This window comes from Miscanthus floridulus, chromosome 13 (assembly GCF_019320115.1).
Source record: "Miscanthus floridulus cultivar M001 chromosome 13, ASM1932011v1, whole genome shotgun sequence".
Classification (NCBI taxonomy): domain Eukaryota; kingdom Viridiplantae; phylum Streptophyta; class Magnoliopsida; order Poales; family Poaceae; genus Miscanthus; species Miscanthus floridulus.
In genome coordinates this window covers 87355578-87423195 of record NC_089592.1, presented here as the reverse complement: position 1 = coordinate 87423195, position 67618 = coordinate 87355578, and the positions used below count along the sequence as shown (strand labels likewise).

The 67618-nt window shown below is 45.6% G+C and overlaps 4 protein-coding genes, 1 non-coding gene and 2 pseudogenes across 6 annotated transcripts; 3 read left to right on the top strand and 4 right to left on the bottom strand.

Annotated features, from left to right (window-relative positions):
• Positions 1-27084: 27084 nt before the first annotated feature.
• LOC136502404 (small nucleolar RNA Z247) lies at positions 27085-27223 on the top strand. Its single transcript, XR_010770549.1, has one exon. It is a non-coding gene; the product is annotated as a small nucleolar RNA Z247 (small nucleolar RNA).
• LOC136500252 (uncharacterized) lies at positions 27163-30631 on the top strand. The gene is made up of 3 exons (XM_066495612.1): positions 27163-27670; positions 28966-29258; positions 30050-30631. The coding sequence occupies exons 1-3, from the start codon at positions 27163-27165 to the stop codon at positions 30629-30631; spliced, it is 1383 nt and encodes a 460-aa protein (XP_066351709.1).
• Positions 30632-31558: 927 nt separating this feature from the next.
• LOC136501332 (small heat shock protein, chloroplastic-like) lies at positions 31559-33008 on the bottom strand. The gene is made up of 2 exons (XM_066496840.1): positions 32528-33008; positions 31559-32417 (listed from the first exon to the last, which is right to left on the bottom strand). The coding sequence occupies exons 1-2, from the start codon at positions 32787-32789 to the stop codon at positions 31891-31893; spliced, it is 789 nt and encodes a 262-aa protein (XP_066352937.1). The 5' UTR covers positions 32790-33008; the 3' UTR covers positions 31559-31890.
• Positions 33009-36526: 3518 nt separating this feature from the next.
• LOC136500251 (receptor-like protein 36) lies at positions 36527-41398 on the bottom strand. The gene is made up of 5 exons (XM_066495611.1): positions 40213-41398; positions 40122-40158; positions 39631-40017; positions 39380-39516; positions 36527-39198 (listed from the first exon to the last, which is right to left on the bottom strand). The coding sequence occupies exons 1-5, from the start codon at positions 41080-41082 to the stop codon at positions 37930-37932; spliced, it is 2700 nt and encodes an 899-aa protein (XP_066351708.1). The 5' UTR covers positions 41083-41398; the 3' UTR covers positions 36527-37929.
• A 2263-nt stretch (positions 41399-43661) lies between these two features.
• On the top strand, positions 43662-48209 carry LOC136501813 (tricin synthase 1-like; annotated as a pseudogene).
• LOC136501903 (calcium-transporting ATPase 7, plasma membrane-type-like) lies at positions 44240-45822 on the bottom strand (annotated as a pseudogene).
• Positions 48210-49361: 1152 nt separating the features above from the next.
• Positions 49362-57772, bottom strand: LOC136500527 (protein THALLO-like). 2 transcript variants are annotated; one of them, XM_066495899.1, is made up of 17 exons: positions 57350-57772; positions 56901-57037; positions 56742-56783; positions 56574-56623; positions 54884-54983; positions 54183-54436; positions 53089-53165; positions 52699-52783; positions 51865-52038; positions 51398-51550; positions 51246-51323; positions 51026-51165; positions 50822-50927; positions 50042-50289; positions 49891-49957; positions 49736-49804; positions 49362-49635 (listed from the first exon to the last, which is right to left on the bottom strand). In XM_066495899.1, exons 2-17 carry the CDS (start codon positions 57016-57018, stop codon positions 49504-49506), a joined length of 1893 nt encoding a protein of 630 aa, XP_066351996.1. In that variant the 5' UTR covers positions 57019-57037; positions 57350-57772; the 3' UTR covers positions 49362-49503. The 2 variants fall into 2 exon arrangements, with proteins under 2 accessions (XP_066351996.1, XP_066351995.1); XM_066495898.1 differs by having other exon boundaries at positions 50822-50930; positions 57350-57756.
• Positions 57773-67618: the final 9846 nt, after the last annotated feature.

Sequence of the window (67618 nt, the reverse complement as noted above, 5' to 3'; positions counted from 1 at the left end):
TTGTAATTTCTGTTAACAGTGTTCACCGCCTAAGCTACATTGCCGTCAGACCTTCTTCGGCATTCCAGGCGCGTCGTGGCCGTCCTTGATGTCACGCTGGCGTGGAAACGGCTCCGTCGTGGCTTCCTTGAGCTTCTGCGCCGCGCTATAAGTACCAAGACGCCGTCGTCGTCGTTTTTCTTCTTCCTTTGTTTTCACCACCGCCGTTGTCATCGCTCCAACAAGCTCGCATCGTCTCCCCAGCGCTGTTGCCATCTTGGTAAAGGCCGTCCTAGTTCCGTCTTTTCCTTGCGAATCCAGCCAGCTAACATTGGTCGCCGGAAATTGCCAAGAATCCGCTGTCCACGTCTTTCTTCCTCACGGTCGGCAACTTCACCGCCACGGGCGTGTCATCGTGGCCAGAGCCCTCCGGTGAGCCGTTGTCCGTAATCAGTGTACTTACGGCTTCGTCTCGATGCTGTAGTACTTAATCAGTTGTTGTTTACTCATTTTGATCACTGCAGTCGCCGGTTATCCCTCACCGACGATCTTTGCTCCGCCGTGATCACCGTAGTCGTCGTCACGCCTCTCCGTTGCTCCTCTGACCCTGCTCGTTGCTCAGTCGTGTTCGGGGTGAGGTGCTGAACCCTTCTGTACTTAGTGTTTAACCTCTATCATGCTTGTGTCACCAGTGTAGTGCGGTCATGCCATCGTGCCGCCATGGTCATCGCTGTGCTCGGTCCAGTATGGAATTGGAGTGGTGTATCAGCTACCGTAGTGGTCGGATAGTTCACCATAGTGGTCGGATAGTTCACCGTAGTGGTCGGATAGTTCACCGTAGTGGTCGGATAGTTCACCGTAGTGGTCGGAGAGTTCACCAAAGTGATCAGTGCTGGCGTGGTCACATCAGTTACGAATATGGTTTGGTTAGTTTGGTTTGTAACTGTACTGCGAAGGAAAATTGTATCCAATTTATTAATTTTTGCATCCATCATTGAGCATCATGTTTCATATTCCGCATCATGTTAAACATGTCAATGTTACTACATGTAGTAAACGAAGGTGAACACGTGGTAGTTAATCAAGTTGCGGAGGAGGTTGATCTGTCTGTTGAGGTCGGATCAAATACTTGTGTGACGTCGCAGCAACCAGACTTTTCCGTCAATGAAGGCAAGCCCCGGATGCATACAACCCTACCTTGTGTTTTACAAATTAATTTTGCTTTTGCTTTCCGTTACTGCATTAAGTGATTAAGAGTTAAGTAAGAGCCTAATTGGTGCATTACCACCCTTGTTATTCCATATTTACCATATTACCAGTTTTAAATTCGTATATGCCTAGTTTTGCTTAGCTATGCTTAGAAGGATGAAAGTCGGGTGACTACCTGCCACCTGCAAGTTTTAAATGGAACATTGGTTACTTATGTTATCATGTGATATGGGAATGTGGAGTAATAAATCTAGACCGGGCGGACTCGGTGTGTGTGAGCCACAAGACATGGAGGTCTTGTGAGCGGGATCTTTCCGCCTGTGTCGATTAAGGCACGTCCGTTGTTGAATTGCATGAGATGAGAATTTGTAGTACTAACCACATACTCCGGTAAGCCTGAACTTGGCGATTCTATTACGAGAATGGCTACTCGCGCACTGGGAGTGGAGAGATGGCGGGAATAGCATGTACCCACGTGGCCATGGGCTGGAATGGTGGAGTACTGTATTCTCGGGTGGCGCGGACCCATTCTTGTTTTAGAGGATCTGAGTGCAGGTTGGTATATGTAGGTCGGGGACCTGCATATGTCGTGTGGTCTGGAATTCCCAGCTGGGTTTATAATCGGTTCGAATCGTCGTTGTCCTCGGTTATGGAGACTCAACTCACTGTTCATCATCGTAGTATTAATAATTGGAACTTGAGAAGGGTTGATGAAGTGATGAAGGTGTTGGATATGAAGTTTCATGATCTCATTACGGATCGTGTCATCTTTGTATATGATTTTATGAAGTTTAAATTGTTGAAATAAAGAATTTTGTTAAAGAGCTTTTACGCAAAATAACTTTGATTATTGCTAAAACCATACCTTGAATCCCTGAGCCTGCATTCCTGAATTATCAGTTCTTATTTCGGTTAAGTCTTGTTGAGTACTTTTGTACTCAGGGTTCGTTGACCCTTGTTGCAGGTGAGTCTCATGAGCAGATCTGTTGTGGATCATGCTGCATGACTGTTGTACCTTGTGATGACGATGAGAAGTAAATGTGTGGCCCTTGGGCAGGGCAGCCTCATTGTGTGTTTTGTATTATATTATAATGCCACTCCACTACTACTATGGTTTGTAATAATTATCGAACTTAGTTTGTAAGGTTTGAAACAACTGGTTTGTAAACTATGTTATCGTAAGACTTCCGCTGTTTTTACTCTAGTGTAGATATTTGAATAAATGTTGTAATACTGCAATGACTCTGTAACGTGATCCTGCTCGGAAATCGTGGATGATTCGGGGTTCCCCGAGGACACCCGACAGTCTTTTTAAGTTATTGGAAACGTATGCATAAATGTCAAAGGTCATCGGACAGTGACAGGTGCATGTGGGCCCTATAACTTAGGAGGTTCTGCCATAGAATGGTATCAGAGCGATCGTTACAAGGTTTTTGTTGTATTGTTTTACAAAAACTTCAAAATGATTTGGATGACTAAATTTAACTTGATAGTTTGGTCCAAATTGCTTCTGACTTATCTTATTTCTTTCTCACCATTCCTTATTTGATTAAAAGGGTCTTGTGTGGTGGAGTAGTAATATTACTATGCCCTATATAAAATAAATGTTATTTATGTGCATTATAAACTTTGATGTTTTTGTTCGTAAGAACGATTCATGCATCATGAATAATTCACTCGTTACTTCCTTCACCTCTTAGTCTGGAGTTGAGTAGTGAGACTGGTTTGAGTAATGTAATCCATCATAGCTGCTCTTTAGACTTTGATCAAATGGTCTTACTTGGATTAAATTGGTTTCCTACAGTATGGCTCGTGCCAAGATGACGCCTCGTAAGTCCACTGGACCCAAAGGAGTCCCTCGTCACCAACTTGCCCCTAGAAACGATGGTGCTAGCAGTAGCAGTTCTAGGCCTGATCCCCAGGCGGAGATACAGAGAATTTCTATAGAATTAGCACAAGCTACTAGAGATAGGGCTTTGGATGCTATACAGGTAGGAGAATTATAGGATCAATTGAGGAGTCTCACCACCGCACATAGGAACTACGAACATATGTTGGTTCGTACGGTGGAGGGAAGAAATGAAGCTTGGTAGAGGGAAAATGTAGCTAGAGCTAGAACTCATGAGCTAGAGTTCTATGTAGAAGATTTAGAAGAACATAATACCTATCTACATGAGGAAGTGCATAGGCTTAGCAATCTACTAAACCCAAATCATGAGCCTCAAGCTGATGCCATGGACCTAGGTGTCATCCTTGCCGATGAAAGTGAATCGGAAGAGGAAGAAGAAGATCCTGAAGAATTAGTAATGATCAATGAAAGTGATGATGAAGGCGGTAATAATTCCAGAATGGATACCGAGCCTGAAGTTTGAAGTAATCACAGAAAAGAGTAGAGTTGTATAATAGTTAATTATGGTTGAGCTATGTATCTTGTTTTGGTACTTATAGGGCCTGGTGTTTATAGTAGTAAACCCTATGTAATGTGTCTGGAGTAAGCTTTTGTGCAATTCAATAAAGGCTTGTGAATAAAGTTGGTTTGTTATGAGCAGATGCGTCGTACGCGGGGATCGCATATTCCTGGTACTTCACAAGATGATGATGATATCCCCAACCCGCCATCGATGCCAACCAATTTGGCTGATGCTATCGCTGCATTAGTCAATGTGACTGTGGAAAATTCTCGTTTGCTTCATGAGATGGCTCAAAGTAATCAGAATCAGATGCATGGAAACCATGGCCGCAATCAAAACAGGCATGAGGCTACCTATGTGGATTTCACGGATACAAAACCCCCGGTGTTCACCAAGGCAGATGAACCACTAGAGGCTGATGATTGGCTTAGGACCATGGAGCAGAAATTTGATCTTATTCACTGCACAGAGTTTCAAAAACCAGTGTTTGCTGCCCAGCAACTTAGAGGTGCAGCTGGTGCTTGGTATGCAAATCTAATGGCCATGCAACCCGCAGGCGTTCCGTTAACTTGGACAAAATTTTGCACTGCTTTCAGAGCCCATTATATCCCGGAAGGAGTGATGGCTATGAAGCTGGATGAATTCCTTGCTTTGAGGCAAGGGGATCAAACAGTGATGCAGTATGTGGGAAGATTCAATCATCTGTCGCAGTATGCATCTGAACATGTTAATACGGATGCCAAGAAAAAGAAATGGTTCATGAGAGGTCTGAATATCAAACTACAGACAATGATGACAGTCTGTACCAATATCACTTATCATGAGGTAGTAAATTTGCAATTGCTTCAGAGGCAAAGTATCGGTAGCATAAGGAGCTCAAGAAGAAAAAGAATGTGCCGTCTGGACCTTTTGGTGGAAACCAAAAGAGGCAGAGAGTGATTTATCATCCAGTAAACCATTATCGTCCTCCTTACCGTCTACCATAGTCTCAAGCCGGGCAACAGTCAAATGTCCGTCCTGCTATAACCTATCCGAACTCACAGTCAACCAATGCTCCTGGTGGCAATGCTCCAACGTCACAGGGTCATAACTATCCGTGTTACAATTATGGAAGGACTGGTCATTTCTCCAGGGAATGTCCATATCCTAGGTAGGCTAATCAAAATTATCAGAAGACCCCTGCCAATCAACAACAGGGTCAAGCACCAAACAAGAACCCCAATCAGAATGCTCAGAAGGGCAAAGATGAGAGGAAGACAGGACGGGTGTTCTATATTCAAGCCGGGGAAATTCCTGAAGGAGAGCCAGTGATGATGGGTATGTTTCCTGTTGCCAATCACCCTGCAGTTATACTTTTTGATTCTAGCGCATCGCATTCATTCATCAATAGAACATTTATCGTGAAGCATGAAATTTCAATTGGGGCAACAAAGGAAAGTTTCTTTATACAGTCGCCCGGGGGACGTCTGTGTACTAAGGAAATAGGTATACTAGGTAACCGTAAACCTGGGTGGGCATATTTTTCCCACTACCATGATTATCCTTAAGGATCAGGATATAGATGTAATCTTGAGAATGAATTGGATGTATCAGCATAAGGCTGTTATAGATGCCTTGAATAGGACTTTAAGAGTAAGTTTGCCTAATAGTAATTCTCAACTTCTCATCCAACTTCCAACCCTAAGAAGATCAGTGGGCAAGATTTGTGCGACTGCTGTCAAAGAGATTAGAGATATTCCGGTAGTGTGTGAATTTCCGGATGTGTTTCCTGAAGATTTACTCGGTCTACCACCTGATAGGGATGTACAGTTTAACATAGAGTTACAACCTAGAACAGCTCCGATTTCTCGGAGAGCTTATAGGATGCCACCTAAGGAATTGGCCGAGTTGAAGACTCAGTTACAAGAATTGATTGAGAAAGGGTTTATCCAACCTAGTTCCTCACCTTGGGGATGTCCGGCAATTTTTGTGAAAAAGAAAGATGAGACCCTGAGATTATGTGTTGACTATCGTCCATTGAATGACGTGACCATCAAGAATAAGTATCCATTACCTCGGATAGATTTGCTTTTTGATCAATTGGCCGGAGCCAAAGTTTTCTCCAAGATAGATTTGAGATCAGGGTATCACCAAATTAAGATAAAGCCTGAAGATATTCCCAAAACGGCATTTACCACAAGATATGGATTATATGAATACTTGGTGATGTCTTTTGGTTTGACAAATGCTCCAGCTCATTTCATGTACCTGATGAATTCAGTATTCATGCCTGAGCTAGACAAGTTTGTAGTGGTATTTATAGATGATATATTAGTATATTCCAAGAATAAGACAGAACATGCAGGACACCTCAGAATTGTTCTAACTCGTTTGAGAGAACATCAATTGTATGCCAAGTTCAGCAAGTGTGATTTTTGGCTTAAGGAAGTGCAATTTCTTGGACATGTCTTGTCAGCCGAAGGAGTTGCAGTTGATCCCGGCAAAGTGAGGGATGTGCTTGATTGGAAACCGCCAACCACAGTTCATCAAATTCGGAGTTTTCTTGGATTGGTGGGATATTACCATCGGTTTATTTCAGAATTCTCTAAAGTATCAAAACCTATAACTGAATTGTTGAAGAACCAAGTCAAGTTTGTCTGGTTATCAGATTGTGAAGAGGCTTTCTAGACTTTAAAAAGGCTGTTGACTACTGCACCAGTGTTAGCTCAACCTGATATCGAGAAACCGTTTGATGTTTATTGTGATGCTTCAGGTATTGGTATTGGATGTGTGTTGATGCAAGAAGGCCGAGTCATTGCCTATGCGTCTAGGCAACTTAAGCAGCATGAAGAACACTATCCGACTCATGATCTGGAGTTAGCAGCTGTGGTTCATGCTCTAAAGATTTGGCGACATTACCTGCTTGGTAATACGTGCCATATTTACACCGATCACAAAAGCTTAAAGTATATCTTCACTCAGTCAGAATTAAACATGCGACAAAGAAGATGGTTAGAACTGATTAAGGATTATGATTTGGAAGTACATTATCACCCGGGTAAAGCAAATGTGGTTGCAGATGCCCTTAGTCGCAAAAGTTATTGCAATTGTCTGACAGTGAGAACAATGGGTTTGAATTTATGTCAAGAAATGGAGAAGTTGAATGTAGAAGTAATTCAACAAGGAAGTTTGACCAACATAATTGTTGAAGCTACTATTTGAGATCAAGTTATTGCTGCTCAGAAGGAAAATAAGGGTATAGCCCATATCAAGGAAAGAGTCGAGAATGGAAAAGCAGAATGCTTTAGCATAGATGATGAAGATGTGTTATGGTTCAAGGATCGCCTGGTGGTACCAAAGGTTCCTGAGTTACGGCAGTCAATTCTAGATGAGGCACATGCTACTAGGTTATCTATCCATCCGGGAAGCAACAAGATGTACCATGATTTGAAGCAAAGGTTCTGGTGGACTAAAATGAAAATAGAGATTGCTAGATATATAGCAAAGTGTGATACTTGTCAAAAGGTGAAAGCTATACATTTGAGGTCTGCTGGTGAATTACAACCATTACCTATTCCATCTTGGAAGTGGGAGGACATAAGTATGGATTTTATTGTTGGTCTACCCAGGACATCAAAGGGATTTGACTCAGTATGGGTTATTGTAGATCGACTCACTAAGTCAGCGCATTTTCTTCCAGTCAAGACAATATATCCTACGATCCAATATGCCAAAATGTACTTAGCAAGAATCATGAGTTTGCATGGTGTACCAAAAACCATAGTGTCAGATAGGGGTACACAGTTTGTCTCTAGCTTTTGGAAACACTTACATGCTTCGTTAGGTACCAAACTTCTGTATAGTACAACTTATCATCCGTAGACTGATGGGCAGACTGAAAGAGTCAATCAAGTACTTGAAGACATGTTAAGATGTTGTGTCCTTAACTATTCCAATAAGTGGGATGAGTGCTTACCTTTGGCCGAGTTCTCATACAACAATAGTTATCAGGAAAGCATTAGAATGGCTCCATTTGAAGCACTCTATGGTCGTAGATGCAGAACATCGTTGAGTTGGTCTGAGCCTGGAGAAAGAAGATTCTTTGGAGTTGACCTTGTGAAAGAAACAGAAGACAAGGTTAGGCAAATACAGAGTAATCTGAAGATAGCTCAGTCCCGCCAAAAGAGTTATGCAGATAGACGATGGAGACCATTGGTATTCAACAAAGGAGATTTTGTATATCTGAAAGTATCACCAATGAAGGGAGTTAACCATTTTGGTGTTAAAGGAAAGTTGGCACCCCGATACATTGGACCATATCAAATTTTGGAGAGGTATGGAAAAGTGGCATATCGCTTGAAATTACCTAAACATCTCACAGCTGTGCATGATGTGTTCCATGTTTCTCAATTGAAGAAGTGTCTCCGAGTGCCTGAACAGAATGTTGAAGTTGAAGGAGTGGAACTTGAACCGGATTTAACTTACTCCGAATATCCTATCCGAGTGTTAGATCAGAAAGATCGAGTTACTCGAAGGCGGACAATCAAGTTCTATAAAATACAATGGAATCAACATTCAGAAGAGGAAGCTACCTGGGAATCAGAAGATTACTTGTTAGAAAAGTTTCTAGAGTTTCTAGCGTCAATATAGAATAGAATAATGTTAGTTGAGCTCGGTTGCTACAAATTGTGTTTTGTAAAAGAACCTCAGTTGTTTTATGGAAAAGTTCTGGATATTTTTGGATTGACACATTTCCTTTTCCATTACTTACTCTATGGCTTTGAATCTCGAGGCGAGATTTCTTTTAGGGGGAAGGATTGTAACACCTCGGGTGTTTAAAATACTAAAACCTGACATGTCATCATATGCATTGCAAAGCATTTGGCATTTGGTGAAAACTTTGAGATGCATACACTAAAACAAGTTTATATTCATGTGGTATGTGTTGAATTGTATTGTTTGACTTAAATTCAAAGTTTATTTGGATTTTTGAATTTTTCGAGAAAACCCCGCTTTTCAGCATTTAAATCCTACCCTGAAAATCCATTTCAAAATCTAAGCATAATTTGGGGTTGATCCCAAAAGCAAAAGTGTATAGCTTGGCAAGTTATACAAAGTTTGTTTTTGGAGTTTTTCAAGTTGTTTAGAAAAATTTTGAGTAATTTGTGAATTTTGGCGTATGGCAATTTTGTAATTTCTGTGAACAGTGTTCACCGCCTAAGCTACATTGCCGTCAGACCTTCTTCGGCGTTCCAGGCGCATCGTGGTCGTCCTTGATGTCGCGCTGGTGCGGAAACGGCTCCATCGTGGCTTCCTTGAGCTTCTGCGCCGCGCTATAAGTACCAAGACGCCGTCGTCGTCGTTTTTCTTCTTCCTTTGTTTTCACCACCGCCGTTGTCATCGCTCCAACAAGCTCGCATCGTCTCCCCAGTGCCGTTGCCATCTTGGTAAAGGCCGTCCTAGTTCCGTCTTTTCCTTGCGAATCCAGCCAGCTAACATTGGTCACCGGAAATTGCCAAGAATCCGCTGTCCACGTCTTTCTTCCTCGCGGTCGGCAACTTCACCGCCGCAGGCGTGTCATCGTGGCCAGAGCCCTCCGGTGAGCCGTTGTCCATAATCAGTGTACTTACGGCTTCGTCTCGATGCTGTAGTACTTAATCAGTTGTTGTTTACTCATTTTGATCACTGCAGTCGCCGGTTCTCCCTCACCGACGATCTTTGCTCCGCCGTGATCACCGTAGTCGTCGTCACGCCTCTCCGTTGCTCCTCCGACCCTGCTCGTTGCTCAGTCGTGTTCGGGGTGAGGTGCTGAACCCTTCTGTACTTAGTGTTTAACCTCTATCGTGCTTGTGTCACCAGTGTAGTGCGGTCGTGCCATCGTGCCGCCATGGTCATCGCTGTGCTCGGTCCAGTATGGAATTGGAGTGGTGTATCAGCTACCGTAGTGGTCGGATAGTTCACCGTAGTGGTCGGATAGTTCACTGTAGTGGTCGGATAGTTCACCGTAGTGGTCGGATAGTTCACCGTAGTGGTCGGATAGTTCACCGTAGTGGTCGGAGAGTTCACCAAAGTGATCAGTGCTGGCGTGGTCACATCAGTTACGAATATGGTTTGGTTAGTTTGGTTTGTAACTGTACTGCGAAGGAAAATTGTATCCAATTTATTAATTTTTGCATCCATCATCGAGCATCATGTTTCATATTCCGCATCATGTTAAACATGGCAATGTTACTATGTGTAGTAAACGAAGGTGAACACGTGGTAGTTAATCAAGTTGCGGAGGAGGTTGATCTGTCTGTTGAGGTCGGATCGAATACTTGTGTGACGTCACAGGAACCAGACTTTTCCGTCAACGAAGGCAAGCCCCGGATGCATATAACCCTACCTTGTGTTTTACAAATTAATTTCGCTTTTGCTTTCCGTTACTGCATTAAGTGATTAAGAGTTAAGTAAGAGCCTAATTGGTGCATTACCACCCTTGTTATTCCATATTTACCATATTACCAGTTTTAAATTCGTATATGCCTAGTTTTGCTTAGCTATGCTTAGAACGATGAAAGTCGGGTGACTACCTGCCACCTGCAAGTTTTAAATGGAACATTGGTTACTTATGTTATCATGTGATATGGGAATGTGGAGTAATAAATCTAGATCGGGCGGACTCGGTGTGTGTGAGCCACAAGACATGGAGGTCTTGTGAGCGGGATCTTTCCGCCTGTGTCGATTAAGGCACGTCCGTTGTTGAATTGCATGAGGTGAGAATTTGTAGTACTAACCACATACTCCGGTAAGCCTGAACTTGGCGATTCTATTACGAGAATGGCTACTCGCGCACTGGGAGTGGAGAGATGGCAGGAATAGCGTGTACCCACGTGGCCATAGGCTGGAATGGTGGAGTACTATATTCTCGGGTGGCGCGGACCCGTTCTTGTTTTAGAGGATCTGAGTGCAGGTTGGTATATGTAGGTCGGGGACCTGCATATGTCGTGTGGTCTGGAATTCCCAGCTGGGTTTATAATCGGTTCAAATCGTCGTTGCTCCTCGATTATGGAGACTCAACTCACTGTTCATCATCGTAGTATTAATAACTGGAACTTGAGAAGGGTTGATGAAGTGATGAAGGTGTTGGATATGAAGTTTCATGATCTCATTATGGATCGTGTCATCTTTGTATATGATTTTATGAAGTTTAAATTGTTGAAATAAAGAATTTTGTTAAAGAGCTTTTACGCAAAATAACTTTGATTATTGCTAAAACCATACCTTGAATCCCTGAGCCTGCATTCCTGAATTATCAGTTCTTATTTCGGTTAAGTCTTGTTGAGTACTTTTGTACTCAGGGTTCGTTGACCCTTGTTGCAGGTGAGTCTCATGAGCAGATCTGTTGTGGATCGTGCTGCATGACTGTTGTACCTTGTGATGACGATGAGAAGTAAATGTGTGGCCCTTGGGCAGGGCAGCCTCATTGTGTGTTTTGTATTATATTATAATGCCACTCCACTACAACTATGGTTTGTAATAATTATCGAACTTAGTTTGTAAGGTTTGAAACAACTGGTTTGTAAACTATGTTATCGTAAGACTTCCGCTATTTTTACTCTGGTGTAGATATTTGAATAAATGTTGTAATACTGCAATGACTCTGTAACGTGATCCTGCTCGAAAATTGTGGATGATTCAGGGTTCCCCGAGGACACCCGACAGTCTTTTTAAGTTATTGGAAACGTATGCATAAATGTCAAAGGTCATCGGACAGTGACAGATGCATGTGGGCCCTATAACTTAGGAGGTTCTGCCACACACTGAGTGTAGCCCCCGAGCCTCTTGCTATTTGGAACAAAAAGTTGGAGGGTCTTGAATCTGAGTTGAAAAGAGCTCAGATATAGCTATGTTCGGGTTCTTTTTGTTTCCTTCTACATTCAAACTCTCCTTTCTACTGACTTGTTATTTGTTGCCTTGTCTAGCTCTCCGGGTTGAAAAGCAGAAACTCTTGGAGGGCATTGATGAAATGAAGACTCTTGTTCGTACGAGTCACAACAAGGCTGAGGAGGTAATTACTCATGCTGAGGAGGAACTTGCGCTTGCTAAGTTGATTAGGCGTGGAGCTGATAGAGATCTTGTGCAGGCCCAAAAAACTATTGAAGACTTGTCTAGCAAGTTGGCGACGGCTACTGAAAAGTGGAAAGCTTTGTGGAAATCCTTTCGATCAGTAGCCAACGTTCATCGAACTCCAGCGGATGATGGGCAATCTTGGGCTCAGTTGATTCCTTGAATTCTGACTCGTTTCCAAGAGTTCGTGAAGAGGTGTGCCCAACTATGTACGAAGAATGTCTTGGCCCAGGTCCGAGTTCTTGCTCCAGCGGCTCCTTTGTCCAAGATAGCAGAGGAGGCTGACAGTCAAGAATACATTGATGCCATTGAGAGGATGGAGCCTAAGGTTGAAGACTTAGCTAGTAGAATAGTAGATAATCTTAATATTGTTATCTCTCCTCCTGATGATGAGGCTTGATGTACTTGACCTTTATGCCCGTGCCTTGTAATATGACAATATGCTTCTTTTGAATGAAGATTTTTATTGATGTCTTCTCTGTCTGGATGCCTTGGATGCCTTGTTTATTCCTTGGATGATTTGTCTAATTGGTCAGAGTTACTTGACTTGTCGAGTACTTTGTCTTGCTTTCGTCTTTGCCTTGTAAACAACTCTGTGCGCTATTTTGACAAGTTTTCTTGATTTGTCGAGTACTTTTCTGTCCCATATAAACAACTCGTTATATATATAGATCTTTGTGCTGACAACCTTTCTTGATCTATCGAGTGCTTGTCTGGCCTTCTTTTGTGCCATGTAAACAACTCGTTATATGTAGGTCTTTGTGTTCTTGGGTATCTCCAGTGTAGCCCCCGAGCCTCTTGCTATTTGGTACAAGTAGCTGGAGGGTCTTGTCTTGAAGTTGCTCTGGTCTATGCCTAGGCTTAGTTTTAGTCGTTTTGCTTTTTGTTTCGGGTGTTAGCTCGTTAGCTACCCTCATCGGCGGGCTCAAGCATTTTTCAGCTATTTTGCTATCGGCCGGGATGCTCAGGCGTCTTTTCAACCATTTTGCTTTTTATTTCGGGTTTTAGCTTGTTAGCTACCCTTATCGGCGGGCTCAAGCATCTTTTCAGCTATTTTGCTCTCGGCCGGGATGCTTAGGCGTATTTTCAGCCATTTTGCATTTTATTTCGGGTGTTAGCTTGTTAGCTACCCTCATCGGCGGACTCAAGCGTCTTTTCAGCTATTTTGCTCTCGGCTGGGATGCTCAGGCGTATTTTCAGCCATTTTGTATTTTATTTCGGGTTTTAGCTTGTTAGCTACCCTCATCGGCGGGCTCAAGCGTCTTTTTAGCTATTTTGCTCTCGGCCGGGATGCTCAGGCGTATTTTCAGCCATTTTGCATTTTATTTCGGGTGTTAGCTTGTTAGCTACCCTCATCGGCGGGCTCAAGCGTCTTTTAAGCTATTTTGCTCTCGGCTGGGATGCTCAAGCGTATTTTCAACTATTTTGCATTTTATTTCGGGTGTTAGCTTGTTAGCTACCCTCTTCGGCGGGCTCAAGCATCTTTTCAGCTATTTTGCTCTCGGCCGGGATGCTCAGGCGTATTTTCAGCCATTTTGCATTTTATTTCGGGTGTTAGCTTGTTAGCTACCCTCATCGGCAGGCTTAAGCGTCTTTTCAGCTATTTTGCTCTCGGCCGGGATGCTCAGGCGTATTTTCAGCCCGTTTTGCATTTAAGAAACAACTCGGAGAGAGCCATGAGACATATGTTTGTCGAGAGATAATCATCTTTATTGATCATGAATATTGATGTGTTATAATGATACATAGCACTATCTTTGTTGATCATGAACGTTGATCTCTTGTGTCTTGTATACATATTTTCCTTTGAGTTGTTTTTATACATAGAATCTTCGTAGCTGACTGATGTGCCATGTATTGTTGACTTCTTTTCCGTCTTCAGTTATGAGCTTGTATGTGCCTGGTTCGATAACTTTTGTGACTATAAAAGGACCTTCCCATGGACTGAGTAGTTTGTGGCGTCCGTCGGTTTTTTGTACTCTTCTTAGTACTAGGTCTCTGACTTGTAATGATCAAGACTGGGTATTCTTGTTGTAGTGACGCCTTAGTCCTTGGAGGTATCTTGCTGATTGCAGGGTAGCGTTTACTCTGACTTCTTCTGTACTGTCGAGTTCTAATCTTCGTGTGTGTTCTGCTTCTCCTTCGTCGTATTGCTCTATCCTTGGTGACGTCCAGATCAAGTCTGCGGGTAGTATGGCTTCTGATCCATACACTAGAAAGAAAGGTGAGTATCCGGTGGCTCTGCTTATTTGAGTCCGTAGCCCCCATATGACCTTGGGTAATTCTTCAATCCATTTTGATCCATAGTCTACTAGTTCTTCATACAGTCTTGGTTTCAATCCAGCCAGTATGAGTCCATTAGCCCTTTCTACCTATCCGTTGGCTTCTGGATGTGCGACTGATGCGTAATCAATGCTGAAGCCGTAATCCTGTGCCCAACTTTTGAATTCTGTAGCTGTGAAGGGAGAACCCAAATCTATGATAATTTGATTGGGCATGCCGAAGCGGTGCATAATGTCTTGGATGAACTCGACTGCTTTGGCTGCGCTGTATTTTGCGAGTGGTTTGTATTCGATCCACTTGGTGAACTTGTCAATTGCTACAAAGATGTACTCAAAACTGCCCTTTGCTTTCTTGAGAGGTCCTACTTGATCCAGCTCCCAGCAGGAGAAAGGCCAAGCGGGTGGGATGCAGATGAGGTTGTGGGCTAGCACATGAGCCTGTCTTGCGAACATCTAACAACTTTTGCATCTTCTGACGAGTTCTTCTACGTCTTTCAAAGCGGTTGGCCAGTAGAAACCAGTGCGAAATGCTTTGCCGACTAGTGTTCTTGAAGCGACGTGATTTCCACAGCAGCCTGAGTGTATTTTGTCTAGGATTTGTTTGCCTTCTTCAAATGAGACACATTTTAGGAGTACTCCTGATGATGTTGCTCTTCTGTATAGCTTGTCTCCTACTAGAACGTAATTCTTGCTTCTGCGAACGACTCGTGTGGCTTCCTATTTTTCTGCTGGCAACTTATTATCTTTGATGTAATCAATACAAACCTGGGTCCATAAAGTGGTGATTACCAAGATCTGGGTGCCTTTTGCTAAGATTTGAGGGGTTATTTCTCTGGGTTGTTTGATAGAGGGTGCTGATAACTCCTCTATGAAAACACCGGGTGGGACCTCTGCCCTGTCTGATCCAAGCTTGGCAAGGACGTCTGCTGCAATGTTGGAATCCCACAGGACATGTAGAATTTCTAATCCTTGGAAATGTTTTTTGAGTTTTCGGATTTCAGCACAGTAAGCACCCATGTTTTCTTTGGTGCAATCCCAATCTTTGTTGACTTGGTTGATGACTACTATCGAGTCACTATATACGAGTAATTGCTTGATTCCGAGGGTAATAGCCACTCTTAGCCCGTGTATGAGAGCTTCGTATTCTGCTTCATTGTTGGTAGCTTGCCATAATATCTGAAGGACATACTTTAGTTGTTTTCCGTCCGAAGAGATTAGGAGGACGCCTGCACCGGCTCCGCCTAGCTTGAGTAATCCATCAAAGTACATCTTCCAATGATCAAGGATGGCGCTTGACACGGGTTGTTGAATTTCTGTCCATTTAGCAACAAAATCAGTAAGGGCTTGAGATTTAATTGCTTTCCGTGGAGTGAAATCGATGTTGAGAGCACCGAGTTCAACCGCCCACTTGGATATGCATCCTATTGCGTCTTTGTTGTGTAAGATGTCCCCTAGTGGGAAATCTGTCACCACGATAATCTTGTGGCTCTCAAAATAGTGAGAAAGCTTGCGTGAAGTGATCAGTAGGGCGTAGAGTAGTTTTTGCACATGCGGGTACTAGATTTTTTATTCTGACAGTACTTCGCTGATATAGTATACTGGGCATTGTACTTTATACACGCGCCCTTCTTCTTCCCTTTCCACTACTATCGCCGTGCTGACTACAGTAGAAGTTGCTGCAATGTATAGCATCATGTCTTCATCTTTCTTTGGAGGTGTGAGGACTGGTGAGGAGGTGAGGTATGCCTTAAGTTTCTTGAAAGCTTCATTGGCTTCTTCCGTCCACTCGAACTTGTCTGTCTTCTTTAGTAGTTTAAAGAAAGGCAACCCTTTTTCACCGACTCTTGATATGAAACGGTTGAGTGCCGCCATGCAGCCTGTTAGTTTGTGTACATCTTTGATGCTTCGAGGAGGGCCCATCTCTGTTATGGCTCGAATTTGCTTGGCGCTTGCTTCTATTCTACGATGTCTGGCCAAGAATCTGAGTAGTTGTCCTGAAGGAACTCCGAATACACACTTGTTTGGGTTCAATTTCCACCTCCACCTTTTCAGATTCTCAAAGGTTTGTTTTAAGTCTTCAATCAGTGTATCCGGGTTCTTTGTTTTTACAACCACGTCATCCACATATGCTTCTACGTTTTCGCCGATCTGATCACCAAGGAATGTTTGGATGGCTCTTTGGTAAGTGGCTCTAGCATTCTTAAGTTCGAATGACATGGTCCTATAGCAAGTAGGCGCCGAACGGAGTGATGAAAGATGTCTTGCTTTGGTCCTGTTCTTTTAATGCGATCTGGTGATATCCAGAATAGCAATCAAGAAAGGATAATAGGGCAGATCCTGCTGTTGAATCAACTATCTGATTAATGCGTGGTAGCCCAAATGGATCCTTTGGGCAGTGTTTGTTGAGATCTGTGTAGTCAACACACATGCGCCACTCGTCTGTGTTCTTTTTCTGTACTAGAACTGGATTTGCTAGCCAATCTAGATGGAGAATTTCCCTGATGAATCTAGCTGCCATTAGTTTTGTAATTTCCTTTTTAATTGCTGCCTTCTTGTCGGGAGAGAATCGTCATAGTCGTTGCTTCATAGGCTTGGAGCCTTCATTGACATCAATTCCGTGCTCAGTCAACTCTCTTGGGACCCCTGGCATGTCAGCCGGCTTCCAAGCGAAGATATCCTTGTTGTCCCGAAGAAAGTTGGTGAGCGTGAGTTCCTATTTTGCCGATAGGTGGGCACTGATGGTTGCCATTTTTGAGGGATCACCGGTGCCTAGGTTGATTTGCTTGACATCGACTTCTTTTGGTGGTGCTAGGATGCTTGGTCTTTTAGCTGATATCTCTAGTTCTTCTTGGCTTATTTCTACGGCGATAGTGGTTATTTCTTTTCTTCCATCATTTGCCTGTGCCTTTGCTGCAATTTGGATTGCCTGTACGTCACAGTCAAATGCGCGCTTCAAATCACTCTGAAGAGAAAGAACACCGTTAGGCCCTGGCATCTTGAGCAACAGGTATGGATAATGCGGTATTGCCATGAATTTTGCTAGTGCAGGACGCCCGAGGATTGCATGATATGATGAATCGAAATCTGTGACTTCAAACTTGATGAACTCTGTGCGATAGTTTGAGGGAGTCCCAAAAGTGATCGGTAGAGTGATTTGTCCAAGTGGCATTGCTGCCTTGCTAGGTACTATGCCATAAAAAGGTGTGCTTGTTGGTGTGATCATCCCGGTGAGTTGTAGTCCCATCTTCCTTAGAGTTTCTAAAAAATGATGTTGAGTCTGGCTCCACCGTCGATTAGTACTTTTGTAACAGTCATACTAGCGATGGTTGGATCTAGAACCAATGGGTAATGGCCTGCGTTTCCTATGCTGGTCCATTGGTCTTCTCTTGAAAATTGGATTGGATACTCTGACCAGTTGAGATATCTTGGTGTAGCAGGTTCTGCTGCCATGATGGTTCGTAATGCTAGTTTTTCTTGATGTTTGCTTCTGGAATCTGGAACCCCAGCAAAGATTACTGCCACCATCCCTCTGGATTTTTGGAATCCCTTGTCTTCATGGTTGTCTCCTTCTCTTTTCTGATTGTCTTCTTTATTGTCTCCCTTGCTATCTTTTCTAGTGTATCTTTCGTTGAAGGTGTAGCAATTTCCGATGGTATGCTTTCCGTTTGGGTGCAAGGGGCAACGTATGTTCTCAATGTCATCATATCTTCTGGGCTTGGTAAATTTCTTTGATTTGTTAGTCATTGCTACTGTGTTGTCTGGACCACGCTTTCTCTCCTGATATCTGCTATTTCAAGGAATTTGCCTGTCCGGGTTGTCTCCGTTGTTTCTATCCAGGAATCTTTCTCGTGTCTTCTCCTCTGCAGTAATCATCTTTTCCACTGTTCTTCTGAATTCTTCATTGTTTCTTGGGTTTTCTTTGTAGAAGTCTTGAAATTACCACCTAGCCATGATTCCGTGAGAGAAGGCTTCAATTACTTCTCATTGTGTGATGTCATGTACTTGAGCTCGTAGTTCGCCAAATCGTCGATAGTAATTTCTGAGACTTTCACCTCCTTTCTGCTTGAGTCCTTTTAACTCTGTGTGGGTGATTGGATGTGTAATAATTCTCGTGAAATTTTCACAAAAAGCTCTTTGCAAGTCTTCTCAATTTCTGATTGATCCTGGATTCAATTTGTCAAACCATTGGAGTGGCATGGTTTCTAGGGCCATGGGAAAGAACAAGGTTTTGATGTCATCGTCTCCTCCGGCCAATTCAATCGATTGTGAGTAAATCCTGAGCCATTGCTTTGGTTCGGTCTTGCCATCGTACTTGGAGTGGTTGGACGGCTTGAACTTGTGAGGTAGTCATATTGAAGCAAGTCTGTTCGCAAAACAGGGGAATCTATTATGCGTTCTGGCTTCCGTATATTCTGATTCTGCGCCCCCTTCTTGCCAATTGTTGTCTTGGTGAGAGTAGTTCTGCATGGCTGTCTGAGTAGGTGCTTTGCTTCTGGCTTTTCTTGGCTACTCGACTCGGTTGTTTTGACTGTGATTTCTTCGGCTCTCTCCGTTGTGACTTCCACTTGGTCCAAGTCTTTCAAAAGCGGACTTCCTTTGATTTTGATCTTCCTGTTCATGAGATGTTGCCCTTTCGTCGTGCGTTTTAAGGACCGTTGATCGGAGAAAATCTCAGAGCTATTCTTGTTTTTCATTGGGATATGAGGTCGCCCTAAGTTCTTCTAGTGCTTCTTGGATCTTATCGTAGGGTGTATTTGTCGCTCGTCCTTCCTCAACCTCTCGTTCTGATTTTCTTCTATTGTACTCAGCTAGGTTTGATTCATATTTGATCCAAGTGTCCTTTCGCTGCTTAGCACGGCGTTGACGTCCCTGTTTCAATTTGTTCTTTCTTTCTCTTGCTTGCCTCTAGCTCTCAGTCTCACCGTCATGCCCCTGGATAAATGGTGATATGTTGGATTCGGATTCATCTGAAGACCTTACATCAGGTACTTCTGGGGGGGATCAATGGTGATCGAGGACGGCGAATTATGAATACTTCTCTAGCGTGAGTTGTTCTGTCATCGTTGTTGATTTCCGTACAGCTAGAGCCGTTGATAACTTTAGTGGAGGTTTCAAGGTTATAGATCGAATCTCCTTCTTGGTAGGGTAGAATTGTTGTTGTCATATCGTCTACTAGTTGGGTGTTGTCATCCTTAGGATCAGTACCTGGCCAGTGAACGATGCAGTCTTGAGATGTTATAGTTAAAACAAGACCTTCCTAGGCTCCTTTCAGTGGCATTCTAAGCACGAGATAGATGGATCCTTCATGCCATGTTTGATAAGGTGTCGCCATGTTGAACGGAAGAGGACCTGACTTCTTCAAAGTACTCTGGGTGTATTTCGAGTAGTATTCTTGACAAGTTGACGTCATGTTCCGGAGCTTTGTCAAAAAAGAACTTGGTTTTCCGAAAGAACTCGGATAAGGCTTCGCCTCGAAAACGGAACTTGAGTCTGAATTGGATGCGTGAAGTCGTGGAATCCGAGCTAGATTGGACATTATGAGCTGCGCGAATCTTTCAGCAAGCTGATCCGTCATTGTCGTCGAAATGAAAAAGTCCTGATGATGATCTGAATCTTCGAGGAGACGGCCTTGGAGTTTGGCATCGTCGCCTGCCTCATAGATCCATGAACCGAAGATGAAGATTGATCCCCTCGAGAAGATCATGTTATCGAGGTCCATCGAGCTCTCGGATGCAAAGTCACCGAAAGCCCCTACCTAGCGCGCCAGCTGTCGATGTTTGACCACCGATAGCCTGCCACGAGGGTACCTAGGGCAGTATGTTCGGGCTTCAACGTATGCAGAACTCGACGGTTAACGCAAGAGACAGTCAATTTATCCTGGTTCGGGCCCTCGACCGTAGATCGAGTAATAGCCCTACGTCCAGTCGGCGTTAGCCTTTGCATTGGATTGATTGTAAAGTGTTGTGTTGTACAATTGTCGTCTGAACTCCCGATCCAAGGAGCCCTACCTTCCTTTATATAGTCAGGAGGCCAGAGTCCTAGTCGGTTTACAATGAGAGTTCCTAGTAGGATTACAGAGTAATACTGCTACTAAGATTACAGAAGAAGAATCCTAATTAGACTAGGTCTTCTCCCTTCCTTGCGGGGTATCCCGTGGGTCCCGCACTGACAGATACCATGTTGAATTTCATTCTTCACCCATATGAAATGAATACCACTTATGATCAAGTGTACTTTCTTGTTGTGGTTGACTTGCTTTATCTTTTGATCTTTGCTTGTATGAGAGTATCAATTTGAGAATACCACTTGAAATATCATGATTACCTCTCTTTTGGGTGTTGCTTGCTTTTCTTGATCAACCCTTTTGATTGCTTCAACTAAGCATCTCAAATGTTCCTCGGATCACCATTTCCATGTTAGCCTTCCAAGTACCACACTTGGTTTACCTACACATAGGCGGCAAGCCCCTACTCTAGGGAGAAGTGACCTTTCTCCAAGAATCATTCTTGATACTCACTTGAAATGACTTGATTGATTGATCCAAGTGATGGACTTAACTTAATGAGTAACCTTGATTTCTTCTTTAAGTCCTTTTCTTTCTTCTTGTTTAAGTTCTTTTCTTTCTACCAAATGATTTCCAATAGTCACTAGAACTTAACCTTCAACTTCATCTTGAGTTTGATCTTGATCTTCCAATTTGAGTACCACATATATGCAAAGTACACTCCACAATCAAATGGCCTTGTACTCTTTGCTTGTCATGCTTTTAGGTCATCTCAAAACCAAACTTAGGTACCTCAAACACTTGTAAACATGTTTCCAACTTGAGGACCTTTCAATCAAAGTGACTCTAGATCAATCCAACATTTGTCACTCTTCTGACAGATTTTGTACCCTTCAAAGAATTAAGCATATCTCCCAGAGTACAAATACAAATACCACAAAGTTTGGTGGAGATGTTCTTTACTAAGTTATCTAGCAGCTGTAAAAATTTGAGCTTCATTTGACTTCTAGATTGCTGCCATATATCAATTCTTCCACCACTGCTATATGCTGAAAACTGTTGCACTATAGCTGACAAGATCCACTCCAAAACCGAAGCATTTCTTATTCAATTCTCATGAAAATTGTACAGCATCTTATACCATAAGTCTAGAGCATGTACACCAATTTTTATGCCAATCTAATAAGTTTATATCACTCAAACATGGCTAAGATCATAGCTAGCTCAGATTCTCAATTATAGGACAAATTTCAACACTTGAGCTATACTTCATCATGTATGAATCAAACTTGAAACTAACTTGTTTGAATACTTCCATAAGACATATATCCATTCAAATCACTTACTAAAAGTCATCTCATGAATTTATCCAACACAAATCAATCCAAACTTGACTACTAATCAATTATCCATTCAATCATCTCATAGCAAGCAACATTGCATATTTATCCAATTCAATCAACTCACATGCACCCAAATGAAATGATCAACAAGAAATATACCTTGGTTAGCTCATGATCATCCAACTAGCAAGCTTCAACTCAATTATTTGTAAGTCATCAAATATATCTAATGAATTACCAACAACTTGAATTATAGCACTTGTATGTTGATAGCACTTGGACTTCTCTCAATTTTCACTTGGCATTGGGTTTGGATGTGCACTAGGCTTCATAACTTGATTCAACATATGATGAACAATGTGAGATCAATTGAATCAAGTCTTCAATGCCGATGGTACCTACAATTAATCATCCACTTTTTGATGGTACCCAAACAATTTTGGGTCCTCTCAAGTTAGGTGCAACATACTTAGGCATAGCCTTAGTATGAGTAGCGGGATGTTTTGCAATTACAACCAATGAGGTATCATTGCTATCCTTTCTAAGCACATTATTATCAACAATTGAAATAGGCTTAGAAATGTCACCTAGGGGACATGAATGTGCCATGTGTCCCCTTTCCTGGCATGAGTAGCACTTTCTTTTTGCTTGAGCCTTCTCTTCTTTGCTCATGTGGTGCTTCTCATTGCCTTGCCTCTCATGGATTGCTTGAGCCTTCTTCTCAAGCTTGGTAGGACACTTAGAGGCAAAGTGTCCCATACTTCCACACTTGAAGCACTTGATGTGAGCATAATCTTTCTTCTCATCTTCATTCTTGCTCATCATCTTGGCATCTTGAGTTTGCATTGGATGCCTTGCCTTTCCACCCCTTCTTGTTTTCTTCTTCTTTATCATCAAATCACCACCATCTTCATGGTTGATCTTGATTTGCTCTTGAGGTGTCTTCTCTTGCTCAACTTGTGGCTTTGGTTGAGGCTTCACTTGTTGCTTCACCAATTGCTTGGTTGGGCACATTGAGGTAAGATGACCCCAAGTGCGGCACTTGAAGCACTTCACATGCCTTAGCCTCTCTTCTTATTTCTTCAACTTAAGCTTTTCTTCATTGGGGCAACCATTTGTAAGATGTCCCACTTCATGGCACTTGAAGCACATGAAATGAGAGAGCTTCTCTTGTTCTTGCTTCTTCATATCTCTTTCATATCTTCTCTTGCCCCATCTTTTGCCCTTGATCTTGCTCTTATTGAAGCCGATGCCACTTATGTCATTGCGGCTTTCTTGATGATTGACTTTGCTAGTCTTGAAGCCGACTCCACTCTTGTCACCAAAGTTTCTTTGAGTCTTCAACATATGCTCAAAGGTGACTTGAGAGTTGTAGCACCTCTCTAACTTGTTGCTCAATTTCTTCACTTGTTCATTTAGCTCACTGTTCTCCTTCAAAAGGTTAGTCTCACAAGACATAGAAGTAGAACAAGCATCTAATTATGAAGAGCATGGAATATCTAATAAATCATCACAAAAGGTGGATACATGCTTCTTGCCTACATCACAAGGGTTAGCAACATTTTGCAATTTATCATTTGATCCATGTGATGAGCTCTCATTATTTTTAAGTTTCTTTGTAAACATTTTAATGAGAGAAGCATGTTGTTCTAATAATTCATCATGAGATGCAAGTAGTGTCTCATGATTCAATTTTAGCTCATCATGTGAAGATTTATAAGCATCAAGTAATTTCTTATGTTCTTCACAAGAGTTCTTTAGAAATGAGTTTTCACTTTCTAATTTCAATGTTTTAGCTTTCTCATTTTCTAAAGATATGGTCATGCTAGCAAGTCTACTAACAAGCTCATCATATGAATCAACATGATCAACCACATTATCATTTGATACCTTGGTGTCACCTTGTGACATGAGACAATGTGGTGTGGTTGGAGAGCATGTAGTAGCATCTTCATCATGGCTTGAGCATGAACCATCATTACCATCAAGTGTGCATGGGGTAGCATCATCACTTGTAACACTTGTGGCATCATCATCAACCTTGTCAAGTGAACTTGTAGTTGATCGATCGTCATCATCATCACTTGACCATGAGGTGGAGCAATCTTTCACAATCACCAAATTGTGATCATGCTCGACACACTCATGCGCCTCCTTCTTGGGCTCATCGTCATCATCGGAGACTGTCCCATATTTCTCATTGAGATAACTCCAAATCTCATGGGCGGTTTTCATGTCAATGATTTCTCCAAATATGCAATCATGCAAAGATCTATACATGATATTAGTAGCATGGATGTCGAGATCTAGGCATTTCTCTTATGCTTGAGTTAGATTATCTTCATCCAACACATGAGAAAAGCCTATATCTACCATCCACCACATTTGAGGGCAAATAAACTTAAAATTGCATATCATCCAATTTTTCCATCATGTAAAGTGTGTGCCATCAAAAATGTTTGGACAATCAACACCTAGCTCATAAGCTGCCATCCTCTTGGGTCGGTGAAGACCACAAATGAGCGACCTAGCTCTGATACCAATTGAAAGAGTCAAGATGGCGACTAGAGGGGGGTGAATAGTCCTTTTTAAAATTAATCGTGTCGGCTAACTGAAACAAGTGCAGAATTAAAACTATCGGTCTACCCAAGACTACACCCCTCTATCTATATTCTCTAGCACCTTTCAAAGATACTAATTAAACAACTAAGGTGCAGGACTAGCTAGAGCTCTCCTAACCAATTCTAGGAGCAAGGTCACACAAACCTATGCTACTAGTACTTTAAGCAACAAGGGAGCTCCTACACATGCTAGTAAGCAAAAGCACAAAGCCACCTAAACTAACTAGCAATGCTCAATAATAAGGCAACCAATACCAAATTAGAGAGCGCAATTACTTAGCTACACAAACTAAGCAATGTGACTAACAAGGTTATACAAACCAAATTAGCCACGCAAGGGAGCTACTTCTATGCTACACAAGCAAGAAGGTAACTAGCAAGCTACACAAGCTAACTAATTACAAAAGCAACAACACTAGCTCAATGTATATGAAAGTAATCGCAAGCTTGTGTAACGGGGATGCAAACCAATGGGAAGAACAAGGTTGACACGATGATTTTTCTCCCGAGGTTCACGTATTTGCCAGCACGCTAGCCCTCGTTGTGTCGACCACTCACTTGGTGGTTCGGCGGCTAATTGGCATCACCCGCCAAGCTCGCATGCCGAGCACCGCAAGAACCTACCCCGGAAGTGAGGGTAGCTCAATGACATGCTTTACTAAAGTTGCCCTTCGTGGCTCCCGTGGGGCGAGCACAATGCCCTTCACAAAGCACTTCTCTGGAGCGCCGCACAAGCTTCTTGCGGGCTTCAATGGAGACCACCACCAAGCCATCTAGGAGGTGGCAACCTCCAAGAGTAACAAGCACCACCGGCTTGCAACTCAATCACCTAGTGCCACTCGATGCAACCTCACGATGCAATCGCACTAGAATTGCTCGCTCACACAATCGGATGATCACTATCAAGTATGTGTGAGATGGAGGGCTCCTAAGCACTCTCAAGCATGGACACAAAGTCTCCCAAGGTGTTCAGCTACAGCCATGGCCGAAGGCCACTTCTATTTATAGCCCCATGGGCTAAACTAGCCGTTGCCCCTTCACTGGGTATTTTTCGGGTCGACCAGACGCAGCACCGGACGCTGCACCGGACGCACCGATCATGAATACCGGACGTGTCCGGTCACCATACTGGACGCGTCTAGTAGCTACCCGACCGCCACGTGTCCTGTCGTTGCCTCCAACGGCTCTCTGACAAGATGACCGGATGCTTAGCACGAAATGACCGGACACTCAGCCGCTGAGTCCGATCGAGTCTAGTAAGCCTCCAGGGCCGACCGGACGTGTTTGTTAGAAGCTGACCGGACGCTGAGCCACAACGTCTGATCGAGTATAGTAAGCACCCACTGATGACCGGACACGTCCGGTCACACCGGACCGGACGCTGCCAGCGTCCGATCAACAGATCTACCGAACACCATCATTGCTGAATCACACCAGACCCGTCCGGTGTGGCGACTGGACACGTTCGGTCGCTGAGTATGTCGCCAAATACCGGACATGTCCGGTCACCATACCGAACGTGTCTGGTAGCTCTGTAACCAGCGCGACTAACTCGTTTTCACCTCCAACTTCTTCACCCTTGCTCCAATGTGCCAACCACCAAGTGTATCACCTTGTGCACATGTGTTAGCATATTTTCACAAACATTTTCAAGGGTGTTAGCCACTCAACTTGCCACGCCACTCGATCCTAGCGACGATGCAAAGTTAGATCACTCGAGTGGCACTAGATGACCGATATGCAAACAAGTTTGCCCCTCTTGATAGTACGGCCATCTATCCTAAACCCAGTCATAAACTTCTCTACACACCTATGATCGGTGAAATGAAATGCCCTAGGTTATACCTTTGCCTTGCGCATTCCATTCCATCTCCTCCAATGTCGATGCAACACATGCACCAACACGATCAACAATGATATGATCCACTTCATATCATCACGTGATCATATTGGTTCATCAATCTTGACTTCACTTGCTTTTCACCATTGCCTTCGTCCATCGGCGCCAAGTCTTGCTCAAGCTTCACCGCCACGCGGTCCATCGCTCCAAAGCCTCCGACTTGCCCTTCACGCTTGCAACCGGTCCATCAAGCCAAGTCTTGACTTGATCTTCTCCACCTTTGATCACATGACTCAATGTCATGTCTCATGTGCAATGAGCTACTTCATCTTCACATGTGTGAGCTTTGCAACATCTCAAAGCCATTTTCACCTTCATGGCATATGTTGCTCACACATGTATCTATGGACTAATCACATGTGTATCTTACATAAACACAATTAGTCCACCTAGGTTGTCACTCAATTACCAAAACCACACAAGGACCTTTTAGGTCTCAAGTGTGGGGGCTTGGAGTCCAAGTTTGGACGAGGACCTGGACCCTGTGATAAGAGTGGAATGGGTTGGTCTTGTTTGTGCCTGGGGTACAAATGGGGCATGTGTTTTGGGGTACCTAGCTAGGATACGTTGGTTCGCAAATCACTATTTCTGTGAGACGGTACGACTTGGCTATGGTCTAGCACCGTAGTAAGAACTGGAAGATGAAAGATGGTGAAATAGTTCTAATTGCTCAACCCTTGTCTGAAAGTAGAACATGTGCTTACCTAGAATGGTTAGCTAATGAAGTAATCATGACTGCTAATAAAACTTGAATGTAAGGATGAACTATTAGTAATGCTTCTCGTAAGCAAAAAGAAAACATCAAACCCATATTGCCTATCATTTCCTTGAGAGTCAGAAAAATATTCCCACTAGTCAGGTAAGTCTTGAGAGTACATTGTGTACTCAGGGTTTATTTTACCCCTGTTGTAGGTGCAGCTTGAGGAGTAGCTCTTGTGTGGAGGATTCTTCTGGTGGGCACAGACGGATCCTTATATCATTTTTGCTAGATGTTTATTTTTATTCCGCTGTTTAATTATCGCGCTCTAAACTCTAGTATTGTAATAAATAATTTTCAAGAACTCTTGTTGTATTAAATGGATTAAGTATTGTAAGCTCGTACTTATTATTGGATTCTGGATGTAAAAATGTGGATTTTTGAGTTCTCCCTTGGGGTGTGCTCGACGAACTGCCGATGTAGCTCATTTTTAAGCTGCTTAGTGTCTAGTGAAAGATGAGCGCCTCCGAAAGCATGTTATTTCGGGCGGTTCTGCCACCATGAGGAGCTCATTTCGTACATCCTCACTGGCCTTGATCTTGAGTTCAACCTGGTCGTCTCTGCGGTCATGGCGAGGGTTGAACCCATCACCGTCGCCGAGCTCTACACTCAGCTGATCAGCTTCGAACAGCGCATGGAAATGCATGGTGGGGGTTCTCAATCCTTGGCCAACATGGTGGCAAAGGGCGGTCATGGCGGCGGCAACCCCAACAACAACTCCCATGGCCGTGGCAGCGACGATCGTGGCGGTTTCAGGCATGGCCAGAAGAGGGGCCACGGCGGTGGTGGCGGCAGATGTGGCTTCCAATCCGGTGTGATGTGTCAGTTGTGCGACAAGGAGGGACACATGGTGGTGCATTGTTTCAAGAGGTTTGATGCCTCTTTCACCAGTCCTCCACAGAAGAGCGCATCATCGGCCACTACATCCTATGGAGTGGACACGAACTGGTATATGGATTCTGGTGCCACAGATCATATCACCAGTGAACTCGAGAAGATCTCCGTGCACGACAAGTATCATGGTGGCGATCAGGTCCACATGGCAAGTGGGGCAGATATGGAAATTAATCACATTGGTCATAGCATTTTGCATTCCCCAATTTGCAACATTCATCTAAAAAATATTTTTCATGTCCCACATGCCAACAAAAATCTTCTTTCTATTAATCGTCTTGCACGAGATAATAATGCATTTCTTGAGTTTCACCCAAACCATTTTCTTATCAAGGAGCAGACAACGAGGAGGACACTCCTCAGAGGTCCATGTGAAGGAGGCCTCTATCCCTTGAAGCCCCATTCGAATAAAGAGGTGCTTGGCGTCTTCAAGCCCACCGCGTCCTTGTGGCAACATAGGCTAGGTCACGCATCTACTCATGTTGTCCAGCAGGTCCTTAGCCGCCACAAGCTTCCATTTGTTAGAGATTCGAGTAATAATGTGATATGTGATGCATGTCAGAAGGGCAAGAGTCACCAATTGCCCTACCCCAAGTCGTCTAGTGTTTCATTGAGTCCTTTTAAACATGTTTTTCTGATGTATGGAAACCGGCTCCTACATCTATTGGCCGACATGATTACTATGTCAGTTTCATCTATGACTTTAGCAAGTTCACATGGATCTATTTGTTGCATTATAAATCTAAAGTGTTTCAGTGCTTTCATGATTTCCAGAATATGGTTGAACGTCAATTTGGCCACAAGATACTTGTAGTCCAATCCGATTGGGGTGGGGAATATCAATCCCTCAACTCATTCTTTAAGCGCCTAGGCGTTTCCCATCATGTTTCTTGCCCCCATTCTCATCAACAAAATGGATCTGCCAAGCGTAAACATCGACATATCATCGAAGTAGGGCTATCCCTCCTTGTGCATGCATCAATGCCACTTAAATTTTGGGATGAAGCATTCATCACTGTTGTTTTTCTCATAAACTGTCTTCCATCTAAAGTCATTAGCAATGACACGCCCTATGAGCATTTGTTTTGTACCTCTCTGGATTACACATTCCTACGGTCTTTCGGATGTGCTGTTTGGCCTAATCTTAGGCCATACAATTCCAGGAAATTGGAGTTTTGATCCAAGAGATGTGTGTTCCTCGGGTATAGTAACTTACATAAAGGGTTTAAATGTTTAGATCCTTCTGAAGGGTGTGTGTATATCTCAAGAGATGTGGTGTTCGATGAGCATGTGTTTCCTTTCTCTCTACTCCATCCAAATGCGGGTGCCCGTCTTCGCGCTGAGCTCACACTTCTTCCTGATATTCTTAAAAATCCTTCTGTCGATTTTGGGGATGCAATTCTGCATGATCAATCGCTGATTAATTCCGTACCTACTAATCTTGTACCTAGTTCTACTGCTGTTATGGATGATACAGGTTCAAATTCGGTGAACAATGATAAAGAAACGACGCCAAATGGGCATCATTTCATGTGCCGGGAGGTTGGCGACAAACCTTCCCCGCACATCGAGGTTGATCCGCCTGAACCTGCGACCGAATCGGCGACGTCATCTTCTCCGGGATCCGTGGCGCGCGGTCTCCGCATCGATCGGGGCCTGGATCATCTGCGGCGCATGCGTCTTCATCGCTTCCTACGGGCGCCGGTGCGGCTGCACAGGCCGATTCGAGCGCTGGGGGAGCGTCACCTCAGCTGGATTCGCTCGAATCCGGTGAGGTGGTTGCGCCTGTGATCCTAGATGTGGTGCCTGGGTCTGATGCTGCTCCATCTAATCCTCCAATGAACCAGCGGCCATCCACACGACTTCAACACGATATAAGTAAACCAAAAATTTATTCTGACGGTACTGTGCGCTGGTGTATGCTGGGTACTACAGCTGTAGGTGAACCATCCTATGTTGCAGAAGCTCTAAATGATGAAAGATGGGTCTCGATGATGAATAATGAGCAAACAACCCTACTGAAAATTAGGACATGTCATCTTGTACCACCACCGAAAAGCAAGAACATCATTGGATGTAGGTGGGTATACAAGGTCAAGAAGAAGGCTGATGGTTTGGTAGATCGGTACAAGGCACTGCTTGTTGCTAAAGGATATAAGCAACGGTATGGCATAGACTATGAGGATACTTTTAGTCCCGTAGTCAAGGCAGCTACTATTCGGCTTATACTGTCAGTAGCAGTCTCCAAAGGTTGGTCTCTTCGACAACTAGATGTGCAAAATGCCTTTCTTCATGGCATACTTGAGGAAGAAGTTTATATGCATCAACCTTCTGGTTATAAGGACAACAAGCATCCAAACTATGTGTGTAAGTTGGATAAGGCTATCTATGGGCTTAAACAAGCACCCCGTGCTTGGTATGAACGCTTGTGTAACAAATTGGAACAATTGGGCTTCACACCATCGAAGGGAGATACTTCACTGTTCTACTATAACAAAGGTAGACATACTATGTTTGTACTGGTATATGTTGATGACATTATTGTAGCAAGCTCTTCACAGGAAGCAACAAATGCCTTGCTCAAGGATCTCGAGAGGGAGTTTGCCTTCAAAGATTTGGGAGATCTCCATTACTTCCTTGGGATTGAAGTGAAGAAGTGCACAGATGGTTTGGTGATGTCCCATGAACGATATGCTGCTAACATTGTGAAGCGAGCTGGTATGGATAAAAGCAAGCCGGTGGACACACCCTTGTCAACTTCAGAGAAGCTAAGTGCGGTTGAAGGCACAAGTTTAGGGCCCGAGGACTCAACCAAATACAGGAGTTTAGTTGGGGCCCTACAATATCTCACCCTCACAAGGCTGGACATATCCTTTGCAGTAAACAAGGTGTGCCAATTCTTGCACGCACCTACTAATGCACATTGGAGTGCTGTGAAACGGATACTGCGATATGTGAGAGGGACTCAGAACTTGGGATTAAAGATCAGGAAATCTAACTCTATGCTGGTCAGTGCTTTCTCTGATGCCGATTGGGCAGGGTGTGTGGATGATAGAAGGTCAACTGGTGGTTTTGTTGTGTTCTTTGGGCCGAACCTTGTGTTCATGGAGTGCTCGAAAACAACCCACAGTCTCACGTTTTAGCACGGAAGCTGAGTATAAAGCCTTAGCCAATGCCACTGCAGAAATGATGTGGGTTTAGAAATTGTTGGGAGAACTACGGGTTCCTCACCCACCGGTGGCTAGGCTATGGTGTGATAACATAGGTGCCAAGTATTTGTCAGCAAATCCGGTGTTTCATGCTAGAACAAAGCACATCGAGATAGATTTCCATTTTGTCCGGGAAAGAGTAGCTTAGAAGCTACTGGACATACGGTATGTTCATACTGGTGATCAACTTGTTGACGGTTTTACTAAGCCCCTTGTTGTATCCAAGATGAAGGAATTTAGAGCCAATCTCAACCTTGTTAGTGGCTGAGATTGAGGGGGGGTGTTAGATGATAGGTTCATCCGATAGAGCCATCTAGGTTCATTGTATAGGCGCCGACTTCAGGTTGTTGAGGAGGCGTCGGTGTACATGCAGATATAGGATAGAGATCTCTTCAAGAATTTGTTTGAGTTTGATGTAAACACCATCTCGTTGTACAAACCACGTAGGGGGCTGTTCCCTACTCTATTTAACATGAAGCCGAGAGCCCAGCAAGAGTTATCTGGTTCCACTTACTTTTACAAGGATCTTGTTTAGGTTCCTGCGGGAGAGATGATCAAGAGCGGAGCTTTGTTAAGACAAAAATGGAACATAGCCTCTCTGCCTTGGAAAATCCATTAAAGAAATACCTAATTTCACCGTTTGAGTGCTTACGAATTGCCCTTTAAGTGCTTATGAATTGCTTGGAGTTTGATTGCCTTCTCTCAGTTTTAGTCCTTTTTTATAGGACTTGAACGTCCTAGAAGCAATAAAACTAGGCATCACCTTTTTTTTTTTTGGTTTTAGGGCCTGTTTGATTGATGTCTAGCTTCGTCATAACCAAAGTTCAACAAAGTGTGACGCGGTGTGGCAAGTTTTGATCATGAATCAAAAGGCTCTTGTTCTCGTGCACACACGTTTGATAGAGCTTTTGATTAAATTCTCTTGTTTTGATTCTGGAATTTGTTCCAAACAGCTCAGAAACTACACCTTGTAGTACGTACCAAAAGCCACCATGTGTAGCCACTAGCCAGCAAACAAAAACAAAATAGAAAAGACGAGGAAGAGTGGAGTAGTAGATCGCTATCGCTCTCGCTCTCGTCCCATCCAGAAGCCGAGAGAAGCACGCAGCAGGTGCTCATCATCCGTCCTGAATTCTGAATTTCTGATCTGGCCCGTTTCAGAGTTCAGAAGCGGCGGAGCTCGTGACTTCACTTCAGTGCACCTGGATGTTGACGACCTTGCCTCCCGCCGACAGCTTGGGGATGATGAGGTACAGCACGCCGTCCCTCACCTCCGCGGCGATCCTCTCCACGTCCACGTTCTCCGGCAGCTCCACCCGCGTCCTGTACCGTCCGAAGCTCGCCGCCGGCCACGCCTCCTCCTCCTCGTCTCCCTCCTCGTATCCGCGTGCTGCCGCTCCCTGCTTCTCCCCACTGCCAGCAGCAGGCTGCTGCTTCTTCTCGGCGACCACGACGAGCGTCCGGTCCTGCACGCTGACCCGCACGTCGTCCCGCGCCATCCCCGGCATGTCGAACCGGACCAGGTACTCCCCCGCGCGCTCCCTGACCTCCCACGGCGTCCGCCCGCTGTTGGCGCGCGGCACGGCGGTGGGAGCCGCCGCCTCTGCTGCCGGCACGACGATGCCGAAACGGCCGCCGTCGCCGTCGCCGTCCATGAGGCGCTCCATGGTCCGCACCATCTGGTCCAGCGTCCTCGCTTCCGGGAAGCTGTCCCACAGCCCTGTCATCAGCCATGAAGCACACAATTCAATCGATTTGGTGATGAATTGTTACCGGATCGGAGTATCGTCATCATCAGAACTCAGAAGTCGAGGACACGGACGCACTCACCGAACGGTGTGGTGTGGATGACCCTTCTAGGCCTCGGGCCTGGAGCGCTCCCCTGCCTGGCCATTGACGCCCTCTGCAGGTGGTCCAGGCTATCGGCGGAGGCAGAGCCATTGCCGCCGCCGTTCCTCATGGAGGAGGAGGACCGGACCCTCACCGACGACGAGGGCCGAGCATTGGGCCAGCTCGCACGACGAGGGGCAGGGGACGACGTGGTGGCGACGGCAGGGTGAAGGCTGTTGGAGACCGCCGCGGCGTGCTGCATCGCTGTTGGTGTTCGTTGCCTCGCTCCCTCCCGAGTCGGCCGGAGTAGCTGATGATGATGATGAGCCAAACAGAAAGCAGGGATGAGGTGAGACGGTGGTCAGTGCAGGAGAATGGTGGCGGTGGCGCGTGCTTAAATTCAGGTCAGGTCAGGTGAGGTCACGAGGGACTGAGGGAGGGGAGGAAGACGAGAAGGACGTGGTGGTTTCTGGAGAGTGGTACGGTGCAGTTGCTGTGTTCCAGAGCTCTCTGGACTGGAATGGACATTCGCTGGCTGGGCCAAGCCAAAGTGGACGGGATGGATATTTGCATCAGGGTCAGGCCCACCTCACCGCCTCAGCCTCGATGCCAACCACAACTAGTCTAGAGGTGCGTCGACTGAGGCCCTCTTTGGCGCTGCTCCGCCTGGCTCCGGCTCCTCCTCTGCGTGCACTGTAGCAACACTATTTGAGCACGGTAGCAGGAGCCGTTTCGGAAACCGAGGCAGAAAATGAACTGAGAAGAAGAGGAGCCGGAGAAGCCACGATTTCGGGCTCCTCCGGCTCCGCGCTACAGTAGCGGAGCCGGAGTCGGCCGGAGCCGTGCCAAACGAGGCCTGATTATCAGAGTGCGCACGTACGTGAGGGTCTTTGATGTCTGTATCTGTATGTATGTATTGTGGCCACTTCTCTTCGGTCCGGAGCCCCCGATGGAGGCATCGGCTTACCACATATTTGACTTGTTTAGTTTTTTTTTCAGTCGAAATAGTAATTTTCTCTCATAACAATTTAACCGAAACAGTATTTTTCAACCAGTTTCAGACCGTCCGGAACCCCCGATGGAGGCATCACGTATGTTTGCTTTGACAGCTGCATAGACATTTGGCGTGTTCAGATGGTTCACTGCACAGTGAATTTTGGATGGTTTGGGATGATTCAATAGTGTTCTGTGAGAGAGAATAAATTAAAACAAGCTAAAAGTAGTACAGCCGAACACCCCGATTTTCTTTATCTCGCCGTGTTGTTCTGTTGAGCACGCTTTCTTGAGTCGCTGTTGTTCTTTGTAGCCAAGAAGCTACAAGTTTGTCTCTTGGGAATGGTTTTCTCAAAACTTTGTTCTGCGCTTGAAACACTGGGCCTATTATTTCCTTTCGGTCATCATCACAACAAGAAGAAAAAAACAATAAGGATCTACTTAATCTTCAACTCACTTCGTCCCCAAATAAATCCACATCTTAATTTACGAGGAGTAATCTTTTTAAAATTTGAATCCGTCTATACAACGCTCGGTGTGTTTTACCAGCCACGAGCACTTGATTTTTTTCTTCACACTTTCTTCCTCCTCCCGACGCGCTGCTGCCGCCCACCGTCCCGCCACAGTGCGGTAGGGTCTCGCCGAAGCTCCTTGGTCTTATTTTCGCCTCACGGGCCGTGCCGCCAGATCTCCTCACGCCGCACCTCCGCCGCGAAAGAACGGGTGGAGAAGAAGAAGAATGGCGGCGGCGCCAAATGAGGAGTGAGCCCAGCGTGCTTAAGATATAAGACAAGGGGCAGCGAGGTCTTTTTGCATGCTCCTGTCATGCTGAAAGGCTAACTTGGCGTGCCACGCAGTTAAAATGTCTAAAAGGGCGAAGTTTTGGCCACTTCGGTGGCACAAAAATTTGTGACTTGTGCAATTCAACCCGTGCCAAACGTTAAGGAAATGGCACCGCCGTCTGTCGAGCCCTAGCGCCCCGCGAGCCGCTTGCCCCCGTCTGTCGCCCCGACTCGCCCTGGCAGAACAACATAAAGCCCTCGAATAAAACACTTATAACTTGCAACATGAAACAACATGCTACAACATAAAACTGAAACAGCTGAAACATTAGAAATATATTATTGCAACATTTATGTGAAGCATATGAAACATCCAGATTAGAACGATTGCAACATTCGTCTAAAATATACATCTAGAAATAGGTGAAACATTTTGAACAAAAGCTTACAACATGCCTCAGAAACACTTACAATATATGCAATATATGCAACATCCCTGATATATTTTTATAACATCAAAATAAAAAACAATTATAAGATACTTTAAAACAGTTGAAACACTCGTGCATTTGATCCTGCCTGCTGCGGTGTCTTCAGCCGACATGAGAGAAGATGTCCCGGCCGGCGAACACCTTCTCCCGGTGGCGCCGGGGTGGTGGTAGCGGTGCATGCCGTAGCCGCGACGGGTGAGTATGGATTGGGCGTGCAGTGGTGGATGGCCGCACAGGCGGAGTAGGGCGTGCGGAGGCCGAGTGGATGGCCAGCCGGTGAATGGCTGCGCGGAGGCGGAGTGGGCGCGGGGCGGCGCTGCACGGTGCAGGATGGGTGCGCGTGCAGGGATGGCGGAGTGAGACGGGGATGACCACGGCATCAGCGGAGTGAGTCGCACGGCGTCCGGATGGCCCGTGAGGAAGCATTATTATCCAAACGAGAAAATAGATATCCCCTGTTATCCGGACTCCTGTTCACTTCCAGCCGCAGCAACTCCTCTGTCCTCCATTGCCTCCGCTTCTTTCCCCTCTATCGCCTCCCTCCTTTGACCTTCAAGCTCCTGATCAGGGAAAGGAGACAACGCATCGCACTGCCCGAAGGTGTCCTGCCACGTGCGGTTGATTAGCTGGGCGAAGGGAAGAGAACAGAGGAGGGGAAAGGTGTAGTGCATTGCAAAATTCACCAAATTTACTTGACAAATTTCTGATCTTTGCTTAAGGTAACCACTAATTTGTTTCCAGATGCATAAATTTCCCAATAGAGTTGATTGGAGAATAACTAGATCGATTTTAGAGTACACGTGAATTAAGTTGATTTATTTGACCAATTTCTAGAATTATTGGTGAAGAATTTCTACTTCTCCCTGAAACAAAAGTTGTAGCCTCTTTTCTATCTTTCCAATGGCGCTGATTTTAATCGAATCCGATAAAGGGTGTAAGAGATGCTTGAAACGGTGCCACTGTCCAGTAATAGGAAAGGTACCCAGAAATCTGTTCATCTTTTTTCGGCATGGTTAGATCAAGAATTGTTCCTAGCCACCTCAACAAATGTCGTAGAAAAAATTATATATACATGCGAGGTGTATTTATTTGCTACATATGGTTAAGAGGAGTAAAAACAAACAAAAACAATGAAACTGGACAGAAATTTGTTCAGATTTCAGAAAATGTGACAATCCCGCGATTTAGGGTTTGAGCGAGAGATTTACTCGATTATTCATTGAACAGATTGGGATCAATGTGGACTAGTTCCTAAGGTAGTTTTGCTCCATAGGTTAGGGTGTGATGCCGGGTTTTCGGCAAGGTTAAGACAAGTGCATGATGGACTTGTGTGTAGTCTTTGTGCCTGTCGTTTGAGTTGTGAATTGGTTCAATTGTTTTTTTGTGCTATGTTCGTGTTCCATGTGATTCATGCTTCAAGTGTGCCTTTATGTTCAATTCATGCTCCGGTGGATCCGGGTATGCAGTTTGTTTTTTATATTCAAGTTACTGTTTCAATTTTCCTTTATACTCCATTCATGTTCCGGTGGATCCCAATGTGCAATTTGGTTCTCATATTAATGTTCCTATGAGTAAGTGTTGGCCCCCACTTGCTCGGCTGTACCGGTAAATGCTTAAGAAACTACTGCTTCATTGACAATTGGATTAACCTTTGTTCATATATCCATGTGTTGTATTTATTCTTCCGGTTTTGATTGTACTTGCCAAGTCTTGTTTATTTGATTTTTAGGTATCAAATGATCGCGACATGTATGGAAAGTGGGAGTAGCATCTTTATCTTGATCATCAGTGTTTTCAAGGCGTCGCAAGCGACGATTAGGCGTCGGGGCGCTCCAGGCTCGCCTTAGGGATAAGGCGGCGCCTTGTCGCCTTATGCTCAAGCTGATGCTCCCTCGATTCCGTCGTCTCCTCGTCGATTCCGCTCGATTCCGCCGCCTCCTCGCTGTCCTCTGCTCGATTCCGCCGCCTCCTCGCCGTCCTCTGCTCGATTCCGCCTCCTCCTCGCTGTCCTCTGCTCCATTCCGCCACCATATGCTCGATCTGGAAGGGGACGGCAGCGGCTGTAGATCTGGAAGGGGAGTAGTGAGGGAGGGGAGCAGAGCAGCGCCGGAGAGAGGGGAGCAGAGGAGGGCATCCGGAGAAAGAGAGGGGTGGAGCCGCGGAGAGGGAGACGAGGCGGAACGAGTGGTGGAGAGTAGAGAACGAGAGGAGCAGCGGTGGAGGGTTTGGGATAAGCCATGCCTGGAGGGGGACGGGCACATGGGCCGCCTGGTGGGCTAGGCCAGCCCACTTCTTACTCCTCCTTTCTTTTTCTTTTTTCTTCATCATCTACTGCTCTGAGCTTCTGTTTTAATTTTTTTAAAATTCATAAGGCTTCGCCTCGCCTCACGCTTTAGTCGCCTAAGCGTAAGGCGGTAGTCACTCGCCACGCCTCGCCTTACCGCCTTAAAAACATTGTTGATCACACACTTGTTTAACCTTCAGATGTGTAGTTCACTAAACTAGAATTTACATTGTATGAACTTAATTTTAGTTGCTTTCACCTTGTTTTATTTTTAGATGGTGTTGTGGACGTTTTTTTTTTTTTTTTTTTGTTGCTGGGATAGGTAGTGATGCTTTGTTTCCTACTTATATCTGTTGATATTTTGTTTTATCGTATGCAATGCTTGTTTCAGCTCTCAAGTTTACAGGGGAAACTCTGTTGAAATTTTCAATGATTCCCTGTCTTGCCAGTTTGTTAGGAGTTGTTTGGTAGCCTCCAGTTAAGTAAATAATTGGGTTGCTACACTTATGTTCAAAAACTGTTGGGGATTCCAAATAAGACGTGCTTTGTTTATTCATACTGTGTCCCATGATTCCATATGATGTTATATGACCATTTTAACCGCCCATGCTGTGCTGTCACCATTGGATGTTTTAACTACTGGTATCTGCGACTTTGATGCTATAGAGAGAAAAGAACAATGTCAGGCAAAAACTTACGCATATGTTCTGATATGAAAAGATTAAGATGCATCCCTGAAGCTGAAGGTGTGATTTTATTAATTCTTCCAACTCAACATGAAGATGAAAACCAGTAGTACATGATAAAAACAAATCACACCACAGTAATCAGCCGAGTCTCAAGTACAGTACCCTAGTAGTACATCAATACACATACACACCTGTTACGCAACACATCTGACCAGATATATACCATTTCACTGCAGATATGAGAAGCTACTTTTGTGCCCCACCATCTACCCTGGTTAGAGATCTGCCTCAGTACAACAATGGTCGCTGCAAAGCCCACACCAACCCCTGACCCAATGAAAAGAAACAGCACGATGACCTCAAACTTGTCACTCTTGGATTTGGACACCGAGGAAGGAGGCACCGATGTCGTTGCGGGAGCCTTCGATGGCGGTGGACCTGTCATCAGGTTGCATTGCACAGGGAGCAGACAGCCATACAGTCTTTTGTTGCCCTGAAAAGTGCTACTTGGAAAAGTCGAGAATTGCGGACCTGATGGTATCCTCCCGCTCAGATTGTTGTATGATAGGTTTAACCACTCAAGGGATGTCAAAGAGATCGCCAGCTCTGGTGGAATTTCCCCGGAGAGCATGTTCCATGACAGATCGAGCGACTCAAGGCGAGTGAGGTGGCTGAGTTCATGTGGGATCTCTCCAGTCAGGGCATTATGCGACATGTTGAGCACATGCAGTGCCGTCAGGTTGCCATATTTCTCAGGGATGAGGCCACTGAATCGGTTTTCTGATAGGTCAATTACCACCAAGTCGAGCAGGACCTTAGGCACGTTGATGTACACCTCTTTCATTGCAATTTCAACCATAACTTGGTAAACCGACTCTGTCCTTGGTATGTCAGCAGCTAATGTGGAGTCACCTATTATTGTGGGATTGGTCATCGGCCTCGAGTTCTTAAACAGATTCTCAGGCAAAGCCCCATCAAAGTTGTTCTGTGCAAGATCAATGATTTGCAGATTCTGAAAATGGTTGGTAGTCAAGTTCTCCTTCTCCTTCAGATTAAAAAATGTACCATGCAATAGATTTGTTCTTAGGACTAGTACGAAAAGGTCATGTAGCTCTCCCAGCCAAAAGGGAAAAGAATCAACAATGGAGTTTTTACCAACATCAAGGAACTCTAATCCTTGGCAGTTGGTCAGGGATCTTGGCATTCGCCCTGTTATCTGATTACCGTGCATATCGATTAATCGTAAGGTGCATCCCTTCTTAATACTATCTGGCCATGCCCCAGTAAGGTTATTTTCTCTGAGCCTTAGTACTGCCAAGCTGTTGCAGTTAAAAAGATAGGTTGGGAGTAGACCACTGAAATTGTTGTTGGACAAGTCAAGTATGCGAAGGTTATCACCATGATGGCATTTTTGCATGAGGTACAGGCCCGGCTATCTCATTGTTAGCTAGGTTGATGGAGTAAGCAAACCTAAACTGCCGACCGAAAGCCCTAGAAGGGATGGAGGTGAACTTATTGTGTGAGTAATCCTGGATGGTGCCTGTAGAAGGGAGAGAGACAGCTCCACTAAGCATGTTGTAACTTAGATCGATACACGAGAGTACGGCGCTTGCCGGGAGCTGTGCAATTTCTGTGAACATGTTATGTGAGAGATTCAGGCTGTCCACCTTTTTCCATATCCAACTAGGAATCTCCCCTTGAATGTGATTGCATGAGAGGTCTAGCGTGTCTAGTTGAGGTATTTGCTGCACTGTGAAGGGCAATATGGTTACATTGCAGGATGATAGTACCAGCGACAGCGAGGTAGCCATATATAACCATAAGGATGAGGTACTGATGTTGTTGGAGCTACTGATATCCGCACCTGATGCATTCCAGGCTGCAGAGAGTAACTTATTGTTGGAGGCTGACAACAATGTGAGGTTCCTTAGCCTAAAATAGGAAGACAGGTGCAAGGTACCAGAGAAGTTGTTGTAGTCAATATTCAGGATTTCGAGAGCCATGAAACGAGCAAATGATCTGGGAACTGGTCCGCTCAAATGGTTGCCACTTAGGTCTACACAGGTCAGCGTCCGTGATGGACTGGGAATTTCTTCCAGAACTCCAGAAAATTGGTTCCTTCTGAGGTCTAGTGCTTTCAATGCTGGATATGTGAACAAGCATCCAGGGATTGTTTGAGTGAGTAAATTGTAGCTCAGATCCAGGAACTCCAGATTGATGAGTTTTACTTTGTCACCAAAATGAATTGGTCCTGCATAAGGCACCAGAAAAAAAAACACATATTTGCCGGTTAATACAAGAGAAAATTTTACGGTGCTTGGGAAGGAAGAACATGATTTATTCAAGGGATCTTACCGGTAAAATTATTGCACGAGAGGTCTATAGATTCCAACTGAGTTAGGTTTGCAATAACATTTATTTCTCCAGACAAACCACAGGAATTTCAGTCTAATCTCCTCAGGGATGTCAGGTTGCTTACTGTAGCAGGCAGTCTTCCCGAGAATATGTTACCATAACCGAGGTACAGCTGTGTCAAAGATGTAAGATTACCGATATCATAAGGGATGTATCCAGATAGGTTTGTATCTGAGAGACTCAGAATCTCAAGATACCTGAGTTGGAGGATCCCCAGAGGGAATGTGCTGAGATGGTTTTCATCAAGCGACAGGACTCGTAATAAGGGGAAGTGAGCAAAGAAATCAGGGAAAGTTATATTGTTGCCCCTGAAGTCAATCACAGTTAGGGAGCCAAGACCTGATAAAGCACTGTCAATGGGACCAGACAGCCCACAAATGGACATGGTAAGAATCTGAAGCTGGGAAACAGACTTGGCCAGAGCTTTGGAGCACTCTGCTGCTGTGCTAGAGATGAGCACCCCATCAAGATGGAGCTCTTTCAGGCTGCTAAGGTTTGCTATGATGGTCTGAAAACTCGGTTCTGGGAGCATCAACGACGAGTGGCCAGACAAATCCAGAGACACCAAATTGTTGTGGCGTGATATGTCCATAGGGACATTGGCAAGAAATCCAACAAGGCGGAAAGATAAATTGAGGGCAATGACTCTTCCAGCATGGTCGCAAGTGACTCCCATCCAATTGTGGCAGCAGTCTGTGCCGACTTGCCAAGATGGTAGCGGCTTCGGTAGCTCACCATAGTCGACCGAGGATAAGGACAGCTTCATCTTGAGGAGCACCGCAGCCTCTTGTGCAAGGCATCGGAATGGGGCGTGATTTGTGGTCGTGGCGTTCTTTATGCCAAACCCAAGTGAATATTGCACTTGGACTAGTGGTAGGAGGAAGAATACAGCAACCATCATAGTCACTGCTCTATGACGAGCAATGCAAGTGATTGAAACCACTGCTGTTGGTGTTCCTGGTTGGTTGTTCACAGGGTGGATAGAAAGAAGTAGGGCGTGAGAATTGCATTCATGGACATGGAGAGTGCGACTTTCAGTCCTATATATATGTACCTGGTTTGGCTTATTTATTTATATCAAAAAAAAAAAGCGCCTCCCGCACGCCACGGCAGAGAATTGCATTCATGAAAGGCCGGAGGAATTTCAGCTCTCTTCTTTTCATATTTCCTGTAAGATTAAGAAGATGGATAAGGGTGATATGTACTGATTAGCTTTGTGATGCCCTCCCCCGTCCTGAAATATAAGTTATCAAAGTATTTAAAATTTAAAATAAGAAATTCACTCTAGGATGCCTACCAATAATGTCTATTGTCAACTCAATCACCACACCATGATTAAGGGAGGGTTACACGTACGTCATTTGCTTTACTACTCCATCATAAGTTGGTATAAATGCTTGGGCACCTGTTCCAGTATTCTTTTTCTTTCCTGGTCGTTTGAACTTTTGATCCTCTTCCATCCGTGTTTCCCCTTTGTAATTTTCTATTGAGTTTGAACCATGAGTTTCTGCAGTGATTCCCGTTTTGCTCCCTGGGTTTCTGATAAAACTGTATGATTTAATTAATTTGTCCGGCAATATGCAAGAAGCCAAAAAGTTGCATGATCGGGATAGCAGAAATCAGTTGAATGGCTCGTTGGACTGAACGGAGCCAGCCGGAGTGTCCGGCGAGCACGTCCATGCATTGACCGGGTTCGCTACACAAAGTCAGTCCATCCACAGACTTAAAGGTGCGTTACCAAGGAATTTAAAGAGTCCGGATAAAAAAGAACTCAGAATCCTAGAATCCCATCTAAACAGACTAGCAGCCTGATCGGCAGACCGTAAACGATCGTGGATTCTTTACTGCAGGCAGGTTTGTTGTGAGAGAAAAATACTGTTCTAGCTTATAATCCACGATCGTATACGAGCAAGCGAACAGGCTGTAGGATTCTACGGAATTTTAACACATATACACAAAATTGAAGAAACATAGGAGATTATTTTTATCTAGAATCTAGATTTTAAAATTCCACAGTTGGTGCGACGCGCGCGCGTCGCAGCAAAATCGATCCTGTTGTTGCACTTGCATAATTGCATTGCATTATTGGTCCTCCACTCCTTTCCGCGCTTTCCCTCTCTCAATCTCTAGCTGCTGGCTGCAGCGACCGGGCACCATGCATTTCTCGGCCATTTCACTCTCAAAATCCGCCACACAAAACGATCGGATGCGACGTACGGATTGATGGTCGGCTTTCTGCAGACGCAAGGAAGCAAAAATTTTGCATAAGAGGTTTCCATCGGTTTCAAAATAAAGGAAAATGACTCATGTTCGGACGTGGCTATGTAGAAGTGGCCCTAAATAAAAAAAAATCTCCCACTCTCTCATGCTTATCTGCCCGTTCGCCCCCAACTCCTTCATGCTTATCCGCCAGGCCCCGAAGCAGTGTGACCGTTCATTGTCCGCACCCCTTCTCTCACCGCGCGCTCGTTCGCTGCCGCGCCCTTGCCCCACCGCCCCGCACCACATCGCCAGCCACGCCGCGCGCTCATCCGTTGCCGCACCGTGCCCCACCGCCTCACGCCCCATCGTCGGCCACGCCATACGCACGTCTCACACACCTGTGCCGCTTGCTCCCTTGTCGTATGTCCGTCTGTCTGTCTTCCAACGCCGTCACGCACGCCGCTGACCTCGCTATGGCCGTTGGGGCACATGTGTCATGGCGTCTCAGGTCTTCCCCGGCCGAGCCAAGGGCACCCACGAGGGTAGGCGATGTTGGTGGTGCTCGTTGCCGGCTCCGACCTCGACGGCCGAAATCGACTAGCCCGGCCTTCCACTCTCCTATGTTGCATATGTATGTTCAAGTGTTTCAGATGTATGTTGTAATTGTTTCATCTTGTTGCAAAAGTAGATCGAGGGATGTTACATATGTTGCAAGTGTTTTCAGAGGCATGTTGCAAGAGTTTGTTCAAAATGTTTCATCTATTTCCAGACATGTTGCAATCGTTTTTTTATCTGGATGTTGCATATGTTGCAACAGTATGTTTCCAAATGTTTCCGTTGTTTGCAGCAAGTTGTTTAATGTTGCAAGTGTTTTTATTTCGGATGTTTCATGTATTTCATACACATGTTGCAAAAGCATGTTTCCAAATGTTTCATCTGTTTTCATTGTTACGTTGTATTCATATTGCAAATGTTTTACGTTGTTCGGCTTGGGGTGAACCGGAGACGGCGGACGGGGCACGCGGCGTGCTAGCGGGCCGATGGACGGGGGCACAGGGGGCCGGCGGACGGGTGTGCCTCGGAATGGAGACAGCAGTACAATGACGACACCGTAGTGGAGATCGCCCCTGGCCATCAACCCTGGCAACCTTCACAGACGACAACAAGCTGAGACGACCAACGACGACGACCCTGTCCTTGGATCATTGGTCTTCCTTTCTTCCACGCTTTCCCTCTGCTGCATCATCTTTTGACACCCGCACCAACCAAGCAGAGAGCAAGCCGCCACGACCACGACCGGCCGGCCACCATGCATTTGTCATCGGTGATTTCACTCTCAAAATCCGCCACACAAAGTCAGTCGATCCACTGTGCCTGCTCGTATACTCTCTTGACTACCACATTCATGGCTGACGCGATGCGACGAATTCTTGAGCAGGGCAAGGACTAATCTAAACCATTCAACGCGGCGGATTGACGGTCGGCTTCTTGCAAACCAAGAAACGGAATCTTCTCTGTCAGCTACGTACTATAAAAACGTGGTTTGCAAGGCCGGTTCGAGCTGGGGGTCACCAGCTGTGACTCAGTGACTGTGAGCTGCAGCTGCTAGGCTACGTATCACCCACCTGCAAGCGAACGAACCAGAGAGATGGCGGCGGCCAGCAGCGAAACCAGCAAGACGATTCTCAAGGTAACATACAGCCTGAGCCTGCTAAAATAGAAGAGTTAAATGCATCAGTAGTCCATCAACTTATACCCAAGTTTCACTTAGGTCCATCAACTCTGAAAGTGGTTTTTTGGGTCCATCATCTTTGTTAGTGGCGCATTCATAACCCATATCGCTTTATTCCAGTTTTTTAACCGACGTGGCACCTCGGGGACGCCGCACACACGCATGCATGTGCATGCATCCGGAGCTGGAACACCGCCGCGGCCGGGAACTCCCCCGTGAACGCGTTCCGCTGAGGTTGAGCGACGCCTGTCAGCCTGTGTGGCCGCGGCAGCAGCTCGCCCGCGCCCACAGCGGCGGCGACGGCACCTCCTCGCACGCCCGCAGTGCCGGCTCGCCCGCGCGCCTGCTCGCGCACCCACGGTGACCATGGCCACTCCGCTGACCGCCTCTGCAACCACGATGACTGACCCGGCGCCCTGGTCGCGACCTCGCCCTGCACCGTGAGCCCCTGCTCTGTTAAGCCTGCGCCACTGACCGCTTCTGCTGTGGGCGCCCGGCCTTCGACGTCGCCCGATGCTGCACATCCACAACGCCAAGCCGATGGCATCGCGCAGTGCCCTGCTGCTATGCCGGTGCAGCCCACGTCGGCCTCCTTGAGCGCCGGCGCGTCGTTGGTCCCGTCGCCGGTGACCACGACCACGTGGCCCCTCTGCTTCAGGCGCTGCACCAGCACCAGCTTGTCCATGGGCAGAGACCGCGCCATGACGCGGATGCTGTCCACGATGTACAGCTGCTCCTGCGGCGACATGGCGCGGAACTCTTGCCCCTCCATCACAATGGCGTCACGGTCGCTGTTCGAGATGATTCCACACTCCATGGCGATGGCACGGGCTGTGTGGACGTTGTCGCCTGTGACCATCTTCACCGCGACGCCCGCCTTAGTGCAGGCCTCAATGGCAGTCCTGACCTCTGGTCGGCAGGGGTCCTTCAGGCCGACGAAGCCGAGCAGTGTCAGCCCTTCGTCGTCGATCTTTGAGTGCTCGCTGTCGACATGCTTGTAGGCGAAGGCGATACACCGGATGCTGGCAGCCGCCATCTCACTGATGATTTCTTCCAGCTTCCTCCTCTTCCCCGCGTCGAGTTCGCGTGCCGCGCCGTCTGAACCAACATACGCAGAGCAGCTCGCCAAGACCATCTCCGCGGCCCTTTCCAGTGCGCGGTCACCGCGCCAGTGGCGTTGTCCCTGATCATCACGCCGCTGCGCTTCTTGTCAGAGTTAAACGCCTCGACGTGCAACACCATACTGCTCCTCTTCAACGCGTCGGCGTCCATGCCGAGGTCCGCCACGGCCCAGGACAGCAGAGCCTTCTCTGTCGGGCTGCCCGATATCTCCGGCGGCGAGACGTTGTCCGGCTTGTACACGCTTCCGGTGGTGTTGAGCCCTGCTCCCTGGAGCAGCAAGCTGACGACGGCGCCGGTGACCTCCTTGGGTCGGTCGGTGCCGACCCAGAACTCCGTCACCTTCATCTGATTAAGCGTGAGAGTGCCCGTCTTGTCTGTGCAGATGGCGGTTACCGAGCCCATGGTCTCGCACGTCGAGAGCGTGCGCACCAGCGCGTGCTCCTTGACGAAGGCGAGCGTCAGCGTCACCGCGAGCAGGAGGCCCTCGGGAATTGCCACCACGATGATGGTGATGGCCTGCTGGAAGATGCCAACGAGCGCGGTGCCGAACGCCTGCGTCGCCTCGCCCTCGCCGCACCGCTGCATGACCAGCGAGGCCACGACGTCAACCACCAGCCCGCGGACACGCCATGACCTTAGCCAACCGCGTCCCTCTATCACCTTGATTGTGCCTCCTCCTTGACCGCGCCTTGTCGAGCTTCGCAGCAGTGTCGCCTCGCTGGGCGCAGCAGCACCACCTCACCGGAGCACCTCCACTCTTGTTGCCGGTGGAGGAGGATGGCCAGAGCGTGCGAGCGATCGAGACGGCGACGGGGGATGTTGTTGTGGCTGGTTCGGCAGCTCCGTGCCGGAGGCGGACGTCCACCGCTTCGACGACGACATGGCCACGCGACGCGATGGCCAAGCCAGCTAGCGGTCGAGAGCGAGGCCGGCCGGCGTGGCGAACGAGTCAGCTGCGCGTACCCCACTTTGGAACCTTGTATCTCTCCAACCAGGCCGAATTAGACTTTGGAACTTTAAGCAAAGTTGGAGATCTCGCGTAGTTCTACAACATTTGTTACTACCGCTTGTGCCAAAACTAAACGTATTCGGATTTAAGAGGGGACAAAGATTGATGTTTTCGTGTATTTTTGCGGTAGTATTGGTTACTTCCTTCGAGAAACGAATGGCGTCCAGCGAGGCGACACTGCAAGGCGAAGCTGCTGCGAAGCTCGACAAGCTCGACAAGGATTGAGGTGGTGCTGCTGCGCCCAGCGAGGCGACACTGCTGCGAAGCTCGACAAGGCGCGGTCAAGGAGGAGGCACAATCAAGGTGATAGAGGGACGCAGTTGGCTAAGGTCATGGCGTGTCCGCGGGCTGGTGGTTGACGTCGTGGCCTCGCTGGTCATGCAGCGGTGCGGCGAGGGCGAGGCGACGCAGGCGTTCGGCGTGGTGGTCGTCGGTGCACCGGCATAGCAGCAGGGCACTGCGCGATGCCCTCGGCTTGGCATTGTGGATGTGCAGCATCGGGCGACGTCGAAGGCCGGGCGCCCACAGCAGAAGCGGTCGATGGCGCAGGCTTAACAGAGCAGGGGCTCACGGTGCAGGGCGAGGTCGCGACCAGGGCGCCGGGTCAGTCATCGTGGTTGCAGAGGCGGTCAGCGGAGTGGCCATGGTCACCGTGGGTGCGCGAGCAGGCGCGCGGGCGAGCCGGCACTGCGGGCGTGCGAGGAGGTGCCGTCGCCGCCGCTGTGGGCGCGGGCGAGCTGCTGCCGCGGCCACACAGGCTCACAGGCGTCGCTCAACCTCAGCGGAACGCGTTCGCGGGGGAGTTCCCGGCCGCGGCGGTGTTCCAGCTCCGGATGCATGCACATGCATGCGTGTGTGCGGTGTCCCCGAGGTGCCACGTCGGTTAAAAAACTGGAACAAAGCGGTATGGGCTATGAATGCGTCACTAACAAAGATGATGAACCCAAAAACCCACTTTCAGAGTTGATGGACCTAAGTGAAACTTGGGTACAAGTTGATGGACCACTGATGCATTTAACTCAAAATAGAATAATAATAACCAGCTAGCTACTCGTTGTACGTGGATCGCCTTAACTAATCACTATGCACTGCACGCGCATGCAGTACGTCATCGACACGTCGGTGCTGCCGCGCGAGCTGGACTGCATGCGCGACCTGCGCCTCGTCACCGACAAGCACGAGAGGTTTTTCATGCAGTCCTCCCCGGACGAGGCGCGGCTGCTGCAGATGCTGATCAAGCTCACCGGCGCGCGCCGCACCCTCGAGGTCGGCGTGTTCACGGGCTGGACACGGCGCTGGCGCTCCCCGACGACGGGAAGGTCATCGCCGTCGACGTGAGCCGCGAGTACTACGACATCGGCCAGCCCTTCATCGAGCGCGCCGGCGTCGCGGGCATGGTCGACTTCCGCGAGGGCCCCGCGCTGGAGCACCTGGACGCGCTGCTGGCCGACGAGGGCAACCATGGCGCCTTCGACTTCGCCTTCGTCGACGCCGACAAGCCCAACTACGTGCGGTACCACGAGCAGCTGCTCCGCCTGGTGCGGGTCGGCGGCGTCATCGTGTACGACGACACGCTGTGGGCGGGCATGGTGGCGCTGCCGCCCGACGCGCCCCTGTCAGACGTTGACCGCCGCACCTCGGCTGTTATGCGAGACCTCAACGCCATGCTCGTCACCGACGAGCGTGTGGACGTGTGCCAGCTCACCATCGCCGACGGCGTCACCATCTGCCGCCGCCTCGTGTGATCACCGGCCGGACCAGGCATCCGCGGTGTAGTGCCTGTTCTACACACTCCTTGCATGTTACGATCCACTACTCGTTAGTCGTTACGATCCCGTACTCGGTTGGAATAATTATGGCACCTTGACGATGACCATGTACGTATATAATATATATACTGTCATGCTACTAGCTCCCTGTGTGTAACAAACAAAATAACTTATCTTACAATAAGGACCTTTATCTTAAAAAAGATTTGACAATGAGTACTTCTATATATGATTCAAAAATAATAAAGGAATTTCCTTTAGTAATTAGAGAAATTTTACAATGCTCGGAAATAATGAGAACCATCCGTTTGGCTAAATCTGATGGTTAAAAAATAGGAGGAACCTACTCAGAGGAACTTAAGATGTGGGCCAGAACAAAAATCTAGTGGACTCGAAACCAGCTCCAATTAAATTGTGAAGGGTAGAATGGTTAGATCGGAAAAGCTGTCTTCCCGACGGTACACGCCGGCCATGTCGGACTGCATTGGCTTGCCACCCACGAGCTTACGTGCGGACGCAAACGCTGGCCGCTGGCCGCTACCTCGTCGGTTTGGCCGCAGGCCAGGGCTCAGTTAGAGAGGCATGGTAGCACCGTTGGGTCTGGGCGTGGCCGTGGCGGCAGCGGTGATGGGACGCGGGCATGCCAAAGGAGCTGAGGGTGGTAGAGTAAGAGGAAGGGGAGGGGAGGATGCAGGCGCAGCAACCCCATCTCCGGCTGAGGGGCCGGCCCCGACGAGCACGGGCACAGGTAACACAATTGCTTTCTCAGTTACAAAGGAGTACAAAGTTCAGGGGAAAAAAATCAATCTGTTAATTTGTTGATGATTTGTTACACTTAGCCGTAAATGTATGAACCGTGGAGGCCAAATAAGTGCAGGCAGGTGATAGATCGGAAGCAGCAGCAGATCGGCGATGGGAAGAGGCAGGCTACCGATCTCCTCCTGGCCAAGCGGATGACCTGCAGACTGCCAAGCCCCAGCAGAGATGGTTGGTGCAGAGCTCGTTTAGATGATGCAGTGATCCCAAATGGTGGCTCGTAAGAACAGTCGTCGGTGGCGAGCTCCTCCAGATAACCGGTGGTGATCCCCTGTGACTGTGAGCCTTTTAGGCGGCGGCGAGCCCTTCCCCATATCCATGCGGCTTTCAGTTCGTCCAGGAGAGGGAGAAAGAAAGAAGACGTCGGGGCAACTTAGAATACACTCGAATGACCTGATTACTTTTAATTAACGAAAAAAATTCGAAGGGAGGAACCACTAGTTCTTCCCAAGCACTAACAAACCTCTAATAATTATACTTACTTTCAGCATAAGCACGTTTTCAGACACAGGCACACAGGCAGTGGTGTATTTCTCGCAGGCAAAATTTTACTCATCTAATATCGGAACACAAACTAAGGAATTAATCCATTTTAATAACATGCAAAAAAAATGCCAAGTTACGACCAGAAACAACCCTTTCATGTCCAACCTGGATATACTACTACTGGCATCAACTCTTGAACCGAACACTGCGGCTGACATTCGGGTTGATGCCAGACATTTCACCTCCATATGGACCAGAGGGCTTCTTGATATCGCGCACTTGGCCTTTCCGCTTGACAAGCTTGTTTTTATGCTTATCCTGAAAAGAGTAAAAAAAAAAAATTGAGCTAATGTGTTGTCGCCCTAGCAGTTTCGATGACTCACAAGTCACCTATATACAATAATGTTGTGTTACTTACCCTGTAGTTCTTTCGTGGATTCTTCTTTTTCTTGTTCCTGGAACGTGTCAACCCCCTGTTCTTCAAGATCTGCAAGGGTTTGGATTTACTTAGAAGCACGTAACAGGAAATCAAAATCTATAATACTTTACATGATGCATTAGGTAAAGATTAACCTGATATGAAATCGTCCTCTTGCCATCGCCTTCAGTTTCTTCCTCCAGAGGTTCAACAGCCAGAGTTCTGTCATACAGGAAAAAGTAAGCAGCAGTATAGCATTTCACCAGAAACCCCATATTTATTACCTGGTATATCAGTGAAACTTACCTCGAGTACAGAGCATTCTTGATTGATAGTTTTTCAGTCCTCTGTCTTTTAACATCCTCATAGAAGCCATCTGGAGAAGCATCACCACCTTCTGGCAACTCATGCTCATCTTCAGAAGCGTCACCATCTGGCAACTCATGATCTTCCACTGAGTTAGCTCCTACTCTTGATAGAACGCGAAGCTCGTGCTTCCTCCGTCTTTCTCCAATATTATCTCTCTTCGGAAGGTCATCATCACCAGAAACAAACTTGAAGATAGAAAACAGGGGATCAGACAACCAAAAGCTTGTAACTCCGAATAAAGCTCAAGACACATCATAGCTTATACTGAGCATATATGCAGCTCATTGAAATTCCTTTTTCTCCTTTTCAAAATATACATATCATACTAAGGGCATGTTTCCAGAGGGAAGGGGGCCAAAACCTAGATGTATCCCAAAAGTAAACCATCACATGAAAACACACCCTTTTTCTTATACTTTTTTTAGGTGAGATGCTTAAAACTGAAACAAACTTACAAGAACCCGAAATCAGAATGTGAAATTCGCCATCACTTTCAAACTCACTATACAAATTACTTTGGAACTACAAATATCCTGGATACTATAATGTTCAAGATATAGCCACATGAAATCATTTCCAACCTAAGATGACTAAGACCATTGATGCTTGGGAAATTTACATATTATCCCATTACAAAAACCTAGGACCACAGGAAACAATTAGATATAAACTAATACAACAAAAACAAACAGCCTGTAACTGAACAGTGTAGCATACCATGCTTTTATTTGATTTAGCAGCAGCTGCAACAAGATTGCTAGGTTTCATCATTTGATTATTCTTCAGCACTTCATCATCAAAGTCATCCAATGTCTGCAGGCCTCTTCTACACATCAAAGATAAATATTACTAAAACCACAAAGAAACAAAAACATTATTATGTAACAGAACTACAGAAGAAATACATAACTAATAACTCACTTATTACTAGTTGTCCTGGTTTTTGACAACTTCTCTGACTTCGACTTTGTCAAATTATAGAGCCCTTTTTTCTTTAATCTTTCCTCAAGGTTTGCTCTTACCTTCAACATTTCCAGGCTTTGCAAGCCCATATGTTCATCCTGTCATTTGTAGATTTCAGGCAAATACACTCTTATTTAACAGGAAAACAACGAACACTGCATGTTCATATCAGATTAACCTTGTTCTTCTGTTCATTGACTTCATGGTAATCATTATTAGAAAACTCACTCTTTCTTGATTCAGAGACTTCAGCACCCTAAATTATCAATCATGTGTTATTTGGAGCACCTAGGTAATAAAGTAATAGACACAACAGAGCAGAAACAGTACTTGGATCACTTTATCCAGTGCTAGTACATTGCTAAATTTGCCCTCCTGTTTGTCCAATGTGACAATCTTATCTGTTTGGATGGTGCTGCTATGCATACCATGGTCATCAGTGCTCCCTTTTTGCCTCACTGGATTCATGGTGACTTGCTTTATCTGCAATAGAGAGGACATTGAATCTTTCACATATCTCACAGTCCAAATAACTTTCCAAACGACTCAGGAAGAGAACCTAAAATAATGATATTCCATAACAGAACAAATTCTTCCATGCTACCGATTCTACTAAACTTATTTTTGGTCTAGTAAGACTGATTAGAATACCAACCCAATAACCATCAACAAAAAGATAAGAAAGGAGGGTGGGGGTGGGGGTGGGGGGGGGGGGATGTCATCCGGCAGATAAAGAGCAGCATGGCCATGCCTTCTGGATTCAGTACATATAGGAATAAGGTTTACTAAAAACAAACCTTCTCTACCATATTCTTGGTCTCTATCAAGCGAGAAATTACAGGATGATCCTGTACGGACAACCCCTCAGATTTCATAAGGAGATAGAAGGTAATAGCTTGACAATGAGCAAGCAAACAAGCTTTCTTCACTTCAAAAGGTTGCATTTTATCTTTGCCTAGACAAGACGTGACCTGCAAAAATATTCATCAATTATTATCAAAGGCAGAAAGATATGGAGAAGGAAGACTAAACAGGCTATAGGCACTAAGATCACGAACCACAAAATTCCACTAAATTTAGCAGTGGATCACAGTAGTGAAACAAGCCAATTCAACTAATGTGATATAACGCAAGTCACAAAATTCCACGAATCACCAACATGAACCAGGAACAAATGGTAATCATGAACCAAAACCATACTAGAGCGAGCTCAAGCTTGTGTGTGGCAGTCGCTAAGCAAGAAAGCATCATAATGGCATGGAGAATAGTGCCAAAGATGGCGTAGTAGATGAAAAATAAATCGAAAGTATGAGTACTTTCACCCTTTAGGCTATTCGCAACACTCTTGAGCTTTATTGTAGGGACAAGATATGGTCCTGTTTGAACCACCATATTTGAACTTTTGTTCAATAGCGCATAACATATAAGCTTCATGAATAGTATGCAATAAAGGGTTACTCTGAAGGCAAACAAGATTGATAAGCTAACAAATACTGATGTTTCAACTTTCAAGTGTCATAGTTCTTCCACACATGCAAGTTAAAGTCTTCAGGCTACACAATTATTCAGCAAATACTATTAAAATAAGAAACAAGAATATTGTTTCAATTGTGAGTGCAGCAGTAATTTACCTCATTGGTAAGCTGTCCTATAGCCCTAAGTTCTTCATGGGCATCCTTCAACTCAGACAACAAGCTAACGAGTTCAGGGGCAGAACTGATGAGTTCAGAAGCAGAAGTGCACAAAATTAATATATAGATGTCACCATCCATTGCACTTAAACACATAATGACAATGTCACTTCAAGTAGTACACAATTTAGATGCTATAAGCATTACAAATCTCAAAATTTCATTAATGGACATGCCTATTTAAGCTTGACTTGAGTGGAACTAACCATTACAATGATCATTTTCAAAGGTAAAAAAGTTTCTTCATGCACTGGTGAACAGTAGATACATTATGCTATGAGGATAGACTTTGTGAAGGAACTAGACTAGTACAGAAGTCAAACAACAGACCTGTATACCACATCCATTTTGTCATCACCTGATAAGACAGCAAAGTCTTCTTTCATTTTGGTTTCTTGGTTGGATACCTGCTAGTCAATGGGTAAATAATTGCAGAAGGGTATTATCCGATGTATGCATCAACAAACATATATACTCAGATAAAGTATTAGCCAAATGAGCAGGTAGAAGACAATGGAAATTCGAATCCTCATTGCTGAACAAGGCAAAGATAGTGAATAAAATAAAGGAAAACTTCTACTCCCTCCATCCCTTTTAAACTGTCGTTCTCACTTCCCGAGAAGTAAGGTACTCAACTTTGACCAAATATATTAAAAAATATTAATATATATGATACATAAATAGTATCGTTGGATATATCGTTGCATCTTTGTTTGGAGATACAAATGTTGCTAATATTTTCTACAAACCTAGTCAAACTTTAAAAAAAATCGACCGACATGCTCCCAATAATGACACTTAAATAGGGACGGAGGGAGTACACACCCCCTAAATAACCAAGTATTTTACCCCTTAAAGTATTGAAAACCGCTTAAATAATGCCTTATGATGGTTTTGAAGACAGTTTTTTCTGGCATAGCATATTACGTGAATGATGAAATGGATGTGAGTAAGCAAACAATAGTAAAAGGTCTACATAACCTCCCAACATAAATGACCCTTGGGATTGTATTGCAGGCCTGTTCTGCCACCATGGCCCGACGTGCTAGCCTGATTGTCTTGCATATGCAGGTTGGCAATACCCCATAATGCAAGTGAGAATAATTCCAGAACTATTCAAAAATATTTACTAATTTTAGAAACCAAAAACTATTTTGACCTTAGGTCACTTTGCACATCAACACCACATCACCTAAAATCAAGTTTCAATAGTTGAGGATTGAAAATAGAAAAGTCTCAGAGTTGAGGGTTGGAAACATGGACCGTTTCCTAAAATAGATTAAAATTGTATAGTTGTATAATGGAGAATAACTTATTATGTGATAAGAAGATGTCCTGATGTAAGTTTAGACGATTCTCAAAGCCATCCCATGGTTGAAGCAAACAAGACAATAAGAAAAAAAGAAAAGAAAAAAGACGATCACCTTTGTGACATTATTCTCTTCATCACTTTCACCATCTTCTAGTCCAAAATCTTTCAAAGACAGCTTTTTTTCCTGATTTTTTTTTATCCTTTGTGCCTCCTCATAATCCACCTCATCATCACCAGACTGTTCACCAGCAGCATAGTATGCATTTTTACCTCTGCCCCAAACATTTTCTTTCGTTTCATCCTCCTGCTCATCCATGCTATCATCACCTCCAGCAATTTGTTTGACAGCCCTCTGTGCTCTTTTCACTGTTCAAACACACTAAGTTATGTATATGCAAACACCACATATCAGAAGAAACAGGAACAGCTAAATAAGAGGATCAGTAATTTTCTTATTTATTTCATTAACGGTAATGCAAATCATAACAATTGAGCCAAAGCTTGCATTGAAGCACTACATAAATTCTGAAAGTATAAGAAATCAGCACTAGCATTTATGTACCAACGGATTTATCACCCATACCCTTCACAGTTGCAAAGCATCGTATATAAATATAATTTGTGCAATTGTACTTAAAAATAGCATCACCTTTGTTGGCGGCTAAGTATATATTTGTAATAGTTCACCTATATAAATATGTGGACCTAATTATTTAAGCCACAGAAACATATTGCTAAACAGAAACAAAGAAATACACTAACAGGATAGTACTATGCCCATAGATATTGTGTAAGAGCTATTCACAAACTTACATTTTGAAATATACCCTTTGTCCCATTCTTCATAATCAGCTTCAGCCATGTCACCAGACTCTTCTCCTTTGCTGTCATCACTTTCGCTATCAGAAACACCCTAAATAAATAAGATCATAGAATAAGTCAAACAGATAGAAGATAAGAATAACATCAACTAGTACAGAAGTACAGGTTTTTACCAAGGTTCCAAAAGGTGCTAGGCAGTGGCCACAGCCTAGTACCTAGAGCGCCTAAGTGTAGATTAAATGTGATTAAGTGTTTCTGCTTTTTTATAATTTATTAGATTATTTGCTGCTGGGAGCAAGATCAGGAGGCACCAGCACAGATGAAGAAAAAGCAGAGTATTAACAGAGACAATTTCAGGGCAAACAAGGCACAAGGCAGCACAAACAAGGCACATTTATCAAGTTATTAGCATTTGAGAACAGAGTATCAGAAGAAAATTACGAAAACAGGGAAGTAATGAGTTTTGCAAATAGCAAGTTCAAGAGAAAACAATAGAAATGTATCTCACAGAGACAGCTCGAGCGCTGCAGGACATGCACGACACACAAACACACTGCAAAGACGTGCTCCATCCACCAGTTTCCACACGAGGGGCACATGAACTGTAATCACTGACTCCCCAAGGCTCAACAGCCCCACCACGCTTAGCTGACACACACGCGCACCCGTACACGGTCGATGGGAAGCTGAGAACTAACAGGATGAGGGAGAAGGGAACTGGGACGAGGCTACATTGGCGGCAACACGAAGTGGTGAGGAGGTCTCGCAGCTTGGCAGCTGGCAGCGATGCGAGGAGCAATGGCACTTTGCTTCTCTTGTAAGTTGTAACATAGCCGCTAGGTATTTATCTACCCATCCACGCCCACCCCCTGTTCCACACTCCTGACCTCTCTTTTGTGCCGTGCCCGCCCACGCTCTACTTTTTCTGCCTGCCCGACCGCACTAGTGCAAGATCGCCTCGCCACTGCTTTTCCTGTGTCTGCGCTCACGCGTAGGCGAAGAGCCTAGGCGTGTCCAGAGCTTATTGGCCACACAGTGCCTAATCGACCCAGCATGGCTCCAATTACCAGCTAATCGTGTCTAGGTGCACGTTTAGTACCTTTTTTTGGAACACTGATTTTTAATCATTTGGCATTTAACATATCAGGTTCATTTACATTACATAGGAACATAGGATGCCAGCAGTACAGCACAATGTAAAGCCAGTAATGTGTTGTGGTTGTATCATCATATCACATTCCATTCACATTAGCAACACAATGATGAGAAATTGAGCAAATATCGTGTTCGATACTAGCCATTTGACCCACAGTACCCCTTACAAGGGAGAAGGCAGCGCTCTATATAGTGTATACCAATGTCAACCCAGAACCCAGAAATACGGTGGCAACATGTTACCCCAAAATAAGCTATCATCAAATAAAAATGGAAAAAAAAACATCAGCAACAAATCATATGATCCAGCAGCACAACCAATCCACTGTTGCAGCACTAGTCTAGGCTAAATGAGCAAAATAAATGACTGAAAACAAGATAATGGAGCTGTGCTATCCATCCAAACATCAATACTTGTATTTAATCATCCAAAACCCTTGAAAGTTACCACCTATATAATTTGTAGCTTTCTACGTATAATGTGAACTCATGGAGAACTCAGTCAGTAATAACGCGTTAAAAATACCTCGAGGTCAAACACAGGCTGCTCCACATCATCATCCTCCGACTCCCTTACTGAAACACAACGAAAAAACCCAGCAAAAAGAAAGAGAATCAAAATGTCTTAGTAAGTTGCTCGCAGATGGACAAAGCAAATTGAAATCCCCAATAGCACCAAAACTAGAGCACTAACCATCATCGGCGTCGAAAGGGATCATGTCCCGCTGCTTGTGGACTGCGAAACAGAAATCAGAGACAAAACAATGACAAAGCACGCATCAGCCAACAGGAACAACGAAATGCATGCTCTTCAGGAACAAAGAAATGAGGCCTCACAGCTCCTCCATCTTACAGGCATCAATTTCGTCATTGTCAGAATCAGAAATTGCCGCTAGCTCATCGGTCCGCTTGGACTTTGGAAGGCCCCGTGCCGGCACACGCCCAGGAGTCTTCCTCTGCCTCTTCCCCATGCTAGGCTATTTCCTAATCCTAATAAAAAAACAGGTTAAATGCAAATGTCCAAAATATAGTTCATAGTGGTATATTGCTGATTACTGACACAAATTGTTCAACTCTAAGATATATACATGAAACTAACGAATTAGGGAAATTACAAAATAACCACATTTTGCTTTAAATTCACAAATAAACTGTTTTGTTCTACATTTTTGCAAACCAAAAGAAATCTACGGGAAAAACATATGCACGCTACTAACTAAAAATCAATAGTATGCAATAATAATGCTATGAATCAGACATCACGGCTCACAAATTCACGTTCCTGAATCAGTGAATCCTCACCTTTGCTGTGCTGGCCGCCCGATGTCCTGGCTGCTGGCTGCCGCCGTCCGTCGGCCACTCCAGCCTCCCCCGGTCTGGTGACCTGGCCGCCGCCGGACGACTGCCCTCGCCCCTCGGGCTTCAGCCACAGCCGGACAACCACCTGCGCCTAGGAGCTCGGCTAGTACTCCCGAGCCGCCCAGGAGCCCTGCCGCCCCGCCGCCGCCAGGAGCCTCACCAGTCGCCACCGGGTAGTAGGGTTTAGGGACGGATGGGGTTTGGGGCGCGTGGCGGCGTGCGTCCGTGAGCGGTGAGAACTCTAGGGTGGCGTTTGGATGCACGCTGGGTAAGGGAAAAGGAAATGGGCTAGGGACCTTCAGGGTGGGCCGTGGGCGTTCGGTCCAGGCTAAGAATGAAAACGGACGGAATCGAACGGAGAACCATTTTCTACTTTTACATTTGAATACGAAAACGAAAACAAAAGCGGACAAATCGAACACGAAAACGAACACGAACTTACGGAATATCGAGAATTTCGAAAACGAAACAATTCGAGCGGAATTATATCGAACACGGTCGGTATACGGAATACCGACCCATAGACCAAGTGCATGACTAAGTGCATACATAATCAAGTTCAAGTGCATATAATAATTAACAAGTGCATATTATAGAAACATGAACTCGAACTGAGTCAGAATAATTTTATTAATCTTTTTAGAATAGATGTAGTATTTTATTTTAAATATTTATTTAGATTTTTCTTTTGAGTAACAAAGATTTATTCGGCTGATGCAAAAACTATCAAATGATTGACTTTGCAGGTGGGGGTTAAACCGATGAGCTTGATGGGCTATGGCCCAGGTGGGCTTTCGTGTAGATGCTGCCGATTTCCTGACATTTAGCACCATCTCATGAGGTGAAGAGAGACGAGGCTGAGCGCCGTCTATAGGAGAGGGCAGCTGGCCACCAGTAGAAAGAACACAGTTGCGTGGTGAACAACCTGTAATTGGGCTGTATGACCTGTGCAGTTGGTCAAATTCGGTTTAAACCGAATTTTCAATTCGGAATATTTCAAATTAAAAGTAGAAAAGTAGAAAACGGTCGGAAAAATGTCTAAACCGTTTTCTACTTTTACATTTGAAATACGAAATATCTGAAATGCGAAAGCGAAAACGGTAAAGTCGGACAAGAAAATGCGGATTCGATCGGATTAAATATAAAAAAACGATGCGGTTCGGTTCGGAATATTTCCGTTCCGTTTTCATCCTCAGTCCAGGCCGAGATTCGAGTCGGGTATTTCGGTTTTTAAAAAGATCGGTCTTTGAAAAATGGAAACCGAAATTATGCTAGAAAACCAGGGACCGGTGATTCGGTCTTCGGTCCCAAACCGAGCAGACCGCCGATCGGTTCCAGGAAGAGCAGATCGAGGGAAAGGGTGAGGGGAAATCTGTTCCAGGAGAGAGAAGGAAGGGGAGGCGTGAGATCGAGGAAGGGGAAGAGAAATTGGGACGGACGGATGTCCCCCAGACCTCGACGCCGTGCTGCAGGCGGACGGCATCTCGCAGCGCTTGCGACGTCTCTCGCGGCAGGGGAAGGTGGAGACGGACAGCACGGCTCTCCCTAGGCTGGCCCATCCCTAATTGGCAGTGGCCATCGAGCTTGCTTTCTGGCCGCGGAAGAATTGAAAATAGAAAATAGAAAACGCATGGAAGTAGTCTAGTAGATAACTGTAATGTAAGCACTACCGAACCTAGCTGACTGCACATCATCGGTCTTTCCAAAACGAGAACCAAGAGATAGGAACCGAGGACCAATATTTCGGGGGGTTTTTTTTTCGAGTTCAGTTTTTTCGGTCTCGGTCTTTTTTGCCCAGCCTGAGGACTTAGGGTCATGGATAGTAGTCCAATCCTTTGTTCGGATGGAGCTGGGTTTGAGTTTGGGTTGGCTGGGACCCATAAGTTTAATCTCCTACGACTAAAAAGAACAAAGTATGGATATTTTTTGGTGCGACATTTGTTTTGGTTCGTCCGTCTACCCACGCCTGCGATCCCACGACATCTTAATTACTGATTGATCGTGTCATTCTCCTTGATTGAATATTGTTTGTCATGCGATAGAGGAATCATGGCAAAATAAGAAGTAGAAAATTATTGTGCTATCCATATATATATTGCATGTTTGCATGCACCAGCATACATGACAACGAGTAAAAGAAAAGAGAATTAACACAGAAGGAAAGAGAATTAAGACAAAATAAACATCTTTGCATTTATGAGAACCTTACCAAATCTGCCTACATTTAATTACTTTCCCTCTTTGCATTTGCAAAAGGGATAGCTTTTTCCTCTTTTCATTTGGTTTCACGCTCACGTGTTCCATCGCCCTCGCTTGTTGTTTCTTGCGTGAACCATAGTTGATGTCATCTGTCTTCCATGGCTCAACCTCCCAATCCCAAGAGAAGGTCCCTACCTCTCCCTAACTGGAGATCCGGCCTGCCAAAGGATCTCCTCGAGTCCATCGAGCGGCGTCTCGCGTCAGGCCACAACGCGGCGTCCTTCCGATCCGCTTGCTCCCCATGGCGCGCCGCCGTCCCGTTCGTGACCTTCGGGCCACTCCTGCTGCTCCCGTTCGACCCTGGCTCGGACCGCGTCGGCTTCTACTGCGTCCCGGAGAAGAAGGTCTTGTCCAAGACGTTGCCCGACGTGTGCGGCAAGGTGGCGTGCGGCTCCTCGTGTGGATGGTTAGCGCACATGGATGAGGCGGCGTCCGTGACGCTGCTGAATCCATTCGCCGGTGCCCGTGCCCCCGCGTTGAGCTTCCGCCAGTAGGCGAACACGTCGCGGCAGCATCCTCATCGGAACACGTGTCTAGGGTCCACGGCCGGTGGGTCCTCCATCCCACCAACGGCTATGGGGACGCGGATGCCGCAGGCAGAGCCATCAAGCTAGAAGACATGAGGGACATGTTCTTCCGTGAGATCGTGCTCTCGGCGCCGCCTGACGTCGCCGGCCGCGAGTGCGTGGCCATGGCCATGCTTGGGTGCTCCACGGAGGTCGCGTTCTGCTGGGTTGGAGTCGACAACGCATGGACGCTGCTTGACACCAAACTGGAGTTCTCCGTGGGGTCCATCGTTCACTGCCAAGACAAGTTCTTAGCGATCGACTGCACTAGAGAAATCTCTGTCTGCAGCAGCAACGTCGTCGACACTACTCCAACCGTGGCGCTGCTGCCATCGCTGTCGCCACCTGCGGGGCTCTGCCACCGTAGCTACCTGGAATCAAACGGTGAGCTGCACATTGTGAGTGCCATGGTGAGTACGTTCCACGAGACACAGAGCTTCACCTACAGCAACGCAATCTACAAGTGCAACCTCCACGACCGTACGCCGGAGTGGTTTAGGGTGAGGGATATCGGTGATCAGACATTGTTCGTGTCTAAACATTTTAATGAAAGCTTCAGTGGAACAAGTGTATCCAAGTACAAGGAGAACAAAATATACATGTCTGAGCCATTGTATGGGGATCCATACGACTTGGTCCATCGACTGGAGATCGTTGATATTGCTACCGGCGCATCCGAAGTGAAACCCGTCCAGAAAAAGATGCTGGGTTCTGAGGCTCTAGATTAGATTCGACCCAATCTCTGAAAGCTCTAGAGTTTGTGAGCCTGCGACGCCGCATACTCTGTGACTGTGTTAAATTCATAAACTTTTTTTTGAATTAAATGTCACTTTAACGTTGGTATTTAATTTAACAGTATTGTTATCTTATCGTGTGATCCGTGTGTTTTTAGTATAAATTGTTAGTTATCCCATAGCAACGCACGGACACGCTACCTAGTGTGATTAAAAAAACATTCATCCTCAAGTGAGCCATCTCGCCCGTGGCCCGTGCCCGCGATGGCAGGCCGGCTAGCGAGGAACGCGACTGCCTGTGCGCCCTGGTGGCAGGGCGGCCAACCAGGGCCAGGCCATGTGGGGCCGTGCTCACGCCTCCCTCGCACGCTCACCGGCGGCTCGCAACAAGCCAGGGCGGCGAAGTCGACCGGGTCGGTTGCGGCGGCGACCGTCCGCCGGTGAGGCTCCCCTGGTGTCACGGCTCCACGGGACAGCAGCCACAAAAGAGAGAGGGGGCGAAGGGAGAGGAGAGAGAGCGCGGCGGTAGATGAGCTACCGCGAGTGCTGCCACCACTGCTCCTGCTCGCGTTGTGTCGTCCATGAGCTGCTGCTACTCGTGCTCACGGCGCGACGACGGCTTGCTCCATTTTGTGGTGTTGAGCAGATCTCGTTCCCCGTTGAAACCCACCCCTCCCATCGGGTTGAGATTTCCCAATCCAAATCTAGCTTCATTTCCTTTTCCCACCATCCAAACAAGGGATAAAATCTATCCCACCAGCTATTATCCTATCCAGTGCCCATTTCCCCCAAAAATAAAAAGGCACCTAGAGGGTGCGCCGGCATGTGGACTTACACGTTGTTTGGATACATACCTGGCCTGGCAGGCGCCGACCAGGCAGCGATCCTAGCCACCAAGCCACCGAAATCGACGCCCTAAGAAAGCTGCCTGGCAGGCAGCGCTGCCTGGCGCCCAAACCAAACATTCTAGTGGGCTTTGTTGGCCAGCCTGTTAAAGGGAGGACGGGTTTGGCATCGCCGTGAGCTCAGGCACTGTTTGAATTTCATAGTCTAAAGTTTAGCCACTAAATGGATTTCATGGTCTAAACTTTAGACCACTCTAACTCTTAAGACAAAAAACAGAAGGTTGAAAGTTTAGATTGCCTCAAAAAAAACTTTAGACCATATAAGTGACCTAAAGTAGTCTAAAGTTTTAGTCCTTAACTTTAGCCACTCAACTTTAGACAAAGAATCCAAAGAGGCCCTCAATTTCACTGGGCAAAACTCGATTCTAGGTGGGCAGGTCACTGGAGCTCAATTGCATACTTAACCATGTGGATAACGAGCCAATTACATTCTTTTTAGTTTTTTTATTAAATTAACATAATCCTATCATATCTTCTATCTTCTACAACTAAAATATATGATTGTGGATATCCTAAGTTCCTTCTTCATGAGTTCCAGATGGTGGATTGCACTTTCACGTCATCTTAACAAAATAGATCTCGTGGAAGCCAAGGTTTGGATTTAGACTTGTTTTTGTTGTTTTCAATACAATTCTTTGTAGTTTTAGAGAGCGTGGATTAACAATAATTTTGTTATTTATGGAGTTTAAAATTGTTTATTGTTGTATAACAAATTCATTTTATATTCAAGTCATCTCTCAATGGGAATTACGCTTGCTAAGTTGGGATGGCTATACTGTTCGATTGTGAGCTTGCATAATCACTTGGGTATTTATGATTTGGATAAGGTCTTTAGTGGCAAATCTTCTCTGGTGCTGGATCTTCACAATGTCGAGAAAACATCTCTGGTTAAGTGTTTGACAAAACATCGCGCAAATGAGGCCAAGTATGATATGTGCACTATGATAAAAAAGGTAACTTATGTTATCTCTTCAGTTGCTTGTATTTGTAACAGAACCGACCAATTATACGAGATTAAGTAAGGAAATCTTTCGCTGAAGCAGATAATTTAGCAAACTTAAGCTCGTATAACCCGGTAGTCTGTGAAACCACGAAGGATTTCAAACCAATCGACATGACGACATACAAACCAAGATCGTACAAGTTTAGCAATCACCATCACATGTTACATAAACTTCGCAATGACAGTTGGATACATCAGAGTTTAGAACATAAAGTTATTACAACCCAAGTTCAAACTGAAATAGCGGAAGCAAATAGTTTTAAAGCCACACACACACTTTTGGTTCAGATACAGTGCCGGTAGGTAGTCATCTCCAACAAAAGCATCAGATGAGATATACGGAGTGACCATTGCCCTTGGTCCTAGTTGTCGCCCATCGCCGGGTACAGGCTGTTAATGCAATAACCGTAGTACATTTGACCATCTGCAACAACAATGGGAACAACGCCCTGAGTACGAGAAGGTACTCAGCTATGACTTACCCGTCTTAAACCAAAATAAAGCGACACCAAGGATTATGTAAGGCTTTCTTTAGTGGGCTAGCTGACTTGTTTGCGAAAAGCATAAGCTATCATGAAGAAACCATTTTAAGTACTTTGCATCATCCTTATTATGACCTATCCATCTAGGTAATCACCTATACTATAGCAATCGCTTGATTAACCAATAACATCCAGTTACCAACTTAGATTCAGCATATCCCATACTATCTAGATAACCATCAGTGTTCCATCATAATTACTACGATGCTGTAGCTTGAGTCAAGTGCTCACTATCCAGGAGCGATGGCGATTCGAATCGATTCCTAACCAGCTGGTGATTTATTCCTCACACAAACCACACTCACCGATCAAGTGAGCTACAGATCACTAATGACACTTTCCAAGTAGTCGCGGGATAACAATCATGGACCACACTACCCAGGGATCGCCCGACAGCCAGGACGCACCTTGGGCTCACTCTTTGCGTCCCCGTCATACCCCCTTCAGCACCAGTCTACCAATCCAAGTTTATCCTGGCTCGAATAGTGTCACTAGCTTCGCGGTCGAAAGGTACTTTATTCGGCCAGCTAAATGTGAGGCATATGTTCAACATGACAAGAGGGACGAGCAACGATCGGTCCTTAATCGACACAGACAGAAAACTAACAGCACCCTAGAACCCTGTCTGGTTGCTTCCAACTTTTCTGTCTGGACTCTAATTATCCATCACACATAGTTAATTCTAGGATATCATTCTTTCCGTAGCTAAATTCTTCTAGTAACCACCTATAAATATAGGTGACCGGAAATCACCGATCGCTACCGGTCTAAGCAAGGCTAAGCAGTTATTCGATCCCGACCTAACAGGGTAAAAAGGTGATAAGGTAGGCAAGGATAGTAATAAATACATCAACGGTTTCAATCAACTCCTATAACTTAATGCAACAATATATAAACTCATATATAGAAAGAATTGTTTTTATAAAGTAGGAGACTTAGAATGCTTCGGGGCTTGCCTCGTTCGAACGAACTAGGTTGATGATCCACGCACTCGGGCAAGTCCTCTCCTTGCTCCTCTTCCTCTGGCACCTCCTGTGCCTGGATTTCTTGTGGATCTGTCCCGATCTGCTCTTCCTGAACTGCTACTAGCAACTCCTCCTGCGATCCTATATGATGCAGATGTATAAGTGCTCATGCATAGGTGCATCAAAGAGATGACATGAAATGATCATGATGCATGGAATGTAAATGAACATGTTTAACTTTATTGGACATAGTAGAAGTAAAGCTCTTCTACAAGGTAGCCAACATCATCCAAGAACATGTACTACTATACTACTACTACAACCACTGTACTAACATGCCAAGTCACCACAGCAAGCTAAGATGCTTCAAAGATACACCAAAGCAAACATTAATAACTAAACATGCATTAAAGAAGATTATTTTATTTCATTTTAAACTAGGGCTACAACGGCAACATATATTTCTGGTGCTCATAAAAATATGAGAAAATTACAGTAGCATAGTACTACTCTAAGTAGACTACCATAAAATTTTCATGGCATTTGGATAAGTAAAATAGCCTACACAAAAATGACAAGCTATGGCATAAATATGAGCATAAAAATACTTTGTATTATGAAAAGTATCAAACAACAGATTTAATATTTTTCCTATGTTCTACACAGTAAACAATCACGACACAAAAATTATTATACGCATGTTTTATACAATTTTTTGCTCTCTATTAAAATAACAAAAACCATCAATTAAAGGCACTTGAACTACACATCAATATTTCTCTACAGAACATGCATGACATATATTTTTTCTATAAAGTACATCACTAAAGGAGATTAACAAAACTGGAACCATATTTTTCTAATAATTATTCTATTTACTAGACATTTTTCTAAGATAACAGCAAATAGAAGAATTAAATAAAACCCTATACAAAAGTATCACAAAACTGACATGCAACATTTTTATATTGTAGATCTACTTCTAAGAAACACAACAAAATTGGTCTCACTTGATTTGGAGCTAAAATGAGCAAACTATGGATTTTTGAAGCCTTTACAACATTTTCTGGAAATCATTTCTTAAAAACCCTTTTTGAAAACCGAGGCATAAACGCTAGATCCACCCGGATCTCTACCCAGGCTTGCACCCCTGCGGCTGACAGTGGCCCCTAAGGCCAACTAGGCCCCACCCGTCAGTCGAACCGAAAATAGAGGAGATCACTGGCGGCGAGAGCTCGCCGACGGTGAGGTCTCCAGCCAGCTAAGGTGACCAGCGTGCTCCCCACCCTCGCGCGAACCCAATGATGCCCGTGGCATGGGCTAAGGAGCTCGGGAAGTCGGTCGCTGCCATGCATGGCGGAGCGGCAGCGTGGGTCGTCGCCGGTGGGGCGTCCCCGGCCACGGCACGGTGGGTGAAGGCGCTCGGGAGCCTCAGTGACATGGTGTGGTGCTCGTGCGCGAGAAAAGAGAGCGAGAAGGAGGATGGAGGGGCGAGGTCCACGGAGTGGAGCACTCCGGCGAGGAGGAGCTCACTCCGGTGAGCGATTCATGGCCGGTGAAAGCTTACCAAGGTGAACCGACACGAGCACGGGGTGCGCGAGGTGGAGGCGGAGCTCAGGGCGAGACGGAGCAGTTGACGGTGAGCTAGGGTGGCCGGGCGAGCCAACTCCGGCGAGGCGCTGGTGCGAGCGGTGGCGGAGGTGAGCGTGTGCACGTGCTCTGCTGCTGGCATGTGAGAGGAAAATGGGAGAGAGAGCGAGAATGGAGAGGGAGGCTCAGATAGGGGGACTTGAAGGCGGGGCGGGCCAGTCAGAACGGGGCAGGCCGGCGCATGGCCGCCACGTGGCTCGCGCGTCCTGGCGCGGTCGGAGCGCGGGCGCATCACACGCGCGGGAGTGGCACGACGTGGGCCTGGGCTGGCAAAGCGGCTGCTAGGCCAGGGCGAAGCGCACGACGCTGGAGCGGGAGCGCGAGCGCTGCGGGCCAGCTTTGTCAGCTGGGCCAAAAGCGGGGCGGGCGGCCCGGTAAGAAGCAAATCGAATTTTTCAATTTATTTTCTATTCCTATTACATTCAAATGCAAATTTTGAGCAATTTCAATCAGTTTCAAACTTTGGCCCAAAAATAAAAGTTGCTCTAAAATTTATTCTCTACAACTTTGTCAAAAGGAGCTAGGGCTAATTTCCACTAGATTTTGAATTACAAAATTAAGGTCAATTTAATTTAAAAAACCGTATTTTGGAAGATTATTTTCAAAAGCAAAATTTGAGAAAACTTTGAATATACACCTTGCTCCAAATTGCATCCTAATTACTTCTAAGTGGTCTAAGTGATCAACCAAGGTACACACATGGCAAGACAAACATAGCATCCAATCTATTAAAACAAAACTATGCAACATACATGTTTCATTAGTATGTTTCAATTCTATATTTCATGTCATGCTTATGAATGCATAATAATGATTATGCTCATGATTTGCAAAATGTTAATGCATGCTTAACACCGAGGTGTTATAGCCCTCCCCCTTATAAGAATCTCGTCCTGAGATTTTGAGTTACGAACCATTTGTTATAAAAATCCTTATAAGCGTTTTGCAGATATTCTCCTGTTTCCCACGTCGCATCACCATCATCGTGATGACTCCACTATATCTTATATGTTCTCACCACTTTATTCCGAGTGACTCGGTCCTTAGTGTCCAAAACTCGAACCGGTTGCTCATGGTATTCCAAGTTTGATTTGATCCGAATGCCCTGAGGTTCTATTCTCTCTTCCGGAACACGCAAGCACTTCTTCAACTGTGATACATGGAAGACTAGAAAGATCGAACCCATCACTTCTGGTAACTGTAACTTATAAGCCACGGGACCCTTCTTCTCTATGATCTTGTACGGTCCTACAAACCTAGCAGCAAGTTTCTTCTTGATTCCAAATCGTTTCTTCTTCATTGGGGTAACTTTCAAATAGACATAGTCACCCACTTGAAATTCTAGCGGTCTCCTTCTCTTATCTGCATAACTCTTCTAGCGTGACTGTGCCGCTTTCATGTTTTGTTGGATAATATAGACCTTTTTCTCAGCCTCATCAACAAAATCGATTTCGTAAAACCTTCTCTCTCCATGCTCAACCCAATTCAACGGTGTCCTACATTTCCTGCCATACAATGCTTCAAATGGAGCCATCTTGATACTCTCTTGGTAACTGTTGTTGTAAGCGAACTCTGCCAAAGGTAACCA

Bases quoted from the DNA above. Each gene is read 5' to 3' on its own strand.
- LOC136500252 (XM_066495612.1), top strand. From the start codon at position 27,163: ATGGCGAGGGTTGAACCCATCACCGTCGCCGAGCTCTACACTCAGCTG. The intron at 27,671-28,965 runs GTCATAGCATTT...TGGATGATACAG, and splicing joins TATGGAAATTAATCACATTG to GTTCAAATTCGGTGAACAAT. The intron at 29,259-30,049 runs GTGAGGTGGTTG...AGCTCTTCACAG, and splicing joins GCTGGATTCGCTCGAATCCG to GAAGCAACAAATGCCTTGCT.
- LOC136501332 (XM_066496840.1), bottom strand. From the start codon at position 32,789: ATGCAGCACGCCGCGGCGGTCTCCAACAGCCTTCACCCTGCCGTCGCC. The intron at 32,418-32,527 runs GTGAGTGCGTCC...GGCTGATGACAG, and splicing joins CATCCACACCACACCGTTCG to GGCTGTGGGACAGCTTCCCG.
- LOC136500251 (XM_066495611.1), bottom strand. From the start codon at position 41,082: ATGATGGTTGCTGTATTCTTCCTCCTACCACTAGTCCAAGTGCAATAT. The intron at 40,159-40,212 runs TGAAATTCCTGT...AACCTAACTCAG, and splicing joins CATCCCTGAGGAGATTAGAC to TTGGAATCTATAGACCTCTC. The intron at 39,199-39,379 runs GCAAGCGCCGTA...ACAATGAGATAG, and splicing joins CAGAAATTGCACAGCTCCCG to CCGGGCCTGTACCTCATGCA.
- LOC136500527 (XM_066495898.1), bottom strand. From the start codon at position 57,018: ATGGGGAAGAGGCAGAGGAAGACTCCTGGGCGTGTGCCGGCACGGGGC. The intron at 52,039-52,698 runs GTAAATTACTGC...ATATTTTTGCAG, and splicing joins TAGGACAGCTTACCAATGAG to GTCACGTCTTGTCTAGGCAA. The intron at 49,958-50,041 runs GTAAGTTTCACT...CCTGTATGACAG, and splicing joins AAGAATGCTCTGTACTCGAG to AACTCTGGCTGTTGAACCTC.